General features: G+C 38.3%; 1 protein-coding gene and 1 pseudogene across 5 annotated transcripts; both read right to left on the minus strand.

Moving 5' to 3' along the window:
• Positions 1 to 30,137: 30,137 nt before the first annotated feature.
• Positions 30,138 to 42,762, minus strand: STEAP1 (STEAP family member 1). Of its 5 annotated transcripts, none has more exons than XM_006169002.3 (6): positions 42,673 to 42,762; positions 37,876 to 37,935; positions 35,691 to 35,776; positions 34,220 to 34,732; positions 32,701 to 32,865; positions 30,138 to 30,486 (listed from the first exon to the last, which is right to left on the minus strand). In XM_006169002.3, the coding sequence occupies exons 3-6, from the start codon at positions 35,769 to 35,771 to the stop codon at positions 30,229 to 30,231; spliced, it is 1,017 nt and encodes a 338-aa protein (XP_006169064.1). In that variant the 5' UTR covers positions 35,772 to 35,776; positions 37,876 to 37,935; positions 42,673 to 42,762; the 3' UTR covers positions 30,138 to 30,228. The 5 variants fall into 5 exon arrangements, with proteins under 5 accessions (XP_006169064.1, XP_006169062.1, XP_014439857.1 ...); XM_006169000.3 differs by having other exon boundaries at positions 35,691 to 35,802; XM_014584371.2 differs by lacking the exon at positions 42,673 to 42,762 and adding an exon at positions 38,626 to 38,663 and having other exon boundaries at positions 35,691 to 35,802.
• A 1,263-nt stretch (positions 42,763 to 44,025) lies between these two features.
• LOC102473706 (GMP synthase [glutamine-hydrolyzing] pseudogene) lies at positions 44,026 to 51,158 on the minus strand (annotated as a pseudogene).
• Positions 51,159 to 66,277: the final 15,119 nt, after the last annotated feature.

Below are 66,277 nucleotides of genomic sequence, written 5' to 3' on the forward strand. Positions count from 1 at the left end.
AGGGTCTGGTTTCTGTACAGTTGTTTGAGGATTACAATAAAAGATTATCTTATCAATTAGTAGAATTAGCAGTGAGACCAGCAGTTGACGTAATGGCTATCTTGCTGGTCTCTCATGTAATTGACTGAGGTTTGAGTCCTGGACCTAGTGGCTTAAACTCACACCAGGTGGGTGTGCGTGCATGCCCAAGATCCCAAGAGGAGAATGGACAAGAAGGGATTATAGCATGGCCATCCTCCCTGGGGGGTGATTTCTTGCCTTCTGTCTCTCTGTCTTTCTGGCAGCACATGGTCGCTCTGTTTTTCTGGCAGCCAAGGCCCCCTATAGAAAAAAAAAAAAAAAAAAAAAAAAGAATTAGCAGTAATTGAGATGCTCATGTGCCCCAGATATGGCCTGTGGCTAAGTTCCAGGAAAAACAAGGAAAAAGGGAGGTGAAGAGAGGTTCAAAGTATGGACCATACCCACAGTGATGAGAATTGTTATGTGGGAGAAATTAGTCACTATCTAGCTTACTTGTTTGTTTATTTACTTTCTTAATTGCTTATTTATTTATCTGTTTAGAGAAAGAGAGAGAAGAACCCCCAATAGAGACTAAACACCACAATCCACCTCTAGTCTTAGCTAGCTAAAATCATGAGCTCGCATATACCCCGTGTGCTCAGGAGATTTGGGGACATGAAGCCAGGACTTTTCATCTGTGCGTCCAGTTGCATTACCACAGAGTCATTTCCTGGCCCTATCCAGCTCATTTTAATTTTAATATTGAAACCAAAAGATTTACACATTTTCACATCTTAAAAATTAATACAGATCAACTGAATTTGCCTTGTTAGTAATTTAGAGTTGTAGTTGGAAGACTACTATGTGAATGAAAAAGAGCTGTTGCAGTGAGAATCAGTGTGGACTAGAAGTTATAATGTCTTCATGACTTACGTAAACTTTCAGCAGATTGCTTAATCACTGTGAACCTTAATTATATTATCTTTAAAATGAAGGTTGTTCTTCACATTCTTCAAGGTCTAAATGTATGTGATATTTTCAGTAAATCCACTATTATATTATGATAAATTGTCACAGACTTCTACTACATGATAGAGAAAAATGTACCTTCTGCACTGGCTCCATGGCTTAATACTTAAGAGAATTGGTTCCCACATGGCTAAGCTTGTGATTTGAATCTTGGATCTAGTGATTTGAAAAACATGCCAGCTGTATTTACATGTGTGCCCCTTCCTGGAAGGGAGGAAGGAAAACAAAGAGAAACAGAGAAAGAAAGAGAAAAACTGAACTTTCATCTAGTAATGACATGGGAGTGCTGGCTAATCAGACCCAACGTTCATGCTGGTTCTTACTTGACACTTAGGAAGAATTAGAGACATGGACACAGAGAGGATTGTCTAATGGAGTTTATTGAGGGAAGGAAGTACAACGCTTCCAAGGAAGGAAGGGTCCCACGTGTATTGCAGAAGAAGAGCTGGAGGTGAGGGGTTTTTATTTAGCAGTCTGGGTAATAGGCTGCCTTTATGACAAGGAAGTGGGCACTATGGTCTAGCTCTCTGATAAGAATGTGGTCTTTAGAAAATAGTTACATGGTAGTCTGCGTGACTTTTTCTATTTTTGTAGAGACAACAGACCATAGTGTTCTGTACTTCTTATTAGAATATCGTTTCTAAATACTGTTGTAGTTGCTTTGAGTCCCAGTGTAGCCAGCTTTTGGCTATGAAAACTTAGCCGCTATGATTCCATCTTGGCCTTATCTGGTCTGTGTTCTCAAGATCCCTATCTCCTGCCTTATTAGCAAGCAGTCATACATTCTTCAGAGACATAAAAGGGGTGGATGTTGTACATCAACCAGACCGTAGAATAAAAACACAGATACTTCATTCAAAAGAAAAACACAGTGACTTCCTTTAGGGGCCCTTACCGTATCTGCTTGTAGGTAGGGTCTAACTCCTATCAGTGGGAAAAGTAGGAAATATTGGGACTATCTATCTACAGATTGAAAAATTAACTAGAAAATGTATTACTTGGGGCCAGATGGTGGCATAGTAGTAACACAATGTTCTGCTTTCTGTCTCTGTGTCTCTGGTGAGTGCACACATCCTGTAGCAAAAGTCTCTCTCTCTCTCAAAAAAAAAAAAAAAATCTGTATTCTGTGGCTCTCTCCTATGAACTACTTAAATACAATTGTAAATACTTTTTTTCAGTAGACTATTTCCTCCTTTTCTTTATTACTTTTTAAAAATCACAAGGACATTATCTTATGGTTTCATACCATTTCATCATCTTTTTTGATGCCTCCTTTAGGATTGTAAGTTCCCAGAATAATTGAGTTGTCTCCAACATTACAAATCCTATTATCAGTATCAGATAAAAGAAACCAGAAACAAACCCAACTGCTGTTTCTAAAAACATAAATATTTGACCTTCATGACTTTCCAGAAAGGATTAGTAACAGGAGAAATATTAAAACAGGAGTGTATTTTAATCTGTTTTATTGTCTTTTAAATTACATCTAACCTCACTCATTTAGTTTAAAAACATGTTTTAGTAAAATTTAAATGTCTTGTAAAATGTTGGAATTTCCTGTCTCTAAATATAACTGTCTCTGAAAAGAGATTATTATTTACTTGTAAACAAATAAAAGAATTGACCACAATGTTTATAAGTAACAAAGTGCATTATAATACCTAGTATAGTTTCATATGGTAGCCAAAATAAATTCTATTTAGGTTGAAGTGTTAAAATTTAAGTGTCACATGTAAAAAGGAACTCTTTCCTTGTCTGAGTGCCACTGAAAAATCGCTGACAACAGGTAGATTAATGACTACAACCAAAAAGGCATACAGATTTATTTTAATGTATATGTTTGTATATGGAAACCGTATGAAATATGAACTAAAAGAAGGACCAGATGGGACCAGCAGTTGGCGTAATGGCTATGTCGCTGGACTCCCATGTAGTAAACTATGATTTGAGTCCCGGACCTGGTGGTGTAAACTTGTGCCGGGCTCATGTGCTTGCATGCCCAAGATCCCGAGAGGAGAATGGAGGAGAGGGGATTGTGGCATAGCTATTCCCCCTGGGGGATGATTTCTCACTTTCTGTCTCTCTGTCTCTCTCTGTCTGGCGAGCGTATGCGCCCTATAGCAAAAACCTCTCCAAAAAAAAAAAAGAAGGAGGACCAGATGGTTGTGACTTAAATGCCTGTGTATAAGAAAGAGAAAAGTGGGAGTGTAGGCAACTTCTGAGTAAATGACTTAGGTGGAAAGAATAGACTTACTGCTCAGACCATGGTGAGTCATTAATTCTCTTTGGGAGCTGGATGTGCCTGGGAGAAGAACAATGACAAATTCTGTCTGAATGTGTTAACATTTCTGTCTTCCTTCCTGTGATATAGATTTATTTAATGAAATTGCTGGGTAGGTACTGAAGGAAATTGTTTTTCTCTTTGGTGAGTCTAGTGTTTAGAGAGATAATGGCATGTCAAAGCACTAGTCTTTGGTGTTTTGTTTTCTGAGCAAACATGATTAAAAAGTTAGAAAAACAGAAATGAACAATTGTCATGTTTCTGGTAGGGTAAGAACAATTTAAGCTTGATTTCAAAGATAAAGGTTTATAAATTTGACTTAATAAAATTTAAATTTATGTGTAATTTTTAGGGAAAAAAATTGAGGGATATTGTTTACTGTAAATTTAACAATGATGTCTTCAATATTCAAAATAGGTTGCACAAATTTTAAAGAGAGGTAAAAGTTTAGGTGTCAATAAATTGGCAAAATAATTGAATGAACTTTTTTTTTGAAAGAGACTTTTGCTATAGAGCATGTGTGCTAGCTGGAGAGACAGAGAAAGAGAAAGAGACAGAAAGCAAGAAATTACCCCTTGGGGGGATGGCCACACTGCAATCCCTTCTCCATTCTCCTCTCAGGATCTTGGGCACACATGCACATGCACCCAGCATCAGGTTTAAGCCACCAAGTCTAGGGACTTGAACCACGGATAACGATGTGGAAGTCCAATGACATAATCACTATGCCATCTGCTGGTCTCCTGAATGAACATTTTAATAAAGTAGAAATAAAACTTAAAGCTGTTTAATAAACAGAGACACTGGTATAGGTACTACTTCTAAGCATTTTTTTTCTGTTTATTAATTTTGGCCAATTGAGTATTTCCCTCTCAAAGAAAATCCCCAAAGGTTTTTATCATTTTAAAGGACCTTTACCTTTTATAATTTGCTGTCTCTTAATCAAGGGGTAAGCCATTGACTTAAAAATGCCAAAAATATTACCCTTGTTTATATATTTATTATGAAATTACATAAAAAAGTAATCCCCCAACTTTTCCATTTTTAATATATACTTGGCCTTATTATCTTAATTCCTGTGTTATTAGCATATTTTACAGTAAAAAATTTACTCATTTTATGAACATCGTTAATGTTTTGAGGCTATCTTTTTCAAGATTATATCATTTAGGTAAGGGAATAGATAGCTTATTTTAAAAAAAATTAGTAGGTAAAATAAATTTTCTTTTCTTTTTTTTTTTTTTTTTTTTTAATGAAAAGGGTTTTTCTGTGACTATCCTCCTTCCAACCTTCCAGCTGGAATTTTAGGCATGCACCCCACCTAGCTCTTTTCTAAACAGCATTTTACTGTGTTGCCCAGGCTTAAGCTTATGATCCTCCTGCCATAGCCTCTTGGGGTTTCTGGGATGACAGAAGTGTGCTGCTGCACCTAGCCTTTAGGTTGGACTGTGAATTGAACCCAGGCCTCTCATGTGGTCCCAGCTTGCAGAGCTGAGCGTCTCAGCAACTCATATGTCTTAGCAGCATACACAACCGCATCTGGGCCATAAGCCGTGACTTGTTTTTTTTTTTTTGCACAAATATCGTTGCTCACCAAGCCCTGTGGCTGGGGCAGGATGGGCATGTGTGTGTGTGAGATGTGTGTGTGTGTGTGTGTGTGTGTGTGTGTGTGTGCAGGCAAATAGGCATATATGCTTGAGTCTTTTTCTATTTGTGCCCAAGTGTCACAATTGAAGCCTTCATTATACCAAAGGAGAACAGACAATAAATAAAGCTCTATATACAAAAACATAAAATATATTTGATAATGATAAAGTCTACAGAAAAAAAAAATAAAGAGAAATAAAGAATTTGGCCAGGGAGGGTCTCCAAGGTGACATTTTAGTAGACAGAGACAGGTAAGTGCAGCTAGGGAAAAGTGTCGTAGCAGGGGTGAAATCAAGTGAAAATGCCCTGAGACAAGTCAGGAGCCTTGGCCAGAGTGAGACAGTTTGGCTGGAACAGATCCAAATGAGACTCAGTAGTAGGAGGTGAGATCTAAGAGCTTGAACAGAGGGTGGAATGTGAGGATGCAGGTGTGTCAAGATTGTTTAGGGCCAAGTCCATAAAAACTTGGGTTTTATGCAGCATGACATGAGAAACCTTGGAAGATTTTAGGGAGACATGACATGATCTGATATACATTATAACAGACTTTCTGTGGCTACCATGTTGAAAACAGACTTAAGAGAAACAAGGATGGAAGCTGAGAAACCAGTTAGGAGGCTTTTGTAACTATCCAGATGAGTAGAGTTGGTAGGATGGGAATTCTCGAAGTAGTCTAAAGGGAAAACAAACAGAACTTGAGGTGGTTTGGATATGGTGTTAGAAGGATTTGAGGATAATGTCAAGGTTTAGACTTGATCAGTGGAAGAAGTGGCATTGCCATTCTCTGAGAAAAGGGAGATTTATGTCAAAACCAGATCAGGATTGGATCTAGATGAGTTCAGTTTTAGGAATGTTATTTTAGAGAGAACAAGTGGGCAGTTGGTATATTAGTCTGGGGTTCAGGGGAGAATCTGATCCAGAGATACTCATTTGGAGTTATTAACATATAAGATGTTCAGACCAAGAATTCACCAATGAAGTGAGAGTAGTTAGAAAAGAGAGTTACTCAAAAGATTGAACTTTGGAAGATTCCAGTGTTTGGTGTTGAGAGAAAAAAGGTTTAGGAAATGAAGGAAATGCCACTAATGAGATAAGGGAAAAAGCAGGACAAATGATTGCCCCATAAGCCAAGTGAAAAGAATATTTCAAGGAAAGGGGAGTAATCACTTCTACCATATATATATATATATTTACCATATATTTTTATGTGATCAAACAGAATGAGAAATGAGAACAAGATTTAAAATGTGAAGGTAGTGGGTAATTTACTTGATGGGAGTTGGTTCAGAAAATGAGAGAACAGAAATTGGAGACAAGAATAGACAAACCCTTTTCAGAGTTTTGTTGTAAGGTGAAGGATAGAAATGGAGTGGTAGCTGGAGGAGGAGATAGGGTCCAGAGAAAGGCATATTTTAAGATGGAAAAAATATCCTGTGTATATGCATGTGAGAAAGTTCTAGTAGAGAGCAAAGACTGATGTTGCAGAGCAGAGTAAGGAGTTGTGGTCATTGTGTCAACAAGAAGAGAAATTTAGTGCATAAATGGTGGAGCCAGAGAATGAACAGTTTATTCTCAATGAAGAAAAGGCACTATAGATGGATCCAGATGCAGCGAAGTGACTAGATTTTGTGGGTGATCTTGTAAGAGTTTTCTTCTAGTCGTTTCTTTTTTCTCTGTGAAATAAAAGCAAGTCATTTACTGAGAGTGAGGATGAAGAAGAAATATTGGGGGAAAGAGGAAAAAGCATCAAAAAATGGGACAAATAAAATGTATGGAAGAGGGATCAGGAGGTGGCACTGTGACTTGGGCATAGTGGCCAACAACGGTTCAAGTCCTGGACCTGTGTATTGCTTTTTCACTTTCCCTCTCTCTCTCTGTCTCTCTCTGGTGAGTGTACATGCCCTATAGTAAGTTAAATGATAATAATTAATAAAATTAAATAATTATTTTAATAAAATAATTTTTAATGAAAAGTACAGAAGAAAGGAAACACATCCAAATGTACTAGTAATCACTACAAATTGCTTAAGAGTTATTTATTATTATTTAAAAGTTTTTGCTGTAGTGTGCATGTGCTCGCCAGAGAAAGAGACAGAGAGAGAGAGAGAGAGAGAGAGAAAAAGAGAGAAAGAGAAGGACAGTGAGAAAGTAAGCCACCATGTCTGGGTCTCGAACTATGGTTGGCCATGTGGGAGTCCAACGCTTAACCATCATGCCACCTGCTGGCCCCACCACAGGAAGATTTTTAACACTTTTGAAATATTTTTGAGAAATTGCTATGTCTAGCACACCAAAATTCAGTGAGACTATAGAAGATTTGAACAGCATTATTAATAAGCAGATATATATATATATACACACACACACACATATATATTTGTGTGTATGTGTGTATATATATATATATATTAAAAAGTATATATAATAAGCACTGAACTCTTATAATAGGAAACAAACATCTATTTGCATACACATGAAACATTTATGAAAATTAATGGTAAACCATAAATGTATCTTTTAAAAATAAAATTATGCCAGAGAATGCATGTGCTTATCAGATAGAGACGGAGAAAAAGAGAAAGAGAAAGTGAGAATGCATCCCTCCAAGAAGAATGATCAAACTGCAGTCATTTCTTCATTTCTCTCTCCTTTCAAGATTTTTGGGCACCCATATAGAGCCAATATGTTTCTCAAGTCACTGGGTCCAGAACTCAAACTTGCAGTCAGCTATGTAGGATGCAGCTGATTTAACCACCATACCACAGGATGGTCCCACATATCTTACAGTCCATATTCTCTAATCAAACCAGTTTAAGTTAGAAATTGTAAAAACTACAACCAAAAACTCCCATATGTCTAGAAACTAAAAACAAATAAAAGTTGTATTTCTAATGTTCCCTCTATCAGAGAAAAAATTATAATGGTAATTTAAAAAATATTTAGAATAGAATGATTTAGAGAATAATAAAAAATTATGAATGGGTTTAAGCCATACAAGCTTAATTAGGAAAAAAGAAAGTCTGACAATTAATGGCATAAACAGCCGGTTTTTGGGGCCAGCAACTGACGTGGTGGTTGGGGTGCTGACTCCCAGATGACTGACTGCAGTTCAAGTCCTGGGCCTGGCAGTGGTTCAAGTTCCAGACCTACCAGCTTGCTTTCTAACTTTCTGTCTCTGCCTTTCTCTGGTTAGTGCACATGCCCTGTAGCAAATTAAATAATTCTTTATAGAAAAAGAATCTACTTGGCACAGCTGTGGCATTACATAATGGAGATCCTGCTATTTGGCAAGGTGAGGCCATATGGGAGGCCCCAGTTTGATTGCTCGTCCACCCTAAAAGCTGGGTAGTGTTGCACGTCTGTAGTCTCAACTAAGTGAGAGGCTGAGACAAGAGGATCATAATATATCTAGACCCTGTCAAAACAAAACAAAGGAAAGCAAACAAAACCCAACTCTTTTTAGAAAAGATTTGGAGAGATTTTTGCTATAGGGTATGTGTACTTGTCGGAGGGACAGAGGAAGACAGAGAGACAAAAAGCAAGAAATAACCTCCTGGGGGATGGCCATACTGCAACCCCTTTTCCTCTATTCTCTTCATGGGATCTTGGGCACATATACACATGCGCTCAGCATGAATTTTACACCACCAGACCTGGGACTCAAACCACGGTTGGCTATGTGGGAGTCCAGTGATATAACCACTATGACATCTGCTGGCCCCCAAACCTAACTCTTAACATGTTAATAATCAGGAAGCAGGGCCAACAGTTGGTGTGGAGGTTAAGGTGACTAGATCCCACATAGATGATTCTGCAGTTCAAGGCCCAGATCCAGTGGCTTGCAAATCATGCTGGGCATGTGTGAGTTCATGCCCAAAATTGTGAGAGGAGAATGGAAGAGAACAGATTGTGGTATGGCCATCCCCTGTAGAGAGGTGATTTCTCTCTCTCTCTCTCCTCTCTGGTGAGCACACATACCCTATAGCAAAAACTTACAAAAAAATTTTTAAAAAAGAAAGAAAAAATATTAAATAAACATAGCTACAGCCCTGCCGATGAAGCAGTGGTCTAACACTCTGAAATTCTGGAAGCTATATGGAAGAGTTCAGTCTCTGGTTGGCCTTTACGTTTCAGGTACACATGGGCATGCCGTGCTCCTGGCTGGCTGGCAAAGGCTGAGGTGGGGGCTACTGTGGCATGAAACTCCAGTGAAGATGCTTCTATTGCTCTTCCTCTGTGAAAGAGAGAAACTTTAAGAAGAGATAATGGGGCCAAGCAGGTGGCCTTGTGGTTTAGGAGCTGAACTCCCACAGGCTGACAGTGGTTGAGTCCCAGACCTGGCAGCTTGAAACTCACACTGTGTGTGTGTGTGTGTGTGTGTGCATGTGCAAAATCTTGAGAGGAGAATGAAGGAGAAGGATTGCACAGGGGCATCCCCCTGGTTGGGGGGCGATTTCTTGCTTTCCATCTCTCTGTCTCTGTGTCTTCAGAGAGCACACATGCCCAATAGCAAAACTCTCTCTAGATATAGAAGCAGAGCTGAATGAAATGAAAAATTCATTATAGAAAGCTTAAAAAGCCAGAATTCATTAGTTAGAAGACAAGTTAACTATTAATAGTTGAAACTTTAACAAGTTTAATGAAGAAAAAGTTAAAATACACAACTTTCGGGGATCAACGAGTAGACATAACTACAGATATTCTAAAGATTAAACCATTAATAACAGAAGACCTCGTCACTGTGGTACAGCAGCAACACAACTACCTGCCAAGAAAACCGTGGGTTCACATTCCTGGGTCAGCCTGAAAACACACTGGCTTTGTGTGTGGGTACCCAAGATCCTGAGGAGTTGGAGGGCTGGGGAAGAGGGATCACAGTATGACAAGACTCTGTTAAGGTGCCTCACTCTCCCTCTCTTTCATGTTTGTGCATACATGTGTTCTCTATTATAAAAAGAAATAATGAGAGACTATTACAAGTAACTTTTTGTGAAGGAACTTTAAAACTTAGATAAGTGGATTAAAGCAAAACATAGCTTTCTAAAAATGACTCAAGAAAAAAGATGAAGTAACCGCACAATCAGTAAATAACTTGAATCTTCCATTAGAAATAAAATTTCAGGGTCAGCCAGTGGCGCCAACGTTCAGGGTGGCTGGATCTCACATAGCCTGCATGGTTTGGATCCTAGACCCAATGGCTTAGAAAACCAGTGTGTGCATGTGTGCCCATGTACTCGACTGTGGTTCAAGTCTTGGAAGGAGGCATAAAGGAGAAGGGATTGTAGCATGACTCTCCAACCTGGGGGGTACTTTCTCACTTTCTCTCTCTCTCTCTCTCTCTCTGGCATATGCATGCACCCTCTTGCAGATTTTTAAAAATTATTTTTCATTAAGCTAAAACATAAACAAAATAGGCCTAGGAAGCTATACTTATGAGTTATCCAAGCATTCAAACAACAGACCAGTCCAAAATAATATAAACTCTTTCAGAAACAGAATGAGAGAAAATGTTCTTTAACTTATTTTGTGGGGTTAACATAACCTGGGTACCGAGCTTAGACAAAAATAGTACTATTTTGTTTTTAATATTAATGCAAAAAATTTTGAAAAACAAACCGAACCTAGCAATTAGAAAAGTAATGTAATATGGTTAAGCCTGTTAACACAAAAATGCTTGATCACTTAACATTAGAAAAGACATTAATGTAATTCACTATTGTAAGAGTTAAAAGGAAAAATCACATGATCTTCTCAATAGATGCAGAAAAAGCACTTGACATATCTCCTATTAAAAAGAATGATGTCTGGGACCAGCAGCTGGTGTAATGGCTATGTCGGTGGACTCCCATGTACTCGACTGTGGTTCAAGTCCTGGACCTGATGGCTTAAACTCACGCCGGGCACGTGTGCGTGCGTGTTAAAGATCCCGAGAGGAAAATGGAGGAGAAGGGATTGCGGCGTGGCCATCTCCCCTGGGGGGTGATTTCTCACTTTATGTCTCTCTGTCTTTCTGGCAAGTGCACATGCCCTATAGCGAAAACCTCTCCAAAAAAAAAAAAAAATGATTTCTGTATGTGTGTATCCTTATATCCCAGATGTTTCTATAGGTCATTTCATCTATTTTCTGTTAATTTCTTGTTTATCTAAGTTTTTCAATTTTTGAGATGTCATTATATTATTTTCCCAAGCGAATTATGATGATCATGGTTTATCAGCAATTATAAAATATTAGACCATTGAAAATTTCTCTTTTAAGTTCAAAATTAAAAAAAAAAATCCTCGATAGTAATCTCTTTGAGGCCTTCTTAAACAGATTAAATGGTATGTAATGTTATGTTCTTTTTGTAATTCAGGGTCATTAGGAATGTAAATTACTTTATTATAATTACAATAATTTTAGCTGTGAGTAGGTGTTTGCTTTTATACTTAAGGAAACTACTCTTTCTGAGGAGTATAAATTTTTTCATCTCTCTTGTCAATGTCTGTTCTCTTTTTTTTTTTTTTCAGTTTATTTACTTCTCCCATGAGTGAGAGAGAGAGAGAGACAGAGACAGAGAGAATACACCTCCAACAGTGTCCTTACGCAATGATCCTCCCCCAGCTTCAGCCAGCCCCTTGTCAGGGACATATGCTCATGTTGAGCAAACCCAGAGAGGTCTCTGAAACTGAACCTAGAACCTCCCTATGTGGATCAGCCTTGCATAAAGTCACATTTGGCCCTGTGCCACTATATTTCCCAAAATAAACTTTTTTTCTTTTCCTAAATATTGATTTGTTTATTAGACAGAGTCTCACTGTGTTGCAGTCTTCCTGCCCCAGCTTTTCAGTTAGCTAGGATTATTGGCATACATCAGTCACTGTGCTTTTTAGTGCTATCAACAAACTAGCACCTAGCAGCAAAACTCTTCTAAATTGTTATCTAAAGTTATAAACTAATAAGCTAGATAAATGTTTGCTATAGGTAGTGTTAAACGTTATCTGCAAATAGATTCTAAATGCGATCAGCCATGTATCCTAGTGGTTAGGGGAGCCAGATCCCACATGGCCAACCATGGTTCAAATCCTGGCCCCCAAAGACTAGAAAAACACACCAGCTGTGTGTGCATGCATGCCCCAAATCCCATTGGGATGAAGAAGTGGAGGAGAAAGCTTTGCTATATAAACACACCCCTGGCGGGGGGGTACTTTCTCCCTGTGTCTCTGTTTTTCTCTGGCTAACACATGTGCCCTCTGGCAATTAAAATGAACAAACAAAAAGATTTCCAATGAAGTTCTCACAGAAAACGAAGTTCTGAATTTTAGTAAAAAGATTTTTGATATCTTTTTAATATCATAACAGCTTTTAAAATTTTAATAGTATTTTTTTCTTCTTACCAAGTTTCAGTTATATTTTCTGTAGGTAAAATTTGTAAGGGACCAGCAGGTGGCATGGAGGTTAAGGTCATTGTATCCCACATGGCCAACTGCACTGTTTGAGTTCTGGAGCATAGCCTAAAAAACACTCTGGAAATGTGTGTATGTGTTCCCAAAAATCCTGAGAGAAGAATGGAGGAGAAAGGATTTCAGGGTGGCCATCCCCGCTGGGGTGTGACTTCTCACTTTCCCCTCTCTCCTCTTTCTCTCTCTGTCTCTCACTGGCAAGTGCACATGCCCTATAGCAAAAACTAAAATACTAAATAAATAAATAAATAAATAAATAAATAAATAAATAAATAATTTCTAAGGAAGTTTTCTAAACAGAGAATATGGATTATTTAATTTTTAATTATAAGTTGACAAATTTTAGATCTATAGTACAAAGTGATGTTACGATTTATGAATACAATGTGGAATAATTAAATGAAGCTAACTGACATATCTATCACCTCAAATATTTATTTCTTTGTGTTGAGAACATTTGATATTTACTCTTAGTGACTTTGAAATGCATGATGTAGTATCATTTACTATATTTACCAGGATGTTCAATACATCACAGAAGGAGAAGGAAAAAACCCTTATTCCTCCTGTCTAACTTATATTTTGTATGCTTTGACTCATTTCTCCTTTCCGCCTATTAGCCAGCCTCTGGAAACCACCTCTGCTTCTCTGAGTTTTATTGTTTTAGATTCCACAAATGAATGTGTCCAAAAATTTCATGGACATTTTGTATCCTTATAAAACTACATAGATTTCAAAAAAAAATTTGCAGCAAAAAAATCATACTTTAATTCCATTTTTTAAATGAACATTTTGAAATCCCTTTATAAAGTAAGAATATGTAGTATTTGAATGTGGTCAGCCATATGGGATCCAGAGCCTTAACCACCATGCAACTGGCTAGTCTAGAAAAATTATTTTTTAAACTGACAATTGTTTCTCAATTTAATATTAAAACACTATTTTGCCAGTGCTTGAAAACCAGACATGTCGGTTGTCTGTAGTATAAAACAGAAGATTAAAATGCTTCATTGTGTTTCCCAATTATCTACCTATTGCTTTTACTCATCATGACTTTGTGTAAGCCTTCTTTTTATATCTCGTTGGACTATAATATGTCATTTTTAGTACTATCTCTGGTGGGAAAATACTAAATGGTTTGGCTCCACTAAATGATTCAGCTCCACTAAGTGATCTACTGGTTGGGTCCCTTTTTCTTTCTTTCTTTCTTTCTTTTTTTCTCTCTCTCTCTTTCTTTTTTTTTTCTTTTTTTTTTTTTTTTTTTTTGATATGGGTTTTTTTTTCTCTGTTTTTTTCTCTCTCTCTCTTTCTTTTTTTTTTCTTTTTTTTTTTTTTTTTTTTTGAGATAGAGATTTTTTGCTATAGGTCTCATGCACTTGTTGGAGAGACAGAGAGACGCGAAATGAGAAATCACCCCCTGGAGGGGGCATAGCCATGCCACAATCCCTCTTCTCCATTCTCTTCTTGGGATCTTGGGCATGCATGCACATGCACCTGGAGAGTTATTTAAGCTGCCGGGTTTGCGACTTGAACCATAGTCAACCATATGGGAATCCAGTGGCATAATCATTACACCATCTGCTGTTCTCAAGTGAAATTTTCTTGATCTCTCCTAACTCACACAAAACTCTATCTTCTCAAGTTACCTATGACACTTTTTATCCTTATTATTGACTAAGAACATGCATACTATTGATATTTTGTATTACCATCCTTTCTAGAATAAGCTCTGGGTGATTTTGTGTATCCACAACACTTAGCCCAGTGTTTACCCACAATACCTAGAAACAGTGTTTGTCCACAATAACAAGAATAGTGACTTAGTATACTTGGTAAGAATGTAATGATGGATGGGTTCGGTTCATTTAGAAAACATGCCAGTAGTCTATGCGAGTTTCCTTTTGGCGAGGCACCCTTAAAGGCAGGGTACTATGAGTACACGTTTTTACCAGGAAAGCATATTAGAGACTGGAAGCCAAAACTTAAGGAATTCTGGCCAAAGACGTATGCAGCCAGATTCTCTCAGAAAATTTCCTAGAAGCAATTTGCATTGACTGTGCTTCAGTCCAAACAGGCTGCTTTAAAAGCAATAGAGCAGTTATCATAGGTAGCTTGGAATAGAGGTATTAACTAGTGAGTAAATCATCTAGATAATTGTTTCAGCAGTTCAGTATATTTTGGAAAGTCACAATTCATGTTCTGTAGCTATGCAGAAGAAAGTATGTAGTTTTAAGAACTGGAATGGGGACCAGCAGTTGGCGTAATGGCTGTGTCACTGGACTCCCACGTAGTTGACTGCTGTTCAAGTCCCGGACCCAGTGGTTTAAACTCACGCTGGGCGTGTGTGCATGCATGCTCAAGATCCCAAGAAGAGAATGGAGAAGGGATTGTGACGTGGCCATCCTCCGTGGTGGGTGATTTCTCGCTTTCTGTCTCTCTGTCTCTCTCTGTCTTTCTGGCAAGTGCACGTGCCCTATAGCAAAAACCTCTCAAAAAAAAAAGAACTGAGATGTCTTTGTAGTTACTAAACAGTTCTTCCTCTAGTGCAGAGTTTGAAGGTTGAAGCTCTTGTGTTAAAGGGATTTTCTTTTTTTCAATAATTATTTATTTTATTTATTCATTCATTTTTTAATTTTACCAAAGAGAGACAGAGGTTGAGAATGAGAGAGAGGAAGTGAGAAAGCAAGCCACCAGATTCAGGACTCGAACCCTGGTCGGCCATGTGGGAGTGTCCAGCGCCTTAACCACCATGCCACCTGCTGGTCCCCAGGGATTTTCTTTTTAATGTACATGTCATCATACATCAATTAAACCAAGAAGTCTGTGTTTTCTCCTTTGTTTTTCTTTAATGTGTACATTTTCAGAAAGTTGAATTCTTGAAATACATTAAAGACATTTGTATCTATACTTGTCCAGGCATATATAATCAGAATCATATAAACAAATTATTAATTTGTAAGATAAACCTCTTATAGGATGAAAAGAAATATATAATTATTACTAATATATTAATTACAGGGACCAGCAGGTGGCATGGTGGTTTAGGCACTGGACTCCCACATGGTTGACCACAGTTCAAGTCCTGGATCGGCAACTTGGAATCATGCTAGGTGCATGTTTATGTACCCAAAATCCTAGGAGGAGAATGGAGGGGAATGGATTGTGGCATGACCATCCCCCTGAGGGGTGATTTCTCGCTTTCTGTCTCTCTGTTCTCTCTCTTTCTCTCTGGTGAGCACATGAAATCTATGACAAAAACTTAAAGTATGTATTATGTATATAATATATATATATATGTATATTTATCTTGCTAAATATCTCATGGGATGAAGGGAGCTATATAAGTCATAATCTTATTATGGCAAGCTAAACCTCTCATGGGATGAAAGTAAATATATAAACCATAATCTTTGCTTTTAAGAAGTTTTCAATAAAGTTAAGTAGATAATATGTATTATCAAAATATGAACTAATGATAGAATTAAGCAGTACGTCATTTTGTCAAAGCATGATATAACAAAAATATTGTCATGAGAAAGAAGAGGAGAACAGTTTCCTCAGATTGGATTGACTATAGAATTCTATATAGGAGCAAATTTTGAGTTGTAATTGAAAAATGAGTGGACTTTGAATTGGAGAAAAAAGAGAAAATGGTATTCGTGGTAAATAAAAAATGTGAAAAGTGTAAACAAAGTCATAGGGTCAAAGTCATTTTGTGAAGAGAGTGAGTAGATTGTTTTTTCAGGGAAGTGGAAAATAGATGAGATTAGAAAAGAAATTTGGAGTCAGATTGTGGAAGAGTGCAAATACCAGGTTAAGAGCTAAAAACTTGCCTGGTGAGCAGTGAGGACCCACTTGGGAGAAGATGTTGATAACTGAAAAGGTTTGATCTAAGTTAGGTTTTAGGAAAGTTAATTTGTCAACTGTGTTGTCTTCTGTTCATTGGAAATTATTTTATGTAAATGTTTTCCTATGTTGCCCAATACATTTTAATTTCTTTTGTCCTTGATTTTCTTCCATTAAAAAAAATTATCATCTATTCCTTCCTGAATAGATTTTCTTTTTCTGAAAGAATTTCTTTCCATTTAACACAATCATGAAGCAAACAAGATACATTGCTTGGAGAAAATAAAACAAATGTAAAACAAGGAAGTTAGACTAGACAAGCGTTAAGATTTCTTTTTGCTCATAAACTTACATAGAAAATCTTAGGTATTTTGAATTCAGCATCAATGAACTCTTTGTGTAATGGCTGAAAATATTTTTAATGATATAATTATACAAGTTTGTTTTTAAAATACATTTAAAAGGCATTTATGGGCTTGAAAAAGCTAACATCCTTCTCTATTACGTATGTTATTCATAAGAGGCCAAATATTGATATTCAATAGGATTTGTGTAACACAGCAAACAAGGAAATTGGACAATGCAAAGAAAACAGGTCCATCAGATTCTTGCCCTATTCTCTTGCCCCCCTCACCCCATGCCTTAGATTCATTGAGTACTATTTTCTTTCAAGTCTGGAAAGATGCATTGTGTATTTACCACTTACTTTACCTGCATCTAATTGAGTATTTTAATAAAAATAAAACCTTCTCTAAATTTTTTTTGACAAGTACAAAGGGATCTTGCAAAAGCATTTATAATTTTAGTGCTTTTTTTTTCTAAAGCACACTGAGTTTTCATCCTTGAAAATACGCTTAAAACATAAAAGTTTTCTTATGCCATTTAGGAATGTCATAAAGACTAGCTTATATTAGGTTGTCGGGAAAGTCATGATGTATTTTTCTATGCAAAAATGTGTCATGACTTTTCAGACAACCTAATGTAATATCCACCCATCAATTGACAACAGTAGAGGGATTTCCAGTCAGCTGTGTGTAATGACAAATGACACTGACTTTTTAGTTCTATTTACATAAATAAATGAAAATCTAGAGAGTATCATGGGTTAATTGGCATCATAACTTTCCTCTCATGATGCTGTTCTTTTCACCTGTTTCTCACTCCAGCCTCCCTCCTCTTGTTGACAGTTCATCTTACCATAGGCTATTGTAGTGGACAAGATATTATCTTTCAGGATAAAAGCTTAATGCCAAAGAGGGAGGTGAGATTTTAGCAGTATTCTGCATTTTCTTAAAGACAATGCACTTTTTTCTTCCTTTATTCCCTTAGAAGTGAGAAATGAATCTCACCAGCTTTTATAGAACAGATTTGCTCAGCCTTCAGCTGACAAAGCGTTCTTTATTCTGTAGTAACCTCAGAGAAAAGATTCCTGAGCTTTCTTTTTTTATTTTTAAAGAGATTTTTGCCATAGGCTGAGTGCACTCACCGCAGAGACAGACAGAGATGGAGAGAAAGTGAGAAATCACTCCCAGGGGAATGGTCATGCTGCAGTCCCTTCTCTTTCATTCTCCTCTCAGGATTGGGCATGAGCGCAGATGTGCAGTTAGAGTGATTTTTCAAACCTCTGAGTCCAGTACTCTAACCACAGTTGGTCATGTGGGAATCCAGTGCTGGGTCAACTGCGCTTTGAGTCCTGGACCCAGAGGCTTGAAAATCGTGCCAGACACGTGTGCATGCATGCCCCAAATCAAGAATGGAGGAGAAGGGACTGCAGCATGGCTATTTCTTCTGGGGGTGATTTCTCACTTTCTTGCTCATTTTTTCTCTCTTTCTGATGACCATATGTGCCTTATGGCAGAAATCTTAAAAAATAAATGTTGCTCATTCCTTTTTTATGACTTGTGCAGTATACTAGTATAATTTAATAATAAAATTCCAGTTTTCATGTTGCAGATCTGGTTGCCCTGGTTTAAAATTATATGTTGGGTTATGAAAATCAAGCATGTGGTTGCCAAGGAGAAGATTTCTATCTTGGAATTGTTTAACTATATAAACTTGGTGTATTTCCCACTCATATTTTTCTTCCAGAAAGTTGTCTGGAAAGCCATTCCTCTTCTACTGATTATGCAAATGTAATTAAAATTTGTAATAATTTTGATGTTGACTGACCTTTTTGTATGAATTAGTGTCTTACTCTCTGAAAAGAACAAAAAGATTGATTTTTGTCAAAGGATTATTGTGAAAAAAGGAGACATTGTTTGATTAGCTAATTAAAAGGGTAATATACTAATCATATTAAAACAGTCTTAAAGGAAATTTGGAGAGTCTAGATTTGGATTACATATATATATATATACACACACACACACAATATATTAATTCTCTAGCTTATGTAGTAATAGATTTCAGAAACTTTAGTAGATATAGAAAACTTAGGCATTTCCAGACAATTTTTTACTTGAATTGTAAGTTTTAAAAACAATATTCAATACATTTTACATTCGCTTTTAGGTAAATTTAAAAAACAAAACTTAAAGAAAAAAATGGTGGTTCTTAATTTGAAAGCATATCTTCCTATCTCAACTAGTCCATGGGATTTTAATTTATTCTGGCGTTGCTTTTGAGGAGGAACTATTGCTAGAGTCATTGCTTATTTTATTTATTTATTTATTTTAGAAACTTTAATAAAAGTTTATTTCTTTATTCCCAGAGTGAGAGAGGCAGAGAGAAAGAAAGAGATAAGCAGCCAGGTCTTGATGCTGAAATCCACTCCCAGTCTGTCAGCCTGGGTCGTGGGCACAAATGTGCTCAGTGTACTCAGAGAGGTCTCTGGATATGAACCCAAAACTCTTAGGTTATTCATAAGACCTGGGGATCTAAAAATTGAAGGACACCCAGAGATAGGTCAGGAGGTCATGATAGTTACTAATGGGGTTGTCAAACTGCTTAAGGCCTTCTGTGCCACTAGGAAGAAGACTTTTGACACAGAGTGTTTATTAGCAGTCATTCAACAATGTCTGGACATGAGTTTTCAAATGGTTCTCTTCCCAAGCCTATTTCATACCATATTCTTCTAATAATCTGACCATTAATCAGTATCCCTCTACCCACCACCCCCCATACACATCCTTCCCAGTCTCTAATAGTCATTCTTCATCTCTCTATTTCTATGGAGTCTTTATTTTTCCAATTTCCACATATGAGTAAGAACATTTGTTATTTTTCTTTCCATGCCAGGCTTATTTCACTTAACATAATGTCTTGTAGGCTCACCCACTTCATCTCAAATAACAGGAGTTTGTCCTTTTTAATGGCTGAATGGGATCCAGATGCTTTAACCACAACACCACCAGCTGGCCCAAGATCAGTCTCTACTGATTGCATCTATTACCTAAGGAAAATTTACCAATCAGGTGAAGGAGAAGAGATTATTGTTAGTTTGAGCAGAAGGAAGGTGTGAAATAGTAGTTTTATGAAGAGGAAAATCAGACTTACTATAGAAATATATATAGGTTTGGCAGTGAGGAGAGTACACTTAATATCTGCGATCATAAATTTAAAGTGAGGCTAGTCAGTGTGGTAACGTATGTGATTTTCCCATCAAAGTGATATTTAGTAAGAGTGTAGAGTAGTAGAAAGTTTAATCTGTGGTCTCCTCCTTCATGGGTACAGTGAGGTTAGATGAGGGCATAGTTTCTCTTCATCAAGACCAAAGGAGACCTTCCCTCTTTTATATGTACTGATAGGGAAGATGGTGAGTGGTTATAGTGCTCTTTGACTGGAAACCATCTCTGAAGAAATTCTGTCTGACCCACAGCTGATTTTTTCCCTGAAATTTTAATGAGGACTATTTAAAACCTTTGACTTTCAGCTGTTGGCCTGGATGCCAAGTTTGGGAAAATGGGAAAGAACCCCCTTTGAACTTCACATTATCAATACATCATTGCAGAAACAGAACAAGAAGTTTCACTTAGTTTCTGTCTTTCTGGATCCCAGCTCCAGGGCCTATGAAACTAAGTCATTCACCTTATCTGTGATACCCACCCTCCTTTTTAAAAATAATTATTTAAGTTAATTTTATTTATTCATTAATTTATTTTAATTTGACCAGAGAGAGACACACACACAGAGACTCACACAGAGAAAGGGAAAGTGAGAAAGCAAGCCACCAGGTCTGGACTCAAACCATGGTTGACCATGTGGGAATGTCCAGCATCTTAACCACCACACCACCTACTGGTCCCAAAATTTATTCATTTTATTTATTACTATTATTATTATTTTGTAGAAGTTTTTGCTTTATGGTTTGTGTACTCACTAGAGAGAAAGAGAGAGAGTGAGAGGGAAAGTGAGAAATCATCCCTCAAGGAGGATGGCCATGCTGCAATCCCTTCTCCAGGATCTTGGGCATGAACTCACACACACACACACACACACACACACACAGACGCCCAGTGTCAATTTTCAAGCCACCAGATACAGGACTTGAACCACAGCTGGTCGTGTGAAAGTCTAGCGACGTAACTGCTACGCCTTCTACTGACCTTGCCCACCCCCTTTATATTACCAATATTTCCCTCTTTACTTGAGTAAGTTTTAGTAGGTTTCTATGCTTTGCAAATGAATATTCCCTGACAAAAAAGAGATGGTTAGTCAACATTACTGTATTTAATTCAAGGTTTGATGATACACAACTGCCAATCAGTAATTGAGAAAGTTGGAGTAATTTAGACCACTCTGGGCCTTTGTTTCCTCATCTGTATAAATGAGGAAGGGTTTTCAAACTGTACACTATGGAGCTTGTGTTGTCAGAGAGACTCATGAGCAGTATGGAAGAATCAACCCAAAGGCAGGGCTTCTGATCCCACAAATCCCTTCAACTCCGATCTCTGTTACATGCTGGGCTTTGGTTAATGATTTTGCTCAAAAAAAAAAAAACCTTTTTATTTAAAAAAAGTAAAAAACCATTCTTTCAACTTTTCCACTGTTTAATTTCCATTTAAAATCCACTAACATTTACCTTTTGTGATAGTACAATTTACAAGATGAGATAGGTTTGAAATCATTTACCAGGATCACATACTTAGGCACATGCCAATCACTATGGCATGGTCCTCAGTACCCAAGCTTAGCTTTCTTGTTCTTTCACTCTCAGAAGATCTTGCCCAGCTGAAGTGCAGGAGGCAATATTGATTTCAAGAAGATTAACAAGGTCCTAATATTATAATGTTGGCACCTTTGTTTCTTTCCTCCCTTCTCTCTCTTCAGTTTTGCTGAGGGAGGCCTTATTTCAGTGGGGTCACGTGTTTGGGCAAGGCATTAGAGAGCCCAAGTGACCTCATCAGTCTCTTCCAGTTCAGTAATTTCATAGCTGCAGGAACTGGCAACTTGTTCTTGGCACAGTTAAAGCAGGCATCCGTTAATAATTCTGGGAATGTAACATACTCACTAGCAGTAAAGGTGAAGACCCCAGATCAGCTGAAGAAATGGAATTAGCTGAGAAGAAGCAGGTACTGGACTTTAGTCTCAGGTCATGTGTCACAAGTCAAGGATTTATTGATTTATTCAAGCACAGGATTATTTTCAACAAATAAAAGACTGAATAATTTATTACCTCTTCAAACAGACTTTTGAAAACACCTGGAAAAACTGGCATGAAGAAAAAGGATATCTAATTAACTGCACGAAATTTATTAGATACAAACTGAAAATTTTCTAATACTTTTACTTTGAAGACAGGTTTTAGAAAAAAAGGAAAAACTTACATTTTATTTATTTTATTGGAAGAAAATGCTAGAGTTAGTGTTACCAATGAATATTACATATTTTTGTTATTAAATTGTATGTTTAATTGTCGATCCCACACTTAATAGGCCATAATTTCTTACAGACTTCCTTAGATATGTAATCTAAGGCCTAAAAAATCACATCAGAATCATCAACTTTTTATTGTCTTAAGAAATTAAATATAACTCATTATTAAAATAGTAAAAATCAGGGGCTGGCAAGTGGTGTGGTGGTTAAAGGCACTGATTCCTACATGGCCAACCACAGTTCAAGTCCCAGACCTGGCAGCTTGCTTTCTAGCTTTCCCTTTCTCTCTCTCTCTTTCTCTCTCTCTCTGTGTGTGTCTCTGTCTGGTCGAAATTTAAAAATGATAATAACAAATGGAATTAAATACATGAATAAGTCTTAAAAAAATTAAAAAAAATAGTATACATCATCTTACCAGTTTTTTTCTTTTTTAACTGAAGATTGTAAGATCCCTATTGAACAACTGTTTAAAGAAAATATACTCCAGCTAGACTCATTTTGACCAGAAAAGACAGCTCTGCTCAGAGAAAGAAGGCACTGGAAGATTTTCCAGGTGCTGTTCTTCTACTTCAGGATGATCTGTGTGACTGTCCTCCATAGCTGTGCTTAACTACATCAGAAATTTCATTTAAAAATCCTCCTTCTACAGGAGCAAGAAAATATCTTCTATCTCTTCCTTACTACTCAAACCTTATGCCTTTCATAGTTATATTTGTGTATGCACAAACTACATAATCACATGGCATTTCTTAGCAATTGAGATTATTGTAAACAGCATACAATATATTTGTTTTTATTTTTAAAAAATTTCCTTCCGGGCTAACAGATGGTATGGTGCTGGATACCATGTGGCCAAATCCACTGTTCAAGATGGGACCTGGTGGTCTGAAAAACGCAGTGGATGTGTATGCTTGCATACTCAAAATATAGAGAAGAGAATGGAAGACAAGGGATTACAGCATGGCCGTCCCCTGCTGGCGGTGATTCCTCACTTTTCCATTCACTGTCTGTGTGCATGTGCCCTTATGGCAAATAATCTAAAAATCAAAAACAAAAAATACCTTTTCCTTCTATAGACTTCTTTGTCACTTTTAATGTCTTCATTCTTTATTAATTAAAAATTTAAAAATTTCAAGGCCGGTGGCGTTATTAAAGGTGTTGGATTCCCACATGGCTGACCACAGTTTGAGCCCCAGACCTGGCAGCTTGCTTCCTCCCCCCACCCCACCCCCCCGCTCAATCTCTGTCCCTCTCCAGTCAAATTCAAATAAACAAATGAATAAATAAATAAATAAAGTTAGATAAAATAATTCTTAAAAAACATTAAAAAAAAAATTCTTCTTCATTCCTGGGCCCCTCTCTCTCAGGGAGCCAAGCTAGGGCACTCAGACTGATCTCCAAGATGACCCCAAACCTTTAACAAGACTGAATGATATGACAGAAAAACCTATATGTGTGGAACAAAACAGAAGCTAGCAAGAGAAATAGGAGCACACTGTTATGTAGAATGTTCAATCCAAAAGAGATTGAAGACTGTTTTTGATGAGGTTATCATAGCCATTTTTACCCCAAAGGAACACAACAGTTAAAAAAATAGGATCAAGATGTATAAACTATTGTTTGATTACATGAGAAACGTCTTCGGTGTCCCAAGAAACTCTCTATTTCTTTCAGAAAGCATATGAAACATTACACCTATACTCAGACCACTTACAATGAAGCAGTTTAAAACTTGAAAACAAAACAAAAAAACCTGTTCTCAGAATTCTAAAAAGTTCATTAACAGGTTTTTTTTTTTTTTTTTAAAGAGTTTTTATAAGGGCATGTGCATGTGCTGAAAAGACAGAGACAGACAGAAAGCAAGAAATCACCTGCAGTTGGGATGGCCACACCGCAATCCCTTCTCCTCCATTCTCTTCTTGGGATTTTGGGCACTCACACACATGCGCCCAGCATGAGATTATGCCGCCTGGTCTGGGACTTGAACCACAGTCGACTACATGGGAGTCCAGGAACATAACCATTACACCATCTGCTGGTCCTATTAAAAATGTTTCATAGGGCTGGCATATGGCGTGGTGGTTAAGGTGCTGGACTCCCATGTGACCAACCATGCTTTGAGTCCTGGACCTGGTGGTTTGCTTTACTTTCCCTTTCTCTCTCTCTGTCTCTCTCTGGTCAAATTAAAATATAGTAGGGTGATGTTTTATTTGACTCTCTGGTCCCATGAATGGCCAAAGGGATATTAAAGTCTTTTCTTTAAAGTTATTAAAGAATAACTTAGAGGTTGCCAAGGACTTGTTTAAAAGTATTTTCAAGTCCAACTGGGAACTCCAACATTTGGAAATAGATAAGCTGTGAATATTTTAAATTATGTCTTCATAAAATAGAAAACATTTCTAAACTTCAAAAAAAATTTAAAAATAGTAAGAATAAATTAAAAATAATAATTGTTAAAAATAAAGGATATTTCCACGAGTCTATAAGGCAGTAAAGAGTATCTGAAATCACAAAAATAAAATTCTTTTTCACATTTAATTGTACATCTCCATATCACATAATATAGTTTTTCAAAAACATGCATTACATTACCATCAAATCAAGGATATTACCATATATATCTTTTCCATCAGAGAACTTTACATTCTTATGTCTGACAAGTACTTCCTTCCTAATTCCCTCCCACCTACCCCTCCCACCCCCAGCTATGCACCTCCCTCTCCTGTGGTGACTAGTATCCCCTACTATATATATATATCATACACACACACACACACACATATATATAGAGAGAGAGCTTAGAGCTTTTTGGTCATAGGCTTTGTGCACTCACTAGAGAGAGAGGGAGACAGTGAGAGGGAAAATGAGAAATTTACCCCCCTCCCCATGGAGATGGTCACACTGTAATCCCCTCTCCTCCATTCTCCTCCTGGGATCTTGGGCACACATCCACACATGCCTGGCATGATTTTCAAACCATTGGGCCTGGGACTCGATCCATGGTTGGTTATGTATGAGAACAGTGACATAACCACTATGCCATCTGCTGTCCTTGACATTATGAATATATTGAGTGGGGACATACAGTGTTTATTTTTCATAGTCTGACTTACTTTGCTTAGAATTAAATCTTCTACGTTCATCCACTTTGTATCAAATGACAGCGTCTCATTCTTTAAGTCATCCTGTAAGCTAAAGGAATACTAGAAGTCTCACCCTAAACACCTTTCCCTTTCTCACCCCTCATATTCAATTGATCATGAACTCTTGGAAATTCTGTTTTTCTATTATATTTTATTAACTGTCCTGTTTTATCCATCCCCTCTGTAATGACCTTTATTTGGAACTTTATTGTCTCTGTCCTGGGATCTTGTAGTCATTTTCTTATATATTTTTGTAGTTTTCTAACTTGCCTTTACTCTTTGTCCTTCAAATCCATCTCCTGAATAGTTTATAGATACAAGAGGCCTTCAAAAATGTGGAAAATTAATTAAAGTACAAGTTTATTTTTGCACAAAAGTGTTGAAATTAATATTTATTTTTACAATATGCATTTTTCATAAACTTACGAAGACTCCAAGCAGATCTTTCTAAAATGCAAATCTGATTATAATTCCCTGTTTAAAGCTTTTCAATAGTGTCTTCACTCCCTGAAGGACAAAGTCCAAACTTAGTTTCATGTTATATAATGGTCTTGGTGATCTGACTGATCTTTGTCCTGATCTAATCTGGTATTTCCTTCACATACGCTGTTCCAGCTATTCTGAACTAGACCTTCCAACATATCACATCACACCCTAGTATCCCATTCTATCTGAAGGACTCCTGGCTTAATGTCCAGCTCATAGTTTCTCTTTTTCTGCATCAACCTCACACCTTCCTGACTTGGCCCTTTTAAACAGAACTGGTATTTTTTCCCTTAATATCATTAAATCCAGAACCCACTGCTTAACTAAAATTTGTCTTTCCTATAAGATTGAGAGTAGGGACAAGGTCATTTGTGTTTTGCTATATCCTCTGTCTAACCTGGCCTGTTACATGGAAGGTGCTCTGTAGAAGTCAGCAGAGTGAATAAAAGGAAATTCAAGCTTATACCAAAACATAGCCTTTGTTCTTGAGAGTGTGTGTGCTCACCAGAGAGAGGGAGGACAAAAGCACCCTCCTTGGGGAATGGTCACACTACAATCTTTTCTCCTCCATCTCTCCTTCCTTTTGAGATTATGGGTATGCACGCACATGAACCCACACCTGATGTGTTTCTCAAGCTGCTGAATCTGATAGTTGAACTGTGGAGTTAGCCGTGTAGGATCCAGCCTCTTTAACCACCAAACCATGGAGTCAACCCAATATTTGTTTTCATTTGTTTGTTTTTAATTTTATTTTTGCTATAGGACAAGTGCACTTGCTGTGGAGAAAAAGAGAGAGACAAAGTGAGAAGTCACTCCGCAGGGTGAATGGCCATACTGCAATCTCTTCTCTTCCATTCTCTTAGGATTTTTGGCATGAAAATACATGTACCTGGCATGTTTTTCAAGCCCCTAGATTTGGGATTCGAACTATTCAGTTGGCCATGTGGGATCCAGCTACCTTAACCACTACATCGCCAGTTGGACCAATGTATTTGTTTCTGTTTTAATTCTTGCTATAAGGTGTGTATGCTCTCCAGAGACAGAGACAGAGGGAAAGTGAGAATGCTTCCCTGGCGGGGGGGTAAGGTGGGATGGGGGTGGTGCGGGATGGCCATGCTACAATCCAGTCTCCTCCATTCTTTTGGGATTTGGGGCACACACACATACGTGCCCAGAGTATTTTTTAAGCAGTCAGGTCCAGGATTCAAACTATGCCATGTGGGATCCACCACTCCTTTAATTACCATCTGCTGGCCCCTTCATGAGACAACTGTTATTGTTTTCTTTTGCTTATAACAATACTGCTCAATGAACATTAAAAAAAAGTGCAGAAAACCTATAGAGTGAATGGTTTAGTTTTTACTAATCAGAGTAAAATTGAATTTAGATGTTTTGTGCCTTACTTTGTGCCTTTATAAACTATCTCCTATTACTGAGAAGTTCCAAAGGTGTATATTCTGTTTTCAGAATAGGCCTATAGTTATCATGGTTAACAGAGACAGAGCTCCAATAACTAAGCTAGAACTCAGCTGTTGCCCCTGAACGTCTCACTGAGCTGCTACTTCAGGTGGCAACTCTTGTTCCCAAGATGCAGCTTCTATGATAACTTGGTACCAGGAAGGCTGGAACCCAGTTTCTCCTTCTCAGTATTGGAGATACCGGCACTTTGCCATGCAGGTGAGCGTGCAGACATGTCAGAGCTCAATGATTATGGTATGATGACACGTGTCCTGATCTGCCAATTGGTCCCATAGTTACATCTCTTCGCAGAATCTAGTTTATAGTTCCAGAGCTCTAGAATCCTTTCTCTCTTGTGGAGAATTATTTTGTTAAGGGCACTATTGTCTGCTCTGTCTTCAGCTGTGCTGCTCTCAACTCTTTTCGTCACCATCTGTAAACATGTCTTTATGTCTGAACTCTAGTAGTGCACAGAATTAAATTTATACCCAAAGAAGCTTCTTTGCCCCCATGTAATAATGACTAATCATCATTTGTAATAGGATAAAAAAATAGAAAAACTAGACTTCACTCATGGAATGTACTAATCATTTTGCCTAATTTATATCATTACCATTAGCTTTATTGTCTTTAATCATTATAATAGCTTACCTGTATACAAGATAATGCTTGTGATTACTTTTGCTAATTATGAGAAACCTCTGAAGTACAAAGCTGGTTAATTGGATGAGCAAGTACTGATAGTTGTTATATAGTTTGCACTTTATGGAACTAGGTCACGATATGCTTTGGCAAAGCACAGGGATCTTCTAAAAGTTTATAGAAAATGTGTATTATGAAAAAACTATGCATAAATTAAAAATGAATTTGTGCCAAAATAAACTCATACTGTTATAAGTTGCACTGTGTATATATATATATATACACACACACACACACACATATATATATATACATATACAATCTTTTTTTTTTTTTGAGAGAGAGATTTTTGCTGTAGGGCATATGAGCTTGCTAGAGAAACAGAAAGCAATAAACCCCTCTGGGGGGATGGCCACACCACAATTCCTTCTCCTCTATTCTCCTCTCAGGATCTTGGGTGTGCACGCATACCTGTCCAGCGTGAGCTTAAAGTCATTAGGTTTGGGACTTGAACTGTGGTCGACTATGTGGGAGTCCAGCTACGTAACCATTGCACCATCTGCTGGTCCCAACTTGTGCTATATTCTGAATGTCTTCCCAAAATTTATGTGTTGGGCCTGATTGTATTATAAAGCTATTAAGTGAAAGATTAATCCTTGGTGTGATAAAATGGTTAGAATGGAGCCCCCATGTCTGAGTTTTGGTGTGTATATAAGAGGAATGAGACCAGAAGAAGAGAGACTCATGGATACAGACCATGCTCTCCTCTGCCAAAAATTCTGCCTTGCACCATTTTGTGATGACGAGGGGTTTTCTAGCCACCAGAATCATGAATTTTGTAAATAAATCTCTATTTTATTATATACATATTTTCATATATCCAATCACTGTATATCATTAAAGCATGTCAAATGTATTTTCCCAGCATAAATACACTGTATATTAGTCCAGGCAGGGATATTTTTTCATGTTATCAACAGATGATTTTCCATTTTTGTGTCCTTTAAATGTTTTGCTTCTTTCTTTCCCCCCCTTGATTCCCTTTCTCTTGTTATTTTTATTGCCAGAGGGCACATGTACTTACCAGAGGGACAGATGGAGAGAGAAGGCAAACACTTCCCCAGTGGGGTGTGGTCATACCTCAGTCCTTTCTCATCTCTCCCTTCTGTCAGGATCTGGCATACATGTACACACATGCCTGGTGTGTTTTTCAAGAGGTGGGGCTAGGATTTGAACCACAGTCAGCCATGTGGGATCTGACTGCCAGTGCATAGAGCTTAATTGCTGGGCTATGGGCCTAACCCTCTATTTTCTTTATAAATCATCCAGGCTCAGGTTTTTCTGTTAGCAATCCAAAAATGGACTACACAACTTGTTTGTAAAGGACCCAATTTGAGATACTAAAAGGATAAGACATCAGTTTGAAAAGCACCTCATCAGAAGAATATGAATTGTGCAAGAGTAAATATGCGTAGTCAGCCATGTAGGATCCAGCAGCGTTAACTACCACATCACTCACTGGCTGTATTTTTACTTTTTTTTTTTTTTTAAGAGAGATTTTTGCTATAGGGCATGTGTGCTTGCCAGAGACAGAAAGCAAGAAATCACCCACCAGAGGAGATGGCCATGCTGTAATCCTTTCTGGTCCATTCCCCTCTTGAGATCTTGGGCACACACGCATGTGCACCCAGTGAGAGTTTAAGCCACTGGGTCCAGGACCTGAAACATGGTCAACATGTGGAGACCAGTGATGTAAGTATCACGCCATCTGTTGGTTCCTGTATTTTTACTTTTAAATCTATTTTTTCCATGAACTTTTTGAAATTCCCTCATATTAAGGTAAATTGAGTTGGATATAACTGAGCAGAAAATATACAGAATTTACTTTGCTTTCAGGAGATCTTGAGTTTTCTTTTGCCTTGATATGTATCTGATATGACTTTGTTGCTTTACTTGTGTAGATGAGGTCTGTTTTTTGAAATAGGTGTTTCATGAATAAAAATGAAAATTCTTATTTGGTTACATAAAAATAAAAATTCTTTAACAATAATCATAAACACTGATATCCCTGTGTTGTACATTCAAAATAACATATTTGTAATGACTCGTGGTATCTGTGTAATGGGTAGCAAGAACTGGTATTTTAAGGCCTTTGATTACTTGTAATGCTATGCAGTGTGACAAATCAGATGTGATTGTTTTCTTATGCTTTATAAAACAGAAAATGGTCTAAAGAGGAGTGTGTGTGTGTGTGTGTGTGTGTGTGTGCTTTGAATTCACGCTTTGAATCAAATCTGCAAGTAAATACATATATTTTAAATTCATTACCTATAACCAACGATATATTAAGATTCTCAAGTGGTTCTTTTATTAACAAATACAAATTTGAAATGTTTATGATAAAATATATCAATATTGAACAAAAATGTGTAAACAATAGTTCTACAACTGGGAAGACATCTCAGTTTTATTAATTTTGGTACTGTCTTCCCAACCATGTCTAATCTTCAGTATCTTCTTCCTCAAGCATGGCAGGAATAGTACGGCTTTACATATTAGGACAACAATGGGAAGGAAAACAGCTATCATAAAAGTTGGAGGTGTATACCATATGAATTGCTTTATATCTATCCATTTATTCCAGGCAAAAATCAATGCGTGGATTGTGCCTAGTAGAAGGGAAACGATTCCTAATTTGCTCTGTAAAAGAGAAACAAAATTACCTTAGTGAAGTTAGGTTTAATAAATTTATTCTGTTCTACCTTATCTGGATCTGTTCTGTTGCTTGTAAATCCTTTACTTCATCTATAATTGTTTTCCTATACCACATTTGTCAACGATGTCCATTCACATCTTTCCACTCTTTTCACATGTCCCCCCCTCACCATCTTACTTTTGGGCAATGTTATAGTCTCCAGGCAATTTAAATTGAGAAAATTCGCAATCTGTCTTTTAATCTCAGGTGATCAGCAATCCTGTTTTCTCTTTCTCTACTACTTTATCTCTTTCAACATTCATTTTATGGTGCTTTTTCTCTTAATGCATTTTTAAAAATTTCACCTGTCAAAGGCATCTAAAATCAGGGACTGTATCTTTCTCATAAGATCCCTGCAGAATCAGCACTGATTTGCACCTTTTAGGTGCTCAATCAATACTGGTGGGTTGACTGAATATTACTGCAAAAGTCAATTTGACTTAAGTGATCTTTATTAACTGTGAAGGCAATTAATGTGATTCAATCTGACTGTGGTAAATGAATATTGAAGAATTAACTTGGCTTATGTTTAAAAACATCAAACATTTTGGGGGCCAGCAGATGGTATAATGGTTACGTCGCTAGATCACCACGTAGTGGACCACAGTTCGAGTCCCAGATCTGGTGGCTTAAAACTTACTCTGGGAGCATGTGCATGCATGCCCAAGATCCTGAGAGAACAGAAGAGAAAGGATTGTAGCATGGCTCTCCCCCTGGGGGGTGATTTCTCGCTTTCTATCTCTCTTTCTCTGACTCTCTCTGTCTCTCCAGCAAGTGCACTCACCCAATAGCAAAAATGTCTCTTAAAAAAAAATCAAACATTTTGATAAAATGGAAAAATATCAATGATTAGTTCAATGTTTTAACTAAAATACATCTAAAGATGTTATGAGAAACTTTAGCTTATATTGGAATGCTTGACACCATACAAATAAACCTGATTAAAAATACTTGTTCACCTGTGTAATCTTACAGCATTTAGACAATAGCACTTTTTGATGACTTTTGACTTCTATTCACACTGCTGGAAATGGTCATTAGCCTGCCGGAATGAATCTACCTCACAATTATTCAGTCAACCTCTTAAGCTCCAATGAATACAATCAAATAGCTAAGTTTATATTTTCATAAATGAATCTCAATGGTAAATTGTAGTTTAACCAATTCTTAAGTGTGAAATGAAAAGTTTCTAAGTAATTAAAAAAATACTGATTGATTGAGGATTAATTTGACCAAAAGTATACTATACTTACTATGAGCAAGAGGTTGTGCACATAGTAGAGTGGACACAGTTATTAGGATGCAGTGCTTGAATTCCTAATTCCGTCTGAAATGTAGTGCTCAGCATGTGTGACAGGCAGAGCAATGTACAAAGAAAGCTCTTTAATGAGAAACGAAGGATTCCAGAGACTATCAGGCTAAACCTACAGAACTAGAAAATACTGTGCTTGGAGAACATGGTGCCACGTCTAAGTCACAGAAAGAGGTATACTGTGCAGCTTGATCAGATGACCTGATAAAGTATCTGTTGGGGTCTGTATGTGGACATGCAGAAAGGATAATGGGCCTTTCTTTGTGGAAATGTCCAAAGGTATCCACCCATAAAGCTAAAGTTATGTAATTTAAAAAATATTGGCAGTGCTTATGAATGAATTAAATTTAAGCCTTTGAATCTTGCCAGATACAGATCTCCTGAATTCTGGCACATCATTCTTTTTAAGTGCAATCTACCATTCAGAGAAAAACTTCAATCTGAGATTTTTTTTTTCAAATTTCTAGAATATTTAGAAACTTTAACTGAGTAAGCTACATAAAATGTAACTTAGAAAAAGCAGCTTTAATATAAGAGATTATAATATGGTGGATAAAACCCCTTATTTCAAGGAAGAGAGATACTTTTTTCCTGCATAGTATAATACTGTATAACTTAAAAGGCATGACTACAACCAGTGGATAGATGAAAGAGTATTTTTATTTTGGGGGAACTAATGAGTCATGGATATTGGATTCCTAAACTAGCACATTTATAGTTATTAGGGGAGCAAACTGTCTAGCATGTTTCAAATGTTAGGAAGAATTGTTTTCTTGAGTACTTGGCATTATAAGCACAAAAAGATTTACATCTTTGAGGGACCAGAGCTATTTTATATATAATTTACCTGAATATAGTGAAATTCTCTCCATGTCAAAGAGTCGCTCACAGATGGAATAGACGTCACAGCCAACAATGCCAGTACTGCAAGTCCCATAATTCCCAGAGACACATAAATCTCCATTCTCCAGACATCATGTTCAATCCAGGCATCTTCTTTATTTTGTTGTACCTACCAGAGGATAAAAGAGGGAAGAAGGAAAGCAAACATTTCTCGCAAGTGAATCTCCTATACTCCCTCTATCTACTGCAGGGGCCCTGATAATGAGGGAAGCTTTCACGACTTTGTGACTTTTTCTTTTTGGCATTACTCTACGAGAAGTGACATAGAATTATTACTTTTTTGCCCTTAAATATAACATAAATACGTTTTATTAATTAGGTAATAATTATTTGATATTTTACTTGGCTAGAACTGTAGTATGCATGTGTGTGTTGTAAATAAGCAGAAGATAAGAACAATCAACATTAAAAAATAATCTTGGGGGTGCCCAGTAGGTGGTGTGGTGGTTACCACACTGGATTTTCACATGGTCAACTGTGGTTCGAGTCCCAGACCTGCTGGCTTGAAAATCATGCTGGGCATGTGTGTGCATACCCCAAATTTAGGTGGAGAAGAGATTGTGGTGTGGCTATTTCCCTGGGAGGTTATTTCTTACTTTCCCTCTCTCTGGCAGGAACAATGCACCCTATGGCAAAAATCTAAAAAAGAATAAATAATCATTATGATCATCATCATCTTGGCCCAGCCTGGTGGTTCAGTCAGTAGCAAGCTGAACTGCAATGCTGAGAGCCACATGGCCAACCACAAGTTTGTATCCCCAGGTTGGCCTGAAAACATGCTGGATACATGTACAGGCACCCATAATCCCAAATTGGAGAGCTTAGGAAATGGGATTGAATGATTAGGGTACCCCCCCACCCCCAAATGCCTAGTATGCATATAAGATCTATCATAAATTAAACAGATACTTTTTTTTTTGAGAGGTTTTGCTATAGGGCACGTGTGCTCACCAGAAAGACAGAGAGAGACAGAGAGACAGAAAGCAAGAAATCAGCCCCCGGGGGGATGGCCACGCTGCATTCCCTTCTCCTCCATTCTCCTCTTGGGATCTTGGGCACACATGCACGCGTGCCTGGTGTGAGTTTAAGCCACCAGGTCCGGGACTCAAACCACAGTCGACTACATGGGAGTCCAGTGACATAGCCATTACGCCAACCGTTGGTCCCTAAATAGATAACTTTTTTTTAAAAAAGTAATCTTGTGAAAGTGAGAGATGATTAAAAAGTGGTTATGTCCATGAACAAATATTATTTTCATGTTGTTAAAGTTGTACTTTACTATTTTCAGCAATAAAAAAAGTCCTCAATGCAAAACTATACAACCAAACACCAATGAAAGTATAATTAAAAAAAAAAAAAAAAGAAAAGCAGATTTCAACAGGGTTTGATATTATTATGAGAAAATTAATTTCTTGGGTGACTAAAGTTTTTGTTTAGTAATACTGTCAACATTGCCATCCTACCTGTTGGTATGCCCAGTTTAGCAACTTATATCTGTAGGATCGTCTCATTGGATAAGACAGACTATAAATTGCATGCAGTAGAGCAAAAAAGAAACTGAGAAGCCCAAATTGCTTTCTTGTTATCATCCACCTATCCAACCAATGTGGAAATTTCTTATACTTCGTTCCATTATGAAGTTGTACAACTGCTGCTATCACACCTGGCAAATAAACCAATGCCAACAGGGTGATGGAAACCATTGGCAAGACTTTGTTGATGACCAGGATTGGAATCCTATAAAAATATTGTTGGTGAGAAGTTACTAAAGGGTAAATTATTTCTCTCAAAAGAGTATAAAGAAAAGTGAGAGATGATACAATAGCAGCTATTTTCATTGGCAAGTGCCATTTTGGAAAAAGTTCCTGTTTGTGCTGAAGTTCTGAGGGGCAATCAAATTCATCGACATGGACTGTCTGGTGCAAATTCAAAACCACAGGTCTTTTCAGCATGCTCATTTCTCTTGTGTCATTAGTCTACAAAGAAAAGAAAGTAAACATGTTAAAATTGAACACAACAATGAGATTTATCTTAAACTAATTATTTATTACTCAATCATGGTGCTTCTTGGTAAATAAGGCTATTCAGAACAGAGCTTTTGGATGTTGGTTAGCTGAAGATAGCACCGTCTCTGTAGCAATAATCAAAAGTGCACTTAGTTACACTGGTGTTCTCCATTAATTTCTGTTATTCATTTGTCTTTAAGACAAAAGAAATACATGATTTAGACAAGTAAGACAGTTAATTTGAAAACTAAAATGTTATTTCATGTACCATTTTATAGAGTATGTGCTTATAATTTCTTAATTACTTTTTCTTAATTATATTTTAATAGAAAAAATAGTAAAGATGAATAATTTCTGTTAAAACTACAGTTGAGATGTTTTAGAAAGGTAAGCATTTGGAATCAAAATTTTCTACCACTTTTCCAGTTAAATAATGCAGCAAGAAACATTCAATACTGTGGTTGACCCAAAGTGGACAAATGATTCTCATCCAAAGTGAATTTATTTGGTTAAGCAGTGAATCATCAATTTACTTGATGATATCTTGGTAAACTGCCATAGTGCCTATGAAAAAAATGTTTGCTTACCAAAAAACTATTACTGTATGGGTATTTATAACTTTTTTTTTCCCACTTAGAACTACAGACCATTACAAGGAATTACAGAGAGATGGAGATGATCTGGTCTAGCCCCCTTACTTTATAGATAACCCAAGACCCAAGATTTCTAGTGATTTATTTAAGGTTATTGAGCTAAGTCCCTAATAACCAGTTAAGGTACTTTTTCTCTCATATATACCATATTGTTCCTCAGTGACAGAAATCTGAATGCAGATATCAACACGCTAGGGTGAAAATCACTTTTACAACATTAGGAAACATAGAACAACATTTTAATTATATTTAGATTTTGATTATTATTATTTTACCAAATAATCTTCTTCTAGACTTCTCCTAGGCTTCATTTTCCAAAGTTCTTCTTGGTTTATGATGTCTTTTCTGTTCTCCATTGATTCTATAAAGGAGTATGGCTTCAGCTACCTATAAAAATAATTATCTTCAAATCTATTCTATTTATGATGTTAATTTTGATGGCACAATATGAAAAATGTACTCAAAGACTAGAGTGGCAGATAAAGTACCATAAAAATTCAGATAGTGACTGACTTACACATTTAACCTCATAGTATAATCTGTGTGAGCCTTAAACTAGAAGCCTGAGGAGTAGAATGGAAAGAAGTGGTCCCTGCCCCACCCTCATAATTTGCAGTCTAGCAGGGAAGATTGACACCTCATGAGAACAGTTACTACTTTTTTGTCTTAGTCAGTGATCTAGGTGTCTACATGAAATACAAAGGAGGGTCAGATGTTGCCTTTAATTTTAGAAAGTTTTGACTCCAGGTTCTCCTTTAGAGGAGAGCCAACTCCCCTCAAAGATAAATGGAATAAAAACTTGAAATAAAAAATTAATAGGGGGCTGGGACCAGCAGTTGGCGTACTGACTATGTTGCTGGACTCCCATGTAGTTGATTGCAGTTCAAGTCCCAGATCTGGTGACTTAAACTCACGCCGGGCGTGTGTGTGTGTGTGTGTGTGTGTGTGTGTGTGTATGTGTGTGTGTATGCCCAAGATCCTGAGAGGAGAATGGAGGAGAAGGGATTGCGGGATGGCCATCCCCCCTGTGGGGTGATTTCTTGCTTTCTGTCTCTTTGTCTCTCTTTGTCTTTCTGGCGAGCACATGCGCCCTAAAAAAAAAAAAAAGAATAGGGGAGCCAGCAGGTGACATAGTGATTAAGGGTGCTGACTCCCACATGGCTGACTGTGGTTCTAGTTCTAGACCTGGCAGCTTGCTTTCTCACTTTCCCTTCCCCCCCCTCACTTTGTCCCTCTCTGGTCAAATTAAAATAAGTAAATAAAGGTAAATAAAATACTTCTTTAAAAAATGAATAGAATTAAGAATGCATTCGAAACCAGCAGATGGCGTAATGGTTGTGTTGCTGGACTCCCATGTAGTTGACCGTGATTTGAATCCTAGACCCAGCAGCTTAAACTCACGTGGGGTGTGTGTGCATGGGTGCTTAAAATCCTGAGAGGAGAATAGAGGAGAAGGGACTGTGGTGTGGGCATCCCCCTCGCTTTCTCTTTCTCCAGTGAGCATATGCGGCCTATAGCAAAAATCTCTCTCTCTCTAAAAAAAAAAAAGAATTAGGAATACATTCTTTTGGGAGTAACCATGTTATCAATCGAGGTTGGAGGTAGCTGATACAAGATTATACTACATGAAGTTGTATGTTTAATAGACTTTCAGGTTTCAGACACTGAAATATGAAACATTAATTGATTTTATGGGAGAATATATTCTGAGATTCAGACAATGAATAGAATAGATATTCTTGTAACATGAATCTGGAGAGTGGCATAAAGGATCAAAAGATAGTATTTTCATAGTGCCATTTTTCCAGCGGAGTAATGAACTGGTCTTATTAAGACATGAATTGCAGTTTATTTCCAGTTCGGTGTTGAGTTGTGCTTTATTATCCACATATCATATTCTCCTATTCAACTATGAAAAATAATTGTATAGGGGCCAGGTTGTGGTGCAGCAGTAATGTAACTGGACTCACATGGGAAAGGTCCTGAGATCATACCCTGGAACCTCCCTGAGCATGCCGATTGTGTTGTATGTGACTTGGTCGCCCAAGACTGGGGTTGATCACAAAGTGAATATTTTGGGGAGCCAGCAGGTGGTGTGGTGGTTAAGGCACTGGACTTCCACATGGCTGACTATGGTTGAGTTCTGGACCTGGCAGCTTAAAAATCACACTAGGCACGTGTGCATGTGTATTCAAAATCCCAGGAGGAAATGGAGGAGAAGGGACTGCAGCATGGCCATCTCCCTGGGGGGTGATTTCTCTCTTTCCTTCTCACTGTCTTTATCTCTGTCTCACTCTTCTCCAGCAGGCGCACACCCCCTATGGAAAAAACCTTAAAACAAACAAAAACAACAACAAAAAACAAAGTAAAGACCATTTTGCAGTTGCCTATCTCTCTGTCTCTGTATCTCTCTCAGAAAGAAGAAATAAACTTAAAAAATTTTTTTGTCAAATTTCTTACCTCAAAAAAGAATCTTTTTCTTAACAATCTTCACAGATCCTCACCAGACTTGATGTAATACTTTAGGGAAGGGAAACATGAGGTCATAATATCATTCTTTGTTTTTATTAGTTCCAAATTTCCTGCTAGAGGAATAATCTCCAATTTGCACTTTATAAGATTCACTGAGAAACAAATTCTGTACAACAATTTGATTGACATAAAACATTCCAAATGTGTTTGAATTTTAAGACCACTTGTAATACTTTATTAAGTGGAAAGTTGTTTCCAAGAATAGCTCAGAATAGTTCAAATGTTCTGGGGTTTCAAAAGTCTGATCTTTTCAAAGAATAAAAAAGTCACCTTTATATAATGCCAATATTTTCTTTGTTGAGGTACTCCTTGAGCATTTTTCAGATCAAGTATTTTTAAAATTAAAAATTATTTTTGCTATAGGGCATGTGTGTTTGTCAGAGAGAGAGAAAGAGACAGAGAGAGGGAAAGTGAGAAATCCTCCCCTGGGGAAGATGGTCATGATGCAATCCCTTCTCCTACATTTTCTTCTTGGGATTCTGGACACTTACACATATATGCTCAGTGGGTTTCAAGTCACTGGCCCAGTACTGGAAACTGCAGTCAGCCATGTGGAAGTACAGTGCCTCAACCACTATGCCACCTCCTGGCCCCGATACAATATTATTTATTTCAAAATTTCAGAACATTCATGATGAGTATATTTGTTGTTTTGCTTTTCTTATATTCCTTTCTTACCTTTTTCTTATTTAAAACATTTCCTCCATGGGCCAGCAGGTGGTGTGGGGATTAAGGCACTGGATCCTACATGGCTACCACCGTGGTTAGAGACCTGGAGCCAGCAGCCTGAAAAACACACCAGGTACGTATGTGTGAGTCCTAAAATCTCAAGAGCATAATAGAGAACAGGGACTAGGGCATAGCCATCCTCCCAGGAGGTTGATTTCTCACTTTCCTTGTCTCTGAATCTCTCTAGTAAACACATGTGCACTATGACAAAAATATAAAAACAAAACAACTCCTCCAGTTCCCCCAGGCAGAAAAAAAAAAAAAAAAAAAAAAAAAAGAAAAGAAAAGAAAAACATTTCCTTCATTTAGAGAATGCCTCATCCTCTGGGCACAGAAGTGGGCATGGGACATAGATTTGTCCAATCACAGTTCCCTATTCGCAAGATCACAATGATTGGCTGAGGGCTGACACACAGCCTTAGTTGAATTGACAGTTCCTTCTTTGATATTTATGTATGGAAGTGGAAGAGAGAAATTTTTGTTAATTTGGATTGGTATGCAAATCTACCACATTTTTTTCCTCCTTGCTGTAAGGAGGAAGATGTGCTCATTAGAACAGAAGAAAGCCAACACACAGAACAAGAAATGATGAAAGGCACAGAGGAGTCCTCTGGCATATGTGGTAGGGTCCTGGGACCAGATGCTGTATTTCTCAGTTACACAGGCAATACGTCCCCTATTTTGCTTCAGTCGGAGTTGAGTGTTCACCATTGGATTTGAAAGAATTCTAGGTGAGGCACATGCCAATCATCAAGTATTGATGAATCTAACTCCATGACAGATACTAGAGAAGAAAGAGTGAAATAAGACTTCATGTCTACTCTGGAGGGATTTACTGTCTATTTCCTCAATAAGTGTTAATTCTAAGTCATGTAGAACATAACCAACATTATAAACTGACTAGTTTAGGAGGTGGTGTTTAGAAATAGAAGTATCATGTACTGCACTCAAACACAAGAAATAATTTATTATGGGGCCAGCAGGTGATCCCACATGGCTGACATTACCATTTGAATTCCAGACCCAGCAGCTTGAAAATCATGCTGGGCGTGTATGGGTGCTGGCCTACATGCCCAGTATGCTTCTCAAGCCTCTGAGTCCAGGACTGGAACTGTGTAGTCAGCCAAGTGGGTATCAGCTGCCTTAACCACTATGCCACCTAGCTGTCTATTGAGCTGGCCCTTTACTCAATATTAATTCAGTAACTATAGTGTGAAAAATGACATCAGGCAGTGGGAATATAAAGCTAAATAAGATAAACCCTCTGCTCTGAAAAACCCTTGAAGTATAAGAGAGAAGACAGTTATTTCAAGTAACTGCACGGCAATGTGATGTATCCTAAAGGAAGACAAAATTTTATAGACAGATGGTGGCGAGGGAAGGCAGCAGAGAAAAGGGATGAGGCTCTTTTCTAGTCCTGGACACCTAGCAAGTTGGCAGTGTTTGCTAAGTGAGGGCCACTATGTAGAGATTCTGTGGAAAGCCAGCGTGGCCCTGCAAAGCCACCCAGCCATTTGCACAGTAGAGAGAACATGCTGAAGACTAAAGCCAAGGCTGGGGTCAGCAAATGGTGTGGTGGTTAGGGGCACTGGACTCCCATATGGCTGATTACAGTTCAAGTCCTGGACCTGGAGGCTTGCTTTCTCACCCTCCCCCCCCACTCTGTCCTTTGCTGGTTAAAATTTAAAAATATAAATAAATAAAGTTAAATAAAATAATTCTGTGAAGAAGAAAAAAGAGTAAAGCCAAGGAAAGCCCCATGGCAGTGAGGGAGCTTGTTGACTATGTGGCCAACAGTCATCTGTGTGCCCAGAAGCCAGGAAAACAAAATATCAGTCAAATAAAATATGTTTGTTTCCATTAGACATTAAGCAAATATATCATTTAAGTTCTACAGTAAAATCTTTTCACACACACACACACACACACACACACACACATAAACAAAACAGGAAACAGCACAGTGTTGACATGGTAAGAACTCCAGAATTTGACCCAAAGTTTCTAACTTTCATCCCCATTGAAAAGCAAAGCATATTTCTGATGTGACTTCCGTTTTGCTGTACCAGCATGGCTGCAGTGGTGTTTCTGCTAAATATTGACACAGCCCCACTGACTCATGCTTATGTCCAGAAGTTTGGAATATGAGGAAACTCCATGACTGGAATACATGGAGGGGTGCATCGCACTTTCCACCTTCTATCCTTTCAAGTGGCCATTTGCTGTGCCACATTTAACTATGTGAAGGGAAGATGTTTTTCTTCATGGTGCTGCTTTTCTTCTTTTAAGCATTGCTTTTGTCCTGGGTTTAACATTCATGTTAATGAATGACCCTTTAATTAATTGTCACAATGTGGAGGGATTTTTTTTAAAGATTTATTTATTTATTTAATTTGACCAGAGAGTGACAATGAGAAGGAAAATGAGAAAGCACGCTGCCGGGTCCTGGACTGTGATTGCTGTCATCCATATGGGAATCCAGCGCCCTTAACCATCACACCACCTGCTGGCCCCATGTGGAGGGATTTAAACATTTTTATTATTTGCACTTGCCAAGGAGAGAGAATGACAGAGAGAGAGTGTGCGCACACACACAGAACAAAGAAAAAATGAGAAAGCCACTCTGAAATTCCTTCTCTTCCCTTCTCCTCTCAGGATTTTGGGCATACCCTAGCACATGTGACCAGCATGTTTTTCAAGCCACCTCCAGGATGCCAACTGCATGGTCAGCCACATGGGATCCAGCCACCTTAACCGCCATACATCATTTCCTAGGGGAAATTTTTTTTTTCTTTTACAAAAAGAACAGAATTTATTTCTTGTTTGGTTGTTTTTTAAAATTATAATATATTTTATTGAATTGCATACATCAAAAATATTTTCATGTCAACTTGTAATCAACATAAAATTAGTGAAGTATTTTACAATATTTTCGTACTAAGTTTTCAAAATCCAGTGAGTATATTTCACTTCAGGTTACCCATAAGGGCACAATAGCTGTGTGGGACTAGTGACTACTGTTTTAAAAGGAGGGGCTCCACTCTGTTCCCAGAAATAGCCTCTTAAAACATAAGAGACCATGGATTCCCACCGTCAAAATGTTTCAATAACCAACCATTGTCCTTAAATCGGAAACTTGTTAGAACGATACCCAAAGCCTCAGCCGGGTGGTACTACCCCACGGCGGTGAACTCTTCCTGTAGCCTTCAGCCACAGCTGTGGTCATGTTCTGGTTCCTGTACCAGCTCTTCGATGAAGCCTGAGCCCATAAACCCATAGTGTCTGACACTGTTTCCATCATGGCCATCATGATCAATTTGTCTTCCTGCTGTCCCCAGAGTTAGGAATTTGGAGATGTACACAATTTTTTTTTTTTTTTTAAATCTTCAAACCCTTTCAGTACATGTGATAATAAGAATGACATAAAGCCTTGATTATTTTGGAGGGAACTTTACACACACACGCGTCCCCTCCAACGCCTCCCACCCCCCCCAATCCTGAACAAGTAGGAGCACTGTTTCAAGGACTTCAAATGAAAACTTCCTGTTACTAGGAAACCTGAAGACCAAGTAGCATGATTTGAAAGTATTATACCCCAGTGGTTTATCAGTGCGATGGAAACTTCGCCGCGATTTTGCCAAGCTGGAAAAGTTGCCATCAGATCCTAATCTGAGGATAAATTTGGGAATCCATCTGATTCCTTAAACCTTCTTCAAAAAGGTTTCCTGTCCCAGCCCCTAGCCCGGCCACAACCGGAGGTGTGGGCTCTGCAGTGAGCTGGGCTCAAAGCCAGGGGGCCCGAGCCATTCTGAAGGGGCGAACTGCGCTGCGCTCGCCAGGAGCACCGCAGTCCCAGCGCCGGGTTTGGGGGTGTTCACTGGGGGGGACGGTGTGCGACCCACTAAACCCCTCACAACTTTGGGAGTCGCCGTTGGACCTCACAAGGACACGCGGGCGCGGGGAGCAAGAAGCTGGAAGGAAGGACTCAAGACTTACCCGCTCCTCGTTGTGACTTGGTAAATCGCAGCGGCTCCCGGAGGTGCCAGCCGCACGCGGAGCCGGAGTTTCTGCAGCCCAGCGCCTCCTGCCCGGGCAGACCCCGCCTCTTTGTCAGTTGCACGTCAGCGCCATCGGCCGGCGCCCGCGCTGGCGCTGCAGGCCTCAGTGAGTTCAGACAGTAATCCAAAGCCTCAACTACAGAGGCTGGGATTTCCTCAGGTCGCAACCTGGCCCCCTCCCGGTTTTCCTTTCAGAGAATCCTGCCTTCCCCTTGAGATCAACTCAACAGCTTTTCACCTCTAGCAGTTAAAAACAAACGAACAAACAAACAAACAAACAATAGCGAGCATTTGTATCACTTATAAGAGCAGTTAAATTGTAGCGTATCAGAAACACTGGAGGATTTATTAAGCACCAATGGCAGGGCCCCATTCACAGTTCCAGTTTCAATAGGTCTGGAACAGGACCTGAGATTCTGCATTTCAAACAAATTCCGGATGATACTGGAGCATTCCCAGATCATTTGGAGCTGGACGGCTTCAGAGCTTACCAACCCTTCCACAGTTAGCTCATTTTAAACCTAATGTCTCTGTGAAGTGGATGTTGTTGAGGAATCCGAATCTGAATTTCTTCTTCTTTTTTTTAAATAGCACAAGAAGTTTATTACTCCCACTTAGTAGTTTCTGGGGGCTTTGATGTGAAGTCATACATAATTCAAGAAATACCAGGAATCTTTTTCATCTCAGTGACCATCTTTAACACCACGTCTACAGGGATCCCATTGCCAGATGTTGCAGGCGTACCAGTCATGAAGTCACTAGTAATAAAGGTTCAGATAATCAGAGTAATATGTGCTGAAGAACCTTATATTTGTAAGGACTTCCCTGAAACCAATAATATTTTCAAAATAGTAGCTGATTTTTCTGCAAGTGTTAAAAAGTCACACACACCATTACAAAGAGTCAAAGCCTGTACTACAGATGGGAGTCAGGAAAAGCTGATGAAGATTACGTGTCTGCATTCACTGAATGCCTTCTTGCTGCCCATTCAAACTGTAGGTGTGCAGGGTGACTATAGTTAAGTGTGTGGAATCTCTGGTAAAGATGCACCTGATGAGGAATCCCTTGTTTTCTTGGCTAGGTTTATACCTCGTATGTGCCACAACATTAACAGAGTTGTCTATATATTTAGTCCACCAGTTAAAGAACCTCTTACAGAGGTTACTCCACATTTGACAACAGGAGTGCTCAGTACTTTGCCCCAAGCTCATTTTGAGGCCCATAACATTGTCAGGGAGTCTGGGTATGCTGGGAAAAGCAGCCCAACGCCCATGATTTTGACCCCCATTACAGTTTGATCAGGACCCACTTCAGAAGGAGCCTTCATGCCAGAGATCTGGAGATGGATGTCTGGAAACTAACTCTTCTGGAAGTCCAAGTTCTCTGCCTAAAATTCCCACTTAATCTTTATGAAAATCTTTTACAGGTCCTATGACTTTTCCCTTTTCTCTCAACTTTCTGATAAGCTCTGTGTCATTGTGATGCGTTTTGATGAGATCAGCTTTGCCACTTGCAACAAGGGATGCTCTTGCAATTAGATCAGGCCGTAATGGACCTTGGGCAAGGAAAACCTCCTCTGGTTTCAGGTTCATGTCTCCAATGACTTCATTGACAATCTTAACAAAAGTATCTCCAATAATTTTTCTTTTCTCTTCAGGACTTACAGTCATATTTAATGTTTTGCCGATTCTTTTTCATGGGGTCCTGTCTTCATCTGATATTGGTAGTGGTGGCGTCCCATTGTAGAAAGAATGAGCAGCATTTATCACTTTGACCCAAATTCCCAGCTTTTTGAGGGACTCTTCAACAGACTGGCCTTTCTCGTTTTCTCATAAAGCCATTATCAATGTGCACAGCAATAACCTGATCTTAGTTCAAAGCATGATTTAGCAAAGCTGTACAAACTGTAGAATCTATACCACCAATGAGTAAAACTGAAACTTTTGATGTGCCTACTCTCTTTGATCTCTTGAATACATTCAAGTTCTCTGTTCTGCACAGTGAAGGTCCTCCTGTAACCAGCTATATCATAAAGGAAATTCTTCAGAAATACTTTCCCATTTTCTGTAAGGCCAACTTCAGGATGAAACTGTGCTCCATATAATTTTTTAGATTAATTTGCTATGCCTGCTCTGATGTTCCCACAACGTGCCACAACCTTGAATCTATCAGCTACTTGGTCTACACCACCTCCATGTGTAAGCAAAATGATTTCTTCCTTCTGGAGGCCCCTGAATAATGAGCCTGTGTTATCCACACTGATGTTGAAGACCATCTTCTTGGATACTTTGTTTATGCACAGTACCTCCAAAAACCTTATTCATCATCTGCAAGCCATAGCAAATTCTGAGAACAGGCTTCCCAATGATAAATATTGCTGGATCAAACCAGGGTGCATCTTCTGCATAGACAGAATTGGGTCCTCCAGAGGTGATAATGGCACTCGGAGTCTCCGTTGCAGAGACCAGGGTAAAGTGTCTGAGTCTTGAATTGCAGCTTCTGGGGATTTAGTGCACAACATTCCCAGGGGTAGTCTGGTTAGAAAATGTGAAGGAGAATTAAGGCTCAGCAGCATTTTCCGTGATTGTCCTTTACTCACAGCTTGGGTGCCGAGGACTGTTCATGTTTTAATATGCAGTGTGTATTCCTGGCAATTACTGACAATCCTCACATAATCTTAAAGCCCTATGAAGGTTAAATTACCAGGGACTGACACCTTGTGGTGGAAACAGAGTCCTACACTTCTTTTTCTAGTGGAACTAGAAAATAACAATTTATAAAGGTTTTATGAAAAACATCTCAGTGTGTGTATGTGTGTGTACTTCTAGCTAGCACAGACTACAAAGAATTAAGACAAATTTTTAAATGTTTCTATGCATTGTTGAATTTTTAAAGTGATCATGAGTCTTAAATGACCAGACAAAGCAATGTTATTGCCTTTAAGATTTGATAGAACATGGGACCAGCAGATGGCACATCCTAGACTCCCATGTAGTGGAACACCGATGGAGTCCTGGACCCAGCAGCTTAAAACTCACCTGGGGCTGGGAGTGCATGCTTGCCCAAAATCCCGAGGGGAAAATGGGGTAAAGGGAAAATGGGGAGAAGGGATTGCAGCGTGGCCATGCCCTCTGGGAAGTAATTTCTCACTTTCTGTCCCTCTTTCTCTCTACTGAACAAACGCATTCTACAGCAAAAATATCTTAAATAAGATTTGATAGAACAGGGGCCATTACATGGTGTGGTGGTTAAGGCACTGGATCCCACAAGGTTGACTACAGTTAGAGTCCTGGACCTAGTGACTTGGAAAATCACACTGAGTGCATGTATGTGTGCTCAAACTTGTGAGAGGAGAATGGAGGAGAATGGAGGAGAAGGGTTTGCAGTGTGGTCATCCTCCCTGGGGGTTGATTTTTCACTTTCTCTCTCTCCATCTCTCTGTCTCTCTCCAGTGAGCACACGTGTTTATGGCACAAAACTTTTTAAAAAATAAGTTTTTATTATATTAATATAAATTTCCTAGTTATAACAAACTCCACTTAAAATTGATTTTCCTCTTCTGATTCCTCTTCTAATTCTCTGGTGTGTGCCCGTGCCCTCTGGCAATTAAAAAAAAAATGGTACTAAAGAACTTTTATTGATTGAGTTGTCAAGAGTTAATATCATAGGTGAATTATCTACAATTTTTGCATATAAATGACCTGTAATTTTGGTATGAGATGAAGTATTTTTTTTTTTTTTTTTTTTTTTTTTTTTTTTTTTTTTTTTTGAGAAATACAATGCCAAAACATCTCAAAATATTTGGAATCAATCTCTATAGCACATAGCTTTCAAAACCAGACTGGCTTGTGGAAAACAGAGTTATGCTATTGCAAACCTTGAAAAGCAGATTGCTAGTTTTTCTATGACTCATAAAAAATGGAGGATTTTAAAGTGGGAATTTACTGTGAGTTATAAACATATTTGGATTACTCAGAATATTTTGTAATAAACTTAAACTAAAGCAAGAGCATTTTAACAACACAGTCCTTCGGTATTGTTTGGGCTCCAATACTAAACTAATGACTTTATACTAACAAGTTGTAGAGAAAATGTAAGAATTTAGAAACTGTAAGTATTTTTACCTGAGCAATAAATAGGCAACCCAATCATATATTAGGTAACTTGATGGAACTGCCATTTTAGAATAAATAGAGTACTAGGATGTGAAAGATAACATAAAAATGATCCTGTCCTTAAAGATAATCATCACGAGCAATTGTAAATTGCAAGTGTATGACAAGAACTAATTTTTTTTCTTTTGGAAATCAAACTAACTCGCAAAGAAGCAGTAATTCAAATAATGATCAACACTATTTCTAAGCCTATTTCTTACTGTATATTTACTGTGTATGAATGTTCAGACTTACATTTTTTAAAAGAATTATTTATTTTTATTTATTATTATTACTTACTTGCTATAGCACATGTGTGCTCACCAGAGAGAGAAAGAGAGAGAGAGAGAGAGACGAAAAGTGAAAAAACAAGCCACCAGGTCCGAGACTCGAAATGCAGTTCTGCCATGTGGAAATCCAACGCCTTAGCCACAATGCCACCTGGTGGCCCCAGACTTTTATTTTAAGGTGAGGCAAAAATTACCTAGAGTCTAATGAGAAATATTTTGTCTTTTTTGTGGGGAGTGGTGGGTAGGAGAAATATTTTGTCACAATGATTGTTTTAGTGCAGACATGATAAAACTCCACTGGCCCTAATTTTCTAATTCTACTAGTTTGACGTGATGAATTCTCTAAACTTGTTTAAGATCTGCTGGTTAAGTAATCTTTGATCTGTGTGGTCTGTTTGTCCCCAGTGTCGTTGTATTAAAATGGCTTGGTGTTGAGAGAAAGTATACCTGAGGGACTGGAGGCTTTAAATGTTCTTCTATATATTCCCTTCCGACTCAAAGCCCTTTATTGTTCATTCACCAGCAAAATTTACAGGTCAACATTTCTGATCAAGGGGTTTTTTTTTGTTTGTTTTTTAATTTACTACAAGGTTTATGCGCTTGCTGGACAGACAAAGAAAGAGAGGGAAAGTGAGAAGGCACCACTCCTACCCCCATGGAAGCTGGTCACGCTTCAATCCTTTCTCCTCCATTTCTCCTTTTGGGATTTGGGATCCATGCATACATACCTGGCATGTTTCTCAAGCTGCTAGGAACTGGACTCGAACCACCCATTCAGCCATGTGGGCTTCAGCCTTCTTAACCACCACACCAGGCTGGCCCAAGGTGGATTTTTTTTTTTTTTTTTGAAAGGGGGACCAGCAGATGGCATAATGGTTATATTGCTGGATTCCCATATAGTCAAACGTGGATCGAGTCCCAGACCCGGAGGCTTAAAAATCATGCCAGGAGCATGTGTATGCATGCCCCAAATCACAAGAGGATAATGAAAGAGAAGGGATTGCAGTGTGGCCATCCCCTCTGGGGGGGAGGGGGAGAGGGGAGTGATTACTCACTTTCTGTCTCTAATTCTCAAAAAAAAAAAAAAAGAACTTTACCAGCTAGTGGCGTGATGGCTAAGGTGGTTGGATCCCACATAGCTGACTGTGTGGCTCGAGTCCCAGACTCAGTGGCTTTAAAAACAAGCAGTGTGTATGTGTATTCATGTTCAAAATCCTGAGAGGAGAATGGAGGAGAAGGGACTGAGGCCTGGCTATCCTCCCTGTGTGGTGCTTTCTCTCATGCTCTATTTCTGTCTTTTTCTCAATACCACGTCATCTGGCTGTCCCCAAAATCATGTTTTAATTTTACAACGCTCTTTTTCCTGAAATTACTTCTGGGAGAGACATTTTGAAACCCTGTAAAATACATAGGGAATACTATATTACAGTGTATACAAAGAAGACAAATTCTTTAATCAAATCGATAATTATAAAATTTAAAAAGTAGTTTATTTTGAAGCTCACAGATCCATCTTTTCCCAAATACTGCTCATAGATGTTCAGAATTCCATAATAAAGTGTGTTCTATTGGCTTTAAATCTGTAGTGATCTAGTAAAAGTTTAAAGTCCCTGGAAATGGTATCATATTAAGCCTTATCAGTTATTTACATTCAACTCTAAGTGATTCTTTTAGTTCTTTCTTGAAAATATGTTCTGTCATAGAGAATGAGGTATCAGTATACTGAATACTTATGCTGGGAGGTTGTACCTTGGGAAAAAAAGAAGCATTGGGACCAAGAAGACAGATTTCAGCACCTTCATGATATTACTCAATCTGGGCACCTTGTGTGACTCTCTGGCAAGTGCACATGTCCTACAACAAAAACTAAAAAGAAAAAAATGAAGAGAAAACTATTTCTGTTGACAGTTTTCTCTCCTAAATACTCCCAGTTGGGTATAGCCTGAAGAAATTTTAATCAATGTTTGTGGTCCTAGAGTCAATGTCATTCAATGGATAGAGTGCTGGGGTTAAACAGACTTTGATTTAAGCCCGAATTTGACTTCTAAAAACTGTACAGCTTTGATCAAGTTATTTAACCTTTCTAAGCTTCAGCTTACATATAAACTAAGGATAATAACTATATAGCAAGGATAGTAAGAGAGTAAAACTAGCTAATATATAAAGCTAGAAAACAGAGTCCTAGTACAAAGCAGTCATTACATAAATAAGGTATCCTTCTTTTCATCCTTTCTTCTGGAAGCTCAACTCTAGGAGTAAGTAGGCCTGATTCTTACTTTTTAGGTAGAGTCCATTACTAAAAAAATTAAGTCCAATTCTCCCAATCAGCCTTCTTGGATTAACAATTGGATCAGCATCCTCTATCCAACATTTTCCAACATTCTCCAGCTCTTTGTCCCCTGTAACTCAAGACATCAAGGGCCTGTAGTTTCTGTGACAGTGGTGGCCCTGGACTCACATGTTCCTGGAGCAGAAAGCAAGGAGGGTGACATGGACTAAGGTGGGTAAGAGCCCATTCTCTAAAACATGTAACAAATGTCTGTTCACCCACAGCTTTGGTCTAAACTGTATCAACACATTCGTGTGTTCTGTATTCACATACTTCATGCAACTTTACTGAGACCCAGGGCTAAAGTCACATTCCCAAACATTTACAGTGAGTCTGGCCCATCAATCTCTAAGTTACAAGATATAATGAAAAATGGTCTCTTAAAACCCACAGTTTAATGAGAGAACTAGAAACACAGATATTAGGACATTAGAAAACTCAAGACATATTTTTTTGTGGTTTTCTATGCAAAAATGTGTCATAACTTTTCCAACAACCTACTAGATAGATTTTGAAAAGAACTATAGTATCAAATAAAGTAGGGTATGGACTAAGTTCTTATAATATAGAAAACCAGGATAGAATGGTTTCATTTATTTATATAAATTTTTTGGTTGGCTATAGGGCATATGTGTTTGCCAGGGGTGGGGGGAGGGGGGGAAGAGAGAGAGAGAGAGAGAGAAATCACTACCCAAGGGGGATGGCCATGATGCAATCCCTTCTTTCCCACTTTCCTCTGGAGATTTTGGGCAGGTACACACATATGCCCTGTGTATTTGTCAAGCTGCCAGGTCCTGGACTTGAACTGCACAGGTAGGGGGTAAGACATCACCCACCAGAGGGAATGGCTATGCCGTAATTCTTTCTCCTCTAGTCTCCTCTTGGGATTTTGAGCATGTATGGACACATGCCTGATGTGATTTTCAAACCATTGGGCCCAGGACTTGCACTACACCATTGGCCATGTGGAATTCAGTGCCTTACCCTCCATGCCACATGCTGATCCCAGTAAAAATAATCTTATGATTCATTTAATTCTTCCTTGTTGTCAGTTAGGGTGTGGGCTAAACTCCTATAACCAATAGGAACAAAACAGAGTGATTTAGATAAGGTAGTTTCACTCTCATATAATAGCCATACAGTGAATATTTGACCTTGGTGGGATCATTCTGCTCCACAGGTCATCCAGAGATGCTACTAGCTCCTTTATCTTGGTGCTCTGTTGTCTCTGTTGTCTTTGACAGCATGATTGGAGCTGTGGCATGGGCACTTCCATGATCATTCTTGCAGGAAAGGGAATTAGAACAAGTCCAGAGAAATTTTGTTCTATGAATTGAGGCAGAAGTTGCATAATTAGTGGTTAAAATCTATGACTGTGGAATTTGGTGAGTAGCTAGAAGCCTACACCATATTTTTACCTCCAACTCTAATTTCTATGTTCATACTAAATTTGGAAACTTTAATTTCTTTCTCCGCTAGACCGAGTGCCCTCATTCTGAAGCCTGTCTGGGGATTCAGGGGTAAACTTGTTAGCAGCAGCAGTCTTATTCTGGAGGCTGTCAGCAGCAAAACGACCTCTAATGTGTTCCAGCCATGAACATGCTTGTGTAGAAGTCATCTCACACAGTCTTACTGTTAACCCTCCGAGCATGCCTAGAAATGAGGAATACTCAGTGGGAACCACTTCTCAGTTCCACCATGGGTCTACTTGCCACCATACTAAATTGCTCTTTTTAATGAGAGAACTAGAAACTAGAATTATACCCTAATTAAGTATAATGATTCTCTTCTTTCAGTATCTATTCTATTTAGGTGGCATCAATTCAATTCCATGCATTTATTCCTGCCCAGGGTTATCATCTTCCCAAGGTGGAACATTTGTGTGGCATGAACCAGGACATGTTTTAGCGCTTTTTCCATTTCTTATAGGACCTTAGATTTCTAGTCTTCCTGAGGGCCCCCCAAAAAGCTCTGTCCTTTGTTTTTTAGTGATAAATCACACCCCTAGGAGAGATGGCTATGCCACAGCCCCTTTTCCTCCATTCTCCTCTCAGTATTTTGGGCATACATGCACGTGCATCTGCTGTGTCTTTCAAGCTGCCACGTCTGGGACTCAAACCTGTAGTTGGCCATGTGGGATTGAGCTGCCTCAACTACCATGCCACCAGCTGGCTTTGCTCTGTTTTTTTCTTAGCATAGTAACTACTTATGCCTGGATGCATATTACTTCAATCTATCAGACACTTATTGAGTGCTTGGTATATACACAGAACTATGCTAAATCTTGTAAGATAAGTTCAATTCAAAAAGTTACTTAAGAGATTGCTGGGGGACCAGCAGTTGGTATAATGGCTATATCACTGGATTCCCACATAGCTGACTGTGGTTTGAATCCTGGACTGGTGGCTTAGACTCACACCGGGTGCATGTGCGTGTGTGCCCAAGATCCTGAAAGGAGAATGGAGGAGAAGGGATTGTGGCATGGCCATCCCCCCTTGGAGGTTATTTCTCACTTCTGTCTCTCTGTCTCTGTCTTTCTGGCAAGTGCACGCACCCTATAGCAAAAAATTTCTCAAAAAAAAATAAATAAATAAATAAAGGAAAGAAATTCCTGTGAAGAAATTTCCATTTGAAGATAAATATCCATAATGAAAGCATAAGCAAATAAAAAGGTGACAGAGTTGGCATTTTTCTTACTCAAAGTTTAATCTCTTTACCAGTTTCATTATAGACTAAATTTTGGAAGCCATCAGGAGACTATTTGAAATGAAGATTTACATCCAGCGTAGCTAATGACAAATCTCATTTCATTATTTTGAGATATGGAGTGGAACTGCATACATAGATAGAGAGTGCGATAAAAAATCAGAGACCTGTTTGGATTCTCGAGTTCAACTCTCTCCAAAACTGGATTGCAGGGAAAGGGGAATGTGGAAAGGTTCTGTAGGAAAACCTCCTCCTGTGTACTCCCCCTACCTAGTACTCAGTCTTTCCTGCTAGACAGTAAATTATCGGGGAGAGGCAGGGACCACTTCTTTCCATTTGACTCCTCTGGTTTAGTAGGGAACATCTTACAGTATATAGCAAGGAGCTGATAAAATTTTACCTTGCAGAGAATTTCAAGAAGGCGTAATTAGTCAACACTGTCAAGTGTGATAAAAAGGTCAAATAAAATAGGAAATAATTTTGGACTCAACATTTAACAATCATTGAGGGTTGATACAATGCATCAAGGAAAAACTGAAAAAAAGAGCGAAGACAATGGCTGTTGAATTCCAATAAGACTGGATAAGACAAAAAGTAAAGAATTGGGCAGCAGCTAGAGAATGAATCATCTTCTAAGGGTGAGGTACACTAGATTCTCCTTATCTGAGAACAACAACAAAACAAGGCTTCGTAAAGAGAGATTGGAAATACTGAAAAAGCAAGAATAATTCAAATTACAGGAGAAAACTGAACAGAGAAAATCTAGAACATTATATAAAGATTATCTTTGAACAGGCACATTGGGCATTGCTTTCTTAAAAGAATTAGAAGAAAGAAGAGAAATGTGAGTTGAGATACACACAACTTCGTGAGTAGGGATGAAGGACAATAAGTGAGCTCATGACCAGTGGGAGTGAAGAATACCTATTGGGGATGAAAGGTCTGAAATGCAAAGCTGCAAAAATTGAGAATTTGTTCCCTGCTTTTAAAGTAAAGTATGTCATGTTTATTTGGGTGAAATAGGGAGCAAGGTACATGAATAATTGAGTTTACTGGAAAAATATCCAGAGTAACTTAGAACCAAACAGTAGGTAATAGGATAAGGATAGGGTACCTAAAATTTATACAAGTGATAGTGAAATGATTTGGGATTTATCTGATGAAAGATGTAAAGGAGGAAACTATGTTCTGATCTTGAATGCAAAGAGCAAACATTTTTTCACAGGAGAGAAGAAAGAATGGTTTTGTTTTCTCTCCTAAACCAGAAGTGGTATAAAAGGATTATGTTTTCTTTGGACCTAGCAACATGGTTCTGTCCAGGATCAGTTTTAGAGTTCTGCTCCTGGCCTATTGCTTATGTGGGTTAACCTGGAAATTTCTAACATGGTATGCTGGTTGTGAACCTTGAGTACTTCCTAAAGATTTCTCTTAGTTGAACTTCTTAAGGTGCTAACCATCTTCATATCTCTAGCCCTTAGCAGAGATCATGACTTGTAGTAGCTAGAACTAAAAATAATTATTAGGGGCTAGCAGGTGCCATAGTGGTTAAGGCCCTGGACTCTCACATGGCCAATTGTGGTTCAAATCCCAGACCTGATGGCTTGGAACTCATGCTGAATGAATGTGTGTGCATGACCAAAATCCTGAGAGGAGAATGGAGGAGAAGGGATTGTAGTGTGGTCACCACCCTGCAGGGTTATTTCTTCCTTCTGTCTCTCTCTCTTTCTATCTCTGGAAAGTGCACGTGCCCTGTAGCAAAAAAATCTATAAAAAAATCATTAAATTGACTTCTCCAGCACAGTCTTTCCTATTGGCTGTTCTCAATTCTTCTTTTAAAATTCAAGTTAGCTTCCTCAAAAGCCATCATTTCTCTTTGCTTCATTTTTACTCATCCCTGTTCTATCTGTTTTCGGATCATGTGCTAGCCAGCCATGTAACATGTAGCATATCTTGCCTACGAACTGGCAGCAGAATCCTTAAGCACACACTCCACTGTGAGTTTCATAGGGAGAGTGGTTAAATTGAGTTATTTCAATAAAAAATACAGGTTTTTAGACATCAGAGCAAGCTTTATGTACTGTTCACATCTGAGAGAAAAGGTTGTTCCTTTACCAGTCAAGGAAACTACTCATCTTCTCAGTATTAGAGGAGACCTCTGGAAAGCTAACATATGGGTTTCATGGAGCTTTGTGGTGGGCTGCTGTGCTATGGTGGCCACAAGGTGGCTCTAGAGGCTTTTGCAGTAAAATGAAAGTTGTCAAGTGCCTCTCCTGTTACTGCTTTCTGCTTATGTTATTTTGCCTGACTTTCTGGAACTCAGTAAGAACAGAGAAAGATGGCATTCTTGCAACTGGGCTGATATTCTGGTATTTGAACATATTCTAGAATCTAAATAGTTTTCATGAGGTTTAGTATAAAGATGAGACTTTGTGCATTTAGATTCTCTTCTAAATAACTGAATGTGCATTTTTGTCTATTTATTGTATCATCTATTAATCAAGCAACTAGTTACCTATCTTTATTTATTTTTCTTTTTTATTGGTTTCCAATAAATTTATTTAATCAGAAGTACAGAGGGCTCCTGAAACCTGCATGCTTAATAAGGACCACAGAAGATTATAGGTTTTGGTTAAAAGTGTGGTTTAGAGGGAACCAGCAGTTAGCGTAATGGCTATGTTGCTGGACTCCCACGTAGTCGACCGCGGTTCGTGTCGCGGACCCGGTGGCTTAAAACTCAGGCCGGGCGCGTGTGCGTGTGTGCCCAAGATCCCGAGAGGAGAATGGAGGAGAAGGGATTGCAGCGTGACCATTCCCCCTGGGGGGTGATTTCTCGCTTTCTGTCTCTATGTCTCTCTCTGTCTGTCTGGCGAGCGCACGCGCCCTACAGTGAAAATCTCTCCAAAAAAAAAAAAAAAAGTGTGGTTTAGAGAAGCAATTTTAACCTTCATTGTATGTCGTATTAGATTATATAATAAAATTAAATTAGAAGTCATGTAATTGAACAAAAAAATCCTTTATACAAAGTATTAGTAGATATCTAAATGCAGTATGATTTTAAAAATGAAATTAAATGTATATAACTACATTCATAAAGATTAAGTATACCAAGGACCAGCAGTTGGTGTAATGGCTATGTCACTGGACTCCTATGTAGTCAACCATGGTTCGAGTCCTGGACCTGGTGGCTTAAACTCATGCCAGGCACATGTGCGTGCCCAAGATACCAAGAGGAGACTGGAGAAGAGTTTGCGGCGTGGCCATCCCCCCAACCCCCCCCTCCTGCGGCATGATTTCTCACTTTCTGTCTCTCTGTCTCTGTCTTTTTGGTGAGTGCGTACGCCCTATAGCCAAAACCTCTCAAAACAACAACAAAAAACCACCAGCACAACAACAACAAAAATCCACTAAACCTTTTAGTTCTTTTCTTGTACATTATTCTATACCCACATTTTCTGCATCTGATTGGATCTCTGGTCTACAGCCATACCACCCTGAACGTGCCAGATCTTGTCTGATTGGATCTCTGGATTTCATTTCATTTTCTATGTGACATCATCCACAAATACATACCATTGGCTGCTACTTTGGAGGTCGAATGTTCTTCTGGGTGTCCATTGCATGTGCAGTATGAAGAAACTTTTTATTCCATGCTGCCAGACAACCAGGCTCATCTGCTACCTTATTTATTATATTTATATATCTATCTAATCTAATTTATGTGTTTGCTTATATGTATTTGTGTATATCTGTATAATGATTCTTCTAAATATAGATCTGTATCTTTTTAAAATTTTTTAAGAGAGATTTTTGCTATAGGGCACATGTGCTCACTGGACAGACAGAGAAAGTGAGAAACCATGCCCCAGGAGAGATGACCAAGCCACAATCCCTTCTTCTCCATGATACTCTTGGGATTTTGGGCATGCATGTGTTAAGTTTCTGGATCCAGGACTTGAACCATAGTTGACCATGTGGGAGTCCAGCGACATAACCATTATGCCATCTGTTTGTCTCTTAAATATAGATCATATCTATATTTATAGATTTATATATATATATAGATCTGGATCTGACATTTATTAAATGCTTACACTTTCAAGCATTTCCTATAAATTATCTTCTTAAATCCTTATAAAAACCTCCTAATGGGCCAGCAGGTGGCGTAATGGCTAAGGATGCTGGAATTCCACATGGCTGACAGTGGTTCGAGTACCAAACCTGGCGACTTGTTTTCTCCCTTTCTCTCTCTTTCACTCTATCCCTCTCCTGTCAAATTTAAATAAATAAATACATAAAATTACATAAAAATTAATTCTTTAAAAAAACAAAACAAAATGAAAAAACCCTCTAAAAACAGTACTTTTCCAATTTTACCAGTAAGGAAATTGAAGTTTAGAGAAGATGAGTAACATGCTTGTGAATACAAAACCTTTTTACTCTTTATAACCACAATAGAATTCTTGTCACGGTTTAACTTTCAAAACATCTTTGTGAGTTTAGCATATAAACAAGAACAGTTAATAGTCAATTGATTGGAAAAAGAAGAAAGTCACTATGAACAAAATGTTCCTGATTCCTAACCTGTTTGTTAATTATTGGTTCTTGTGAGCGTAGGAATCTTGTCCTTGATCATGGTAGACAAGTCCCACTCAGACTCCAGTTATTACTGAGACACCCTGTGAAGTATGTAGTTTATTGTCGGGAGGCAGTCAGAGGCGCTCTCTTTTCTCAGCAGCTGTAACAGCCTCTCTTAAATTTCAGGCATTATTTAAGGGATTGGCTCAGGAATCACTAATAGCAGCAGTGAGCTGAGAAAATGTGTCTTTCAACATGGCCACAGACTTCCTTCATGTAGGTGTTTGATGATTATTTTATTGCATACACTGAAGTATAGAAGTCACAGAGTGAAGGAAAAACTATCTTTTAAACTTCAGGCTCATAATCTATAACACAAGGGGCCGGCAGGTTGCATGGTGGTTAAAGGCGCTGGATGCCCACATAGTCAACTGAGTTCAAGTCCTGGACCTGGCAGCTTGCTTTCTTGCTATCCCTTTATTTCTCTCTCTCTCTCTCTGTCTTCCTCTGGTGAAATTGAAAAAAATAATTATAACAAATGGAATTAAATTAATTAATTAATTAATAATTCTTTAAAAAATAATCTATAACATGAGAAAGTAATTTTACCTGTTTCACATGGTGGTTGTCAGGATGAAACGAGACGATGAATGTAAAATGCTCAGTGAATGTTACTGTGATTATTGGAAAACAGTGGATGGTGGTGTTGAATAAAAGAGGAAGGAAAGGGTGATGAAGAGTAAAGGACCCTGTGAACCGAGGGATCGAGGGGCAGATGATGGAGGTCCTTATTTGTGCTCCACGAGACTGAAAAACCTGTTAGTTCCTCAGTCTGATTACAACCAGCCACAAAGCCATAGTAGCTCTGGCAGGAGAGCTAGAGATCATCCAGCTTTACCTGTTACAGGAGACAAACAAGTTCTGGGACTTGTACTCCAATAAGTCCCAGCTAGTGACAGCTGCAGATCAAGAATCCTGGACTCTTGACTTTGATTTCAGTATTATGTTTTGTTTTTACCACTATATACAATGCTTAATGTAATTAAGATATTTATAATTATCACACTGTATTTCTTCTGTTACATGAGCTCACCTTAGAGCCTTGAGTTACTAAAATGTAATGCCATATGGAATTAAGGGAGAACACTGTATTGTAACTTTATTTTTATTTATTTATTTTTTGAGAGACTTTTGCTATAGGGCATGTACGCTCACTGGAAAGACAGAGAGAGACAGAGAGACAGAAAGCGAGAAATATACCCCTAGGGGGTGATCATGCTGCAGTCTCCTCTCCTCCAGTCTCCTCTCAGGATTTTGGGCACCCATGCACATGTACCCAGTGTGAGTTTGTAGTTGCCAGGTCCAGGACTCAAACCACAGTTGTCTATTTAGGAGTCCAGTGGCATAACTATTACCCCATCTGCTGTTTCCTGTATCATAACTTTAAATCGTGGACAACTTGTATGGAGACTTATTTCCCTATATTCTTAGTATTCTCTAGCTCATAGGGCATTGAACTACACACTTCTTCTTGAAAGACTACACGTGATGTGATTTCCCCTCATTAGGAGACAAAGATGACCTCTTTTGTGTATGATCTTTTCAAGAAGCTATTATTTTTAAATTTCATTTTATTTATTATTATAATTTTTATATTACACTTAATCACATATATCTTTACAATGTATTACATTTCTTTTTCCAGCATGATTACCATGCATATCAATCAGGACAAAGCCATTACTATCCACATCATCATCATCAAATAGCCTTATTATTTTTACTCATGATAAACTTTCCTTATAGAGACTTATTTCTCAGAAAGCTCCCAAGTAAGAAGAGCAACTTTATTTTTACAGACTATATATTTTTAATAAAGTTATGGTTCTTTTAGAGCCCTCCTTAGAGCAAAGTCTTACTTATGTAAGTGTATTAAAATCTGCCTTTAATATATATGGTTAGTGGACAAAAGGAAGTAAAGAGCAGTCTGTCGATTACTTTGTCAAGATTTAGAGGCTGCCAATGGGAGGATTCCCTTTTTTAAAAAGTAGATTTTTGACCAGCAGATAGCATAATGGTTACGCCGCTCGACTCCCATGTAGTTGATGGTGGTTCTAAGTCCTGGACCCAGCGACTTAAAATTCACCCCAGGTGCATGTGTGTGTGCGCCCAAGATCCTGAGAGGAGAATAGAGGAGAAGGGATTGTGGTATGAACATCGCCCCTGGGGGCTGATTTCTCACTGTCTGTCTCTCTGGTGAGCACCACATGCCCTATAGGAAAAGTCACTCTAAAAAAAGTAGATTTAAAGAGCCAGTCCCGTACCTAATAATTTAAGGAGCTAGATCTCACATGGGTGATGGCAGTTCGAATCCTGATCCCAGTGGTTTAAACAAACCTGCCTGGCATGTGTGTGTGCATGCCCCAAATCCCAAAAGGATGGAGTAATGAAGGAGGGATTGCAGCATGACCATGCCTCAATGGGGAGTGCTTTCTTCCTCTCTCTCTCTCTCTGTCTCTGTCTTTCTCTGGCAAGTGCATGTGCCCTCTGGCAATTAAAAAAAATTTAAACATTTTATTTGTAGTCTTGGATATAGATTAACTCTATTATTCTCTTGATCATTTTTATGTCTTATGTTGTTCATTTCACTATTTGAGTATTTTTTAGACCGTTATACCTCCCCTCCAATTCTCATTTGCATATATCAATATCATTAAAAAAAGAAAACTGGAACAGTGATAAAACTTTTTTTTTTTTTTAATTGGTGGGCACTTGTACTTGCCAGACAGAGACAGAGAGACACACAGATAAAGCCCATGACCACTATGGGCTGTGGTCATGCTGCAATCCCTTCTCCTCCATCTCATGCTCCTTTCAAGATTCTGTGCCTACATGGACATGCACCTGGTGTGTTTCTCAAGCCATCAGTCTGGGGCTATGGAGCCAACCTGATAATTTTATTTTTAAAACAGTATTTATTATAGCTTCCAATTATGAAATTAATGCTTATTAAATGAAATGTGAAAATTATAGAACAGAAATAGTAAGAATGAATGATAATTCCACCAGACAAGGAGAAAAAGGGATCGTGGTATGGCCATCCCCCTTGGGAGGATGATTTCTCACTTTCCCTTTCACTGTGTCTCTCTGGCAAGTGCATGCACCCTATGACAAAAAAACTAAAAAAAAAAAAAAAAAGAAAAAGTTAGGAGAACTTCCCAACTTCCCAGTTCCTGGCATTTATGTGTCTGTTGGAAAGCAATAGCATTTAATGAGCTCTTCAGTTAGATTCCATCTCACCAAAATTTTAACCCCAGTTTAATGGGAAATATTTTTCCCATGAAATGAAACTTAAGACAATAAAGATAATAAATGAGAAATAAAGCCTTCTCTCCATGACTCAATTTCAAATAAAACTTTGTCTGTAGATTAGTTTCCCTAAAGCTGTGCCAGTACAAGTGAACTAAGTGGAGACAAAAGTCTTGATGATTCAGGCCAGTAAAACCTTCAATTAATGTATCTTGGATTTGAATTATGCACACTGACTTTTTACATTTATTTGAATTCATTTGTTAGCTGCACTACAGTCTTCACTCTGGCTATTTGAAATGCCCAAATGATGTGGTAATAAGATGCATGTGAACAAATTCTCAGAAATCGTTAAACTACAAATGGATCTTTTTCTGTGATATTCGAATGTCAGAGGAAAAAATATGTAGTTTTATCTTTTTGTATTAAGAAGTTTAGGAACCAGCAGTTCATGTAATGGCTATGTCGCTGGACTCCCATGTAGTTGACTATGATTCGAGTCCTCGACCCAGTGGCTTAAATTCACGCTGAGTGCTTATGCATGCATGCCTAAGATCCCAAGAGGAAAATGGAGGGGAAGGGATTGTGGTGTGGCCATCCTCCCTGGGGAGTGATGTCTTGCTTTCTGTCTCTCTGTCTTTCTCTGTCTTCCTGTCAATCACATGTGCTCAATAGCAAAAACCTCTCAAAAAAAAAAAGTTTAGTCTGGTAGGTATGATCTAGATAGGGGATGAAGGGAATGTAGGAAATGAATGCAATTTCCTCTTTTCTAGAGTAACTTCAAGTAATGTTTCTAGTCTGGGTCATACTTTTAATTCAAATGGAAAATAGATTTCCATATCTACTCTATGTAAAGCATTCTGTGTTATCTAATGGAATATTTACAGATTCAAGAGGAGTTGGAGCCAAGGTTTCAAGGCAAATTATTATTTTAATGTACAATTTGTATTTTTTTTTTTTCCCAGAGGACAATTCTTCAGTCCTTAAAGACTCAGCTCCATAAATGGGCATTGGTAGAGGGTGAGGAGGAGCACCCACAGGTCTAAATTGGGGTGGGAGTGTTCGGGCCTTCCAAGCTTCATGAGATCATTTTTTGACTACCTTGCCATGAATGGCACAGCTCACTGATACTAATGAAGTTGCCGTGTCTAGCTTCCCAAAACCCTTAAAAGAAGGACCCTTTTTGGACTAGCCATAATTCTACCCTGGAAAAATGTTAGAGATTCTTCCCAGTAGTTAGGTCTTTCCTGCCTGTACTACTCTAGGGAGTAATACTGGAAGCAGAGGGCAAGGGAGGTATTTAACAAGTCAGTTCTGTGTGGTATATTGTTTAATCAATCTCTGTGTGGTGCGTTTCTAAGTATCAGATATGATTGTTATGATTGTTGAGGGCCTGGGGGAACCATGGCAAAATGGATCCAGCTAAAGTCACATTAATCTTGATCATTTTGTTTTTGTTCATCATGTTATAGTTGCTTTCTCATCCACACTCCCTAACCCCCCGCAACACAGCCACATGTACCACAAAATCCAAACATCCCCCAGTGACGTTAGCCCAATTGCTCCATTTGCTCCCAGGTGAGGATTCAGGCAAATGTCCACAGAGGTCACAGCGTACATACAGTTCTGTTAACCCATATATTACCCCTTCATGTCCTAAGAAGACATTTTCTCTTAGAGATTTTCATTTTAGTATATCATTAAAAAATATCTTGTGTTAACTTGCCTCTGTTTTTTCCTTGGGTAAAGACCACCCAGGAATGGCCCCTTTGTGTCTGAGATGTTGCTGTTCACAGCTTTTCTTGATAAGCCTAGTACAATCTTGGGAATAGGATTGTTGTAATATGAAGGTAGCTCTTAGCCTTGCCTATCTTAGGTAGTTACACTATGCTTTTTTTTTTTTTTAATTGGTGTACCATGTTTAATTTGTTATGATTCCTTACATTTGGAATTTTTTTTTCTGAGAAACAGAGCATTAATGCAGCATCAAATTATTAAAATACATTTTAAGCCTTAAAAAAAAAGAAAGAAAATAAGGCCTCCATGATTGAAAAAGTTTGGGGAGTCTTAGGCTAAACCAATCTAGACAAATTTCTTTAAAGCAAGACTTTTGAGCACCTTTACTATGCTAGTAGACTGAGTTCATTTTCTGGTGTGAGTTCTTGGGTGTGTCTAAGGTTTTGAAAATGTTGCTTAGATTGTTTTAAATACTCGATTTTAATTCTAGGTCTCTTTAATCAATGATATTCAATTGTTTTGTTCCTTCCTTATTTGTTTCCTTTTCTTCTTCCCTCTTTCCCCTTATTATACCAACTGCTGGTCCCGAGGTTGACATTTGTTAAAACCTATTCCACTAAAGTGGTATAATTTTTAATAAATACACAAGAAACCAAAATGTCAAAAGATGACTCAATCTTCCCTTTTAAGATCTTTTGGATCTGTGCTGTGCTCACCCCTACTGTGACTCTTTCACTGGGAAATTATTCATAATAAAGAGACAGGTCTCTCATTTTATGGCCATAAGAGAATAAGAAAGATGCTATTTGAATTGCAGAAGTCCTTTTAAAAATGCTTACTTTGTAATAAAGATGGCAGCTTAATCTGAAGAACAATTTTTTGTTCACATTTCTACCTAATACTCTATCGAGTTTCAATTGATCATCTTAATGACTTCAATTATTAAATATGAAACAAATTTCCCTCTTCTCCAATAGGCAATTTAACTTTCATTTTTATCATGTAATGGAGTGGGAAAGGTCAAGGATTTATTTCCTAAACCCCAGGTAGAACATTTCATTCACATATATAGCCTTAACAAAAAGATCAAGTTTCATAGGTGCTCAAGGAAATAGGTTCTAGGAGAAAGTAAAGGACCTATGTTTGGGAAAGGTTTCTAAGAATTATGTATTTTCCCCTCTGACTGTCTGTTTTACTTCCTTCTCACCTCCCTCTGGAAAATACTAATCCTCTTGCCCACGAGGAGCCGTTTTGCTGTTGGTTTGCAGGAGTGACGGAACTCTACTGTTCAGCCTTGAAACATGTCATGCATACATAGGGAGAGGTCAAGAGAGTTGGTCTGACCTCAGAGTGACGTGTTTCTGTCACTAAAATGTCAAGATTAAAACATAAAGAGTATATTCAATAGAGAAAAAAAAGTCCTTTGTACTTGAGAACTTCGGAGATCCATAAAAAGTAGTAGTTCTCAAACCTAAGTGTGTAACAGAATCACTTACAGATTTGTTACATGAGATTGTACAACTCTAATTCCAGAATTCCAATTCAGTAGGAATGAGGCAGGGAAGAAACTGCATTTCTGACTAGTTCCCAGGTAGCTGTTGCTGGTGTGGGGACCACAATTTGAGATCCAGTTTATAGAGTTCTAGTAGATTGGCCAAGCTTCACTTGTGTGCCTCAAGTGGGTTTCAAATACACTGAAATATGGACTGACCCATATGGGGGAATCCTAGGGAGATGAGAGCCGTAAACTTGTTGCCTGTGTCTGAGATCAGTGTATTTTATCCCAGTGTGTCATGTCAATATTATTCTTTCCTAAATGTGCAATGACATAAAGAGTTTGGGGAGCACTCAATTCTATGGGACTTTGGGGTTCCCAGTGATTTAATTCTATTGAAAAAAAAAAAAACTCAGGCTAACTTACTGTCTTTGGAATAGAATGTTTAGAATAATGCAAAGGATCCTTAAATCATTTTCCTAAGCACATTTTGTAAGAAGAATAAACAGGGAGTGAGAATCTTTGTTAAGCATGCTCTTTGTGGGAGGCATGTGCTAAGTTCATAATATGTTCTTTTTTTCTCATGACAACCTAGTGAAGTAGGTATTTGCTCTTTTACTAGATCTAATTGGACTTAGAGGACATAAGTAATTTGATCAAGGTCACAGAGCTGGTAAGTGAAACCAAAATTATAAGAAATCTCTGACTTGAGGTTCTAGGCTCTATCAATATGATCTCAGGGGGTTAGGCAGTTAAACAATAATGATTGGACTCACTCAATAGTGGACTTGGATGGAGAGGTTTTTTTTTTTTGCTATAGGGTGCGTGTGCTCGCCAGAAAGACAGAGAGAGACAGAGAGATAGAAAGCGAGAAATCACCTCCCAGGGGGATGGCCACGCCACAATCCCTTCTCCTCCATTCTCCTCTCAGGATCTTGGGCATGCATGCACATGTGTCCGGTGTGAGTTTAAGTCACTGGGTCCAGGACTCGAACCATGGTTGACTACATGGGAGTTCAGTGACACAGCCATTACGCTAACTGCTGGTCCCCTCAATAGTGGTCTTGAAGACCAATGTTTTTTGGGTTAGTTTTCATGCCTTTCCCATCACTTTGCAGAGACTTGGTCCCTAGATGTCCAGAGGCCGTCTCTCATTGCCACTGTGGCCAGCCTTCACTGTGTTTCAGATTCTTCCACCACTTCATTGTTTGGCTACCTTGTCTTTGTACCACCTTAATATTTAATCATATTTACTCTTTACCCTTAATTTGCCTTTTTATTTTACTTGAGCTTCAATTAATCACATGTTTTATTATGGCTTCTCTCACATTTATTTCCTGTTCAAGATGTGCTCCATTTGCAACAGGGTGCCTAAATAAGTTTTTTTTTTTAGAGAGATTTTTACTATAGGGCACATACACTTGCCAGAGAGAGAGACAGGGAGACCAAAAGTGAGAGATCACACTCCAGAGGGGATGGCTACACTGAAAGCCCTTCTTCTCCATTCTTCTCTTGGGATTTTGCCCCGTGTGAGTTTTAAGCTGCTGGGTCCGGGACTCAACCTGCAGTTGACTAAGTGGGAGTCCAGCAACATAATGATTACGCCATCTGCTGGTCCCTAAATAAATTTTTAACTGAATGATCTAATAATTATTTGGGGTGGGGGGGTTCCTTCAGTTAATTTCATTGTTGTTGTGTGGTATTGATTTTGTCTTGACTTTTCAAATTAAAATTCACCTATTAATGTATTTTAGGAAAACATATACAGAAAAGGAAATACCTTGAGTGAATTAAAGCTTATATCTGGGAAATGTATTGCAATTAAGAACATGCCAGACTTTACAAGCTTGCCACTGGATAACAGGTGGAAGACTAATATCCATACAGAGTAAGAGATTGGCTGGCCACACTGCTAATGAAAACAGATTTGAAATCAGTCAGACTGTAACTGAGCCATGAGAGAACCAAAGTGACTCTATATTGTTCTTGGTCTTGGGAATTAATCTTAATAGTTTAATCCATAGGCCTAACACTTACCTAATCAAAGTTAACTGTAATCTTACTGAGTCTTTACAGATACCAGGTTATGAGACAGGGAGGGAAAAGAAGTCACCAGCCCTTTCATATGACATGCTGAGAAGATTTTATCAGCATGAGCATTGCAAAGCCATGTCTTCATTGTTTCTAAACCAGAATCTAGGAGTTGTCTTGACTGACTCCATTTTGGTTCTGCTGTCTTGTTAATCACTGCTTATCTTTAAGCCCCTTGCAGAGAAATGAAACTGGTCATTCTGACCTGCATACCCAGAGAGAAAACTGCCCTTCAAGCAGTTATTGCCTCCCCAACACTATCAGGTCTCTTTGTGATCCTGCCCAAAGACAAAAACCAGGACTTATCATTTTGCCTGAATATGATGTTTGACTTTCCCTTTGCTTCTAGATGTACGCTCTCATGGACCCTTTTGCCTGTATATGTTTCGTATCTCACCCAGTACAGTGGAGAAGATTTTCCGTTTGATCTCATCCCCGTGTTGACCTCAAAAATTCCTGTCCTTGTTGACCAATTTTGTTCTCTCAAGATTTACTTTTATCCAATAGCAAGTGGCATGAACGTATTTCTGGTCCTTAGAATGGGCATCCCCACCTGTTCCAGCATTAAGCCATGAAGTTTAATCTACCAGTTCTGTGACTTCAAACAGCAAATGTGTATTGCTTTTTAAAAATTTGGTATGGTAATAACAATAATGAAAAGTTATTTGGAAGATTAACAAACTATTGACATTAGAATATATATGATACTCAACAGGTTATTTTTTAAAGAATTGTTTGTTTAATTTTATTCATCATTATTTTAATTTGCTATGGGGCATGTGTGCTTGACAGAGAGTTTGGGGGTGTGGGAGTGAGAAGCAAGTGAGAAGCAAGTCACCAGGTTCAGGACTTGAACC

Source organism: Tupaia chinensis, unplaced genomic scaffold, assembly GCF_000334495.1.
Source record: "Tupaia chinensis unplaced genomic scaffold, TupChi_1.0 Scaffold146650_1, whole genome shotgun sequence".
NCBI classification, from domain to species: Eukaryota; Metazoa; Chordata; class Mammalia; order Scandentia; family Tupaiidae; genus Tupaia; species Tupaia belangeri.

Excerpts from the sequence above, each read along its gene's own strand:
- STEAP1 (XM_006169001.3), bottom strand. The coding sequence starts at position 35,771 with ATGGAGAACAGAAAAGACATCATAAACCAAGAAGAACTTTGGAAAATG. Across the intron at positions 34,733-35,690 it reads GTCTAGAAGAAGATTATTTG|ACTAATGACACAAGAGAAAT; the intron begins GTAAAATAATAA and ends TTTTCTTTGTAG. Across the intron at positions 32,866-34,219 it reads TAAACTGGGCATACCAACAG|GTACAACAAAATAAAGAAGA; the intron begins GTAGGATGGCAA and ends ATCCTCTGGTAG.